Source organism: Monodelphis domestica, chromosome 1 (genome assembly GCF_027887165.1).
Source record: "Monodelphis domestica isolate mMonDom1 chromosome 1, mMonDom1.pri, whole genome shotgun sequence".
In the NCBI taxonomy this organism is placed as follows: Eukaryota; Metazoa; Chordata; class Mammalia; order Didelphimorphia; family Didelphidae; genus Monodelphis; species Monodelphis domestica.
The window spans coordinates 737,807,293-737,868,240 of NC_077227.1; the positions used below are offsets into that span (position 1 = coordinate 737,807,293).

Sequence of the window (60,948 nt, forward strand, 5' to 3'; positions counted from 1 at the left end):
CTCCTGGAGACTTGTGGGCCCAGAGAATGGTCTCTGCCCCATCCATCGCTGCCCAACAGGGCCACCCATCTAGCCTTCTCTCTCCTAAGAAGGGCTCCGGAGATGCGCGAAGCTCACTACAGAAGCTCCGTTGCCTCCTGGCTCTTCTGCATTGGACACAGAGTCCCAGAATCCTCTCCGTCCATGCTGCACGTTATCCTTCCAGGGGCTCCCACCTCTGAGGGCTGTCCCTCCTCCGAACTGTATAACTTCGGGGCTTTAGAGCTTTCCCTAAGGTGTGAGGCTCCAGCCTGGCCTTGGTGCAGGGAAGGGGGGTGACATATTGTGGTGATTAGCTTATTCAACGGGTAAAGGATCATCTCCATCACTTAACCTGAACCCACAGCCTCATGGATGACTCCTAGAGCCAAAAGGGGCAACAGACACGGCCCAGCACAGGGGTTCTTACTCCGGGTCTCCTTGGATCTGTTTTCTGTTAAATTTTTTGCTAACACCATTTCTTTAGAACTGATTTCTTTTGTCTTTCTCTGAATTTTATCTTAGGCATTTAGAAACTGGCTTCTGGAAAAGACCTGACCATCCCACCAAAGGGGTCTATGATACAAAATAAGTTAAGAACCCATGACCTGGTCCAACTTACTCATTTTTCAGGAGAAGAAACCGAGGCCCAAGCAAGAAAAATATATCCAATGTAAACTAGGTCATAAATATCTACAGCTAGATTTGAACCCAGGACCTCTGACCCCAGAGGCAGCATTCTTTCTGTTGTACCTGGCTTGTAGTTTATCTCCCCATTTTATAGATGAGGAAACTGAAGAAGGGACTTCAAGAACTTACCCTGACTTCATACCCATACTTAAGCCTCAAAGAATAGAAAAGTTTCCCTTCATCCATAGGTGTTAGGGGTAGAATCATCCATGGCACATCCTAGGGTGTGAGACTCCCAGAAGATCAAGAAAACTCACCATTCATTAAACTACTAAGAGCCAAGAGCTATCCAAGGACCTACAAACAAAGACAGAAGGGAAACAATCTGCCTTCCATTTTTACCTTTTCCAAATGGAATGCCTTACATTCTGCAAATGAAGAGTTGACATTCTTTTGTGTCTAGCTATAAGACTGTGGGTCATAGTTTAAGATTTGGAGGGACTCTTAGAGGCCATCAGGTCTACCTCCATTTTACAGGTGAGGAAACTGAGGTTTTGAAAAGTCAAATGACTTGACTAAAGTTATACCACTAATAAGTGTCAGAGAGAAGCTCTGAACCCAGATCTTCCTGACTCTAAGTCTAACTCTAACCAATGTGTTTCAGGCAGTCCTCTGTGGGCACAGAAAGCAACCACTGAGGATCATTCTTATAGAAAACCCTTCAGAGTCTGAGGGTCAACCATCTGTCTCCCAATCTCTAGTCTAGACCAGACATTCCCCATCCTTCACTTCTGGCTTCTTGGATAATTTCTGATGCACTGTTTAGGTGCTCCTGGGTTTCTCCACATCCTGTTGAAAATGTGGGTGCTAGAAATGGGCAGGGCTACTTGAGCATAAAAGGGGAGAATGAATCCTTGAATCCAGACCTCATTTTCAGGGAGTTCATCACCCCACTAGGAAAGAAAGGACTTAATGGGATAGTCTGGATTGGCTGGGGGAGACTAGCTCTTCCCCTCAGGGAAGCTCCTGCTGGTCTTTCTCTTTCCAGTTTCCTCATGTAGATGAAGGAGAGTCTAGGGATGAGGGAGAGTCTCTTCCCTGAGGGCAAAGGAGCTTGTGGTGGTGGTGGCAGGAGTAGGGAAGAATGTTGTGTGGGTGCTCTTTTCCTACAGCAGGTGAGCATTCGTGCATGCATATGTGAGTAGCTGGGGCCCAAGTCTCTGGACACTTAGCCTAGGCTTGGGCTCCTGAGGTTGGTCTTGGTTGACTCTAGTAAAAGGTTGGAGAGAGGGATGGAATAGGTTGAACCAGGTGATCTCTGAAGTCGATTTCAGCTATAAATCTATGATTCTATGAAGAGATGGAGGAAAAGGTGGGGAAGGAAATGCTTATATGACACCTACTATGTGTCAAGGACTGGGCTAAGCACTTTACAGATAAAATCTCATTTGATCTTTGCAACATCCCTGAGAGGCAGGTGCTATGATAATCCTCATTATACAGATGAGAATGGGTTAAAGTGACTTGTCTAGAGTCATATAGCTAGTAAGTGTCAGAGGCTAAATTTGAAGTCAGGTCTTCTTGACTCCAGGCCCAGTGTTCTCCCTGCTGGACAGGGACAGGGGAAAGCACTGTGGATTGAATCTCAATATTTATATATTCTCAGATGTATAGAACCTGGCTGAGCCTTTGTATGATGACCTGCAGACACATATCTATGTAATTTGTAAGCCTGCAACTTGCCTGAGTGTTACAGCAGGGTTTTGTATATGAATATACAGCATCATAGTGCACAGGGCACCAGACCTGTAGTTAAGAAGGCTCATCTTCCTGAGTTCAAATCTGGCCTCAGAAACTTACTAGCTTTGTGATCCTGAGCAAGTCATTTCATCCTGTTTACCTCATTTTCTTCATCTGTAAAATGAGCCAGAGAAAGAAATGGTAAAACACTCCAGTGTCTTTGCCAAGAAAACTCCAAAATGGAGCCACAGCCGAATAACTAAACAAAAACAAAATGAATATACAGGAGTGTCTGAATAGCAGAGGTGTGTGTAAATGCAGGCTTGTGTACTTGTATAATAATGTCTTGTGGCATGGTATGCTGCCATGTGTGAAGTACACCTGCAGAAAAGTAAGAATAGATATGTGTACCCATCTGGGGATGGGAGTGTGGACAGGTGTATGTGTGCATAGGACTCAAGGGGAGAAGAAAATGGATTATGTGTGTGTTTGGGGATCATAGTTTTAGAGCTGGAAGGGACTTCTGAGTCCAACCCCTTGCTTTTATAGATGAGGAAACTGAGACCCGAAGAAGCCTCAGACAGCAAACAAGTGTCTGAAGGAGGGTTTGAATTCATCTCTTTCTGAGGCCAAGGTGCTAGCAACTACAATGAGTTTTCCCTCAAGGAATTGTGTGAGTTCATGGATCAAGGGAGAGAGAATAAGTGGAGTGTGTAGGTGTACCTGGTACTCCCAGGTACCATTTTCACTTGGACATCTTTCTTGATTTTCCTGTTTTCTGCTTTCTCCTTTCTTCCTCTGCTTCTCTGGGCATGTGAATATCCTTCAGTAGGATGTACGGTTCTCCACAGTACAGACTGTCTGACCTTTGTTTTTATATTTTAGAACTTAGCCCAGAGTAAATGCTTAAGTGTTTTCCATCCATCTATCCATCCATCCGTCTATCCTCGGGAGGTAGAAGCTGTTTCTCCTGTGGTATCTTTGGATCCCTAGAGACTCACACAGTCCCTGGCATGATAGTTTGTTTAATTGGAGGATTTGAGAAGTGAGTCTTGAATATACCTATATATTAGAAAATTGGGTAGTGTGTTCAGATGTGGGTGGATGCTAAGTCTTGTCTGGGATGTGGACATACATGTGTATGTGTGCCTGTGTTTTTGTTTGTGGGGAGGAAGTATAAAGAGGGGAGGCACTGTGTGATTGTGTAATACTAGCTTGCATTTGTATAGAGGTTTACCAGGAACTTAATATGTATGTTGGGAGACTGGGCAGGCAGGTGGCAGCAAAGGGAGGGAGAGAGAGAAGGAAGGAGGGAGAGGGATCAAGAAGGAGAGAGGGAGGGAGAAGAAAGAAGAGGGGAGACAGAGATGGAGGGGGGGGGGTGGGGGGAGGGAGAGAGAGAGAAGGGGGGAGGGAGGGAGAGAGAGAGTCTCGCACCCTCTTTTCCCGGACTGTATCTGCTGAGGTCAGAACGATGCAGTCTCCAACTCCAGCCAGTTCCTGGGAGTGCTGGTGGTTTCCCTTTCGTCTTTCTGTCTTCTAGGATCTTGTACTTCTATGGGGGTGCTGTTGCTTGAGGTTGCCCCCCTTTCCTTTCTCTCTTTGCCTTCTTTTCCTCTCCTCCCCCCCCCCTTCTCCTCCTCTCTTCTCCCGGTCTCCCTCCCCCTCCCTCCTTTCCCCCCGCCTCTCCTCCTCCTCCCTCCTCCTTCCTCTCTTCTCCCTCCCCCTCCTCCCTGCTCCCTCCTCCCTCGCTCACACCTAGGCGGAGGGGGCTTAGCAGCCCCTCAGCTGTTACCTCCATCCCTTCGCGTCTCATTCCCAATTCACTCCGTTGCTATAGGTATGTTTGAAACCCCAGCGTGGTAGATTTTAATTAGTCTTCCTACAGATGGCCAATTAACATTCATTACTTTTGCCTTGAGCGATTAATTATGAGTTTGGATAGAAAGGGAGAGAGGAGGAGAGGAAGATGGGCAGGTGAATAAGAGACGAGTGAGAAGAAGGGGCCTTGCCTGGGAGTTGGGAAGGTTTTTACAGCCAGGGGTGGGGGGAGGAAAGGGAGGGGAGAGGGGGGAATGGGAAGAAAGCAGTTTGGGTCCCACCCACCGCCAGGCAGCTTCCCTTCTCCCAGGCCAGGCTGTTCTCAACTCCCACAGCTGCTCTGGGCCCCCAGTGGGCTGTCTCTAGCATAGGGGAGGGAGGGACTCTCTCCCAGCTGGCCCTTCCCCATTTCACGACAGGAAAATGAGATCTGGAGGAAGAGTGGGGGTCAAGCATCAGAGCTCTTTAATCCAAGCCCCTTATTTTTCATCTGAGGAAACTGAGGCTAAGAGCACTCCATCATGTGCTAGAACTGACTCCCCTCAAATTGAATTGTATTTGTTTGGTATCTGGATTGGGACTGGAGCTGAGATTTCACTGCAGTAGGGAGTCCCTTGCCAAGAGAACTTCCTACACCAGTGCTGGTGGAATACCTGGCACCTTTTCTGCCTTCCAGAATCGAATGGTCCCAGGGTTCCGCAGCCAGGCTGTGTCAGAGGAGGGATTTGAACCCAAGGGTTCTAGTCTTCAGCTCTCTGACTTTCTGTCTCTCCCTCATATTTTGTATGTTCTTGGGTAGCACTTCACTGGCTTCATAAAGATGCAGAACCTTAGAAATTAGAGCTCAGAAGCACCCTCAGAAATCGTCTCTTCTGACCCTTTCCTTTACAAAGAGAAATCTTGGACACAGGGAGGTTGTGATTTTTCTATGGTCACACAGATTGAAATTGAACCCAGATCCTCAGAGTCTTCCAGAGTCTACACTCCTTCATGCTGATTGATGAATCAATCAATCAATCAATCAATCAATCAATCAATATTTATCAAGTCTATCTCTGTGCAAGTCACAGAATCAGATAGGTTTGAGAATTAACCATGCTCTCCTTTTGTGTGTGTGTGTGTGTGTGTGTGTAGTGTAGTAGATAGGATACTGTACCAGAAGCTAGGAGGAGCTGGGTTCAAATCTTGATACTTCTTACCTGTGTGACCATCAGTCAATCACTTTCCTTCTCCCTGGGGAAAGTCTCTTAAACTGTAGAATGAGATTGGAATAGGAGAGCTCTAAGACTTTTTTCCAATGTTCCTTGTTGACTCAAGAACAACTAAATTAGCAAAGTGAGTCAGGGGACAGGTGTGGAGAGGAAAGACTTAAATCAATCCAGAAAGTTATTGTTGAGAAGGCAAAAGAGAAAAGCCCGCAGAGGATGGATGCTTCATGAGAGCAGGGACTGGCCTTCCCCCCCCCACACACACCTCCCCCCTTTTTTCTTCATATTCCAAGTATGTGCCTCACTCAGAGTAGGCAGAGTCACGACTTGAATTTTGGTCCTCAGAGCAAGAGAGGTGCTGAGGTGGAGGTGGGGAGAGGATGTTTGCCCCAGGATATCAGGAAGTTTCCAGCTTCTAGGCACAGCTGCTTCCAGGGGAGGGGGTAGTGACAGTCAGTTCCTACCAATGGATGGGAGAAAGTGTGTCTCAAGGCACAGTTGTCGACACCCTTTAAAATTCAGTGTCCTGGGGCAAAACTCTGATCACCTGCCCCTAGTTATGGCCCTGATGGTAGGTACTTACTTAGGTGCTTGTTGAATTAAATTGGAAAGAAAGGGATCCAGACCTTAGGGAGCTCACAGAGTAATTAGTGAGACAAGTCATAAAACAATTAGCAGAACAGAAGACAGTATAGATTGACTATAAATATGTGCACACATTAGTAAGTGATGTGTTTATTTGTAATGAGAATGATGACTCATCTCAAGCAACACCTTCTGCCCAGGGCTTTCTCCCAAAGGTTACTTTCTATCTGCTTTGCCTACATTTTCTACACATCCACGATTGTGTACGTTGTTGCCCCCATTTGAATGTAAGCTCCCTGAGGACAGGGACTGCTTCTTTCATATTTGAATTCTCAGTGTCCAGGGAAGGGACTAGTTAGCACAGTAGGCTTGTTATATGGATTGATCCATTATTATTATTGTATATATATGTAAATCTAGCACAGTAGGCTTGTTATATGGATTGATCCATTATTATTATTGTATATATGTGTAAATCTAGCACAGTAGGCTTGCTATATTGATTGATCCATTATTATTATTGGATATATATGTAAATTTAGCACAGTAGGCTTGCTATATTGATTGATCCCTTATTATTATTGGATATATATGTAAATCTAGCACAGTAGGCTGGTTATATTGATTAATCCATTATTATTGGATATATATGTAAATCTAGCACAGTAGGCTTGTTATATTGATTGATCCATTATTATTATTGGATATATATATAAATCTAGCACAGTAGGCTTGTTATATTGATTGATCCATTATTATTATTGGATATATATGTAAATCTAGCACAGTAGGCTTGCTATATTGATTGATCCATTATTATTGGATATATATGTAAATCTAGCACAGTAGGCTTGCTATATTGATTGATCCCTTATTATTATTGGATATATATGTAAATCTAGCACAGTAGGCTTGCTATATTGATTGATCCATTATTATTATTGGATATATATGTAAATCTAGCACAGTAGGCTTGCTATATTGATTGATCCATTATTATTGGATATATATGTAAATCTAGCACAGTAGGCTTGCTATATTGATTGATCCATTATTATTGGATATATATATGTAAATCTAGCACAGTAGGCTTGTTATATTGATTGATCCATTATTATTATTGGATATATATGTAAATCTAGCACAGTAGGCTTGCTATATTGATTGATCCATTATTATTGGATATATGTAAATCTAGCACAGTAGGCTGGTTATATTGATTAATCCATTATTATTGTTGGATATATATGTAAATCTAGCACAGTAGGCTGGTTATATTGATTAATCCATTATTATTGGATATATATGTAAATCTAGCACAGTAGGCTTGTTATATTGATTGATCCATTATTATTATTGGATATATATATAAATCTAGCACAGTAGGCTTGTTATATTGATTGATCCATTATTATTATTGGATATATATGTAAATCTAGCACAGTAGGCTTGCTATATTGATTGATCCGTTATTATTGGATATATATGTAAATCTAGCACAGTAGGCTTGCTATATTGATTGATCCCTTATTATTATTGGATATATATGTAAATCTAGCACAGTAGGCTTGCTATATTGATTGATCCCTTATTATTATTGGATATATATGTAAATCTAGCACAGTAGGCTTGCTATATTGATTGATCCATTATTATTGGATATATATATGTAAATCTAGCACAGTAGGCTTGTTATATTGATTGATCCATTATTATTATTGGATATATATGTAAATCTAGCACAGTAGGCTTGCTATATTGATTGATCCATTATTATTGGATATATGTAAATCTAGCACAGTAGGCTGGTTATATTGATTAATCCATTATTATTATCGGATATATGTAAATCTAGCACAGTAGGCTTGTTATATTGCTTGATCACCTCAGAGGAATGGAAAGAGATAGAAAGAGTATTAAGGGACCTGGGTTCTCGTTTGAGTCTGTTTGATTTAGAACAAGACACTCTCCACCTCTGGGCTTCTCATCTGTGAAGTAAGGAGAATGGGCTCAATTATTTGTTGGTCCTTTGCCAGCTCTAATGTTTGATGGCCCTGAGAGAGATTAAAACCCAGAGCTCAAGGCAGCAAGTGCTATCAGTTGAAGCATTCACCATCAATGAAAAATGCATTTTTAAAAAGTGATATAATTGATGGATTCGAAGGTCTTATATTCTACTTAGGGAGGTTCAACACATTCACAGAAAAGTAAATAAAGGATAAATACCAAAAAAGACAGTGATGGAGGTGGGGCACAGTGCTGGGCCCATAGTAGGCACTTACAAATACTCATTGACCTGAATTCCAGGAACATTAAAAAAATGTTGCTCCTTCCTGATATGATGCTGCCATTTTGGATGTCTATATTTTTACCAATATGGTGGTGGGCGAATTTCTGGGAGTCTCCAGTAATAGTGCCAATCAGTGTTTACATTGCTACAGAATAAATGAAAAGATACTGTTTCTCTCTATATTTCTAAGTGTCTTATCAATACGCAATTTATATAGAAGAATTCCATTGAAAATTTTTGTGCAGAGGAGCAGTGGATCGAGAGCCAGGCCTGGAGATTGGGAAGTATTGGATTAAAATCTAGTCTCATTTCCTAGCTGTGTGACCCTGAGCAAGTCATTTCATCCCCATTGCCTAACCCTTACTGTTCTTTTGCCTTGGAACCAATATTCAGCATTGATTCTAATACAGAATCTAAGACAGGGTTGGGGGGGGGGAGTATATGGTCAAGTAGTTGGCTATGGTATTGAATCTCACAAGATCACAGGACCTTAGAACTGAGGTGGAAACTCACTGACCATTTAGTCCAACTTTTCTTGAAAAAAAAAATCCCTGATATATCATAGAAACAAGTGGTCAGCCTGCCTTTCTTTGAAGGCCTGGGTTGGGGTAGGGAAGGGAAAAAAGACAACTCACCAAAGCATTTTTTCCTCATTTGGACAGCTCAAGGGTTAGAGAAAAGAAGGATCAGTATGGGCTGGAGTAGTTGGGGAAGACTTCCTGGAGGAGGTAGATCTACCAGGGAACAAGGATAGTCCAGATCAGGACATAAATGTCTTCCATAATACATATCCAAATCCTTGCTTTTTTTTCCTTTAACCTTTATTTTCCATCTTAGAATTAATGCTGTGTATTGATTTCAAAGCAGAAGAGTGGTAAAGGCAGGCAATGGAGGTTAAGTGACTTGCCCAGGGTCACACAGCTAGAAAGTGTCTGAGGCCAGATTTGAACCTAGAACCTCCTGTATTTGGCTGGTTCTTAATCCACTGAGCCACCCAGTTGCCCCTGAAAGCCTTGCCTTCCTGAAGATGGTAGGATCATTATTCTAGGGGACCAACAAGGCAGCATGATATACACCCACCACCTGATGGACTGAGTGTGCATAATGAGACATATTATTTTGGACAGCCAGTGTGGGATTTTCTTGCTTGATTAGGCATATTTTATAAGATTTTCTTTTTCTTTTCTCCCCCCCCCCAAGTGAATGAATGTTACTAATGGAAAACAAACAAATCTATATGATGGAGTTGTGTATTGACCCAACCAGTCTGGAAATTGTAATTGGAAAACAGTTTGAAAGTATACTCAGCGTAAAGGGGGATTATCTAGAGATCATAGCTCTTATGAGACTATGCAGGACTCTTGGTTCCCCAAGGAGGCCCTATGGTACAATGGATAGAGCACTGCTCCCCAACACTGGATTCATATTTCCCATCTCTGGCTAAAAGATCATCGACAAGGCAGCCAGGTAGTACAGTAGATAGAGCACCCGGTATAGAGTCAAGGAGAACCTGGGTTCAAATGTGGTTTCAGGCACTTCCTAGCTATGTGACCCTGGTCAAGTCACTTAACCCCGATTGCCTAGCCCTTTGCTATTCTTTGGATTGATACTAGGACAGGAAGTAAGGGTTCAAAAGGAGAGAGAGAGAGAGAGAGAGAGAGAGAGAGAGAGAGAGAGAGAGAGAGAGAGAGAGAGAGAGAGAGAGAGAGAGAGAGAATGGACTAGAGGGACCAACTGAGTCACACCTTTCCAGACATTGTCAATGTATGGATTTGATTTTATCTGCTTTTAATTTTAATTTTGTATTTTTTTTATCACAACAGAGAGCTTTTCTTTATTTATTTCCTTCTTTCTTTAGGGGGAAAGGAGTGGGGACGTTAATTGGATAAATGGCATAATAATTTTTAAAGATAAACCCTTACCTTCCACCTTTGAATCAATATTGTGTAGTGGTTCCAAGGCAAAGGAGTAGTGAGAGTGGGGCAGTGGGGGGTAAGTGGCACTATGGCCCAAGGTTTCACAGCTAGGAAGTGTCTGAGGTCAGATTTGAACCCAGAACCTCTCTTCTCTAGTCCTGGCTCTCAATCCACTGAGCCACCCAGCTGCCCCTTAAAGTAATCTTTTAAAAGAACCTTGAAAAATCACTTAAGAGAACAGGAAGACATTTAGAAGGGCAGAGCTGGAAATACAATGTTAAATTTAGCATGTAAATTAAAAAGTGATATGTAGTGGAGATTAATTGTCACATGTGATTCTCTTCTTCTGTTCTTTGAAAATAGAAATTGTCATGTTTGTCAAACTCATCATAAAATTTTTTTTGAAGCTCATGGGATCATACATTTAGACTAGCTGGCTGTTAGGTGGCACGATGGATAAAGCAATTGTCCTAGACAGAAGTTCAAATCCTACCTCATACACTTACTAGCTGGATGTCTTTGGGCAAGCCACTTACCCTCTCTCAGCTTCAATTTGCTCATCTGTAAAGTGGGGCTACTAATAGAATCTTCCTCTCATGTGTTGTTGTGGGGCCTAAATAAGATAAACTATGCAAAGCACTTTGATTAAACCTCAAATTGTTATAGAAACAAGCAACGTAGGAACCTCAGAAACTAATTTAACCCCCTCATTCTACATTTGAGGAAATTGAGCCCTAGAGAGATGCTATTTTAAATTTTTAATTAAATTTAAATTAAAAATTAAAATTAAACTTTAAATTAAATTTTATTTGTTACCAATTCCATGTGATAACAAATTTCCACACAAGTTTTCCTAAGTTATATGGTGGAACTTATCTCCCTCCCTCCCTTCCCAGTGCTGGCAGGCAATTTGATCTGGGTTAAACCTATATTATCATGTATGGCATCTTTCCATATTGTTCATTTTTGTGAGCGAGTAATCTTATGAAACCCAAACTCCAAAACACAAAGCCAAATAAACAAGTGAAAAACCAAATGCTTCCACCTGCATTCTGACTTCAGCAGTTCTTTCTCTGGGGGAGGGCAACATTCTTTGTCTTTTGATGCTCAGAATTGTCCTGGATCTTTGTATTCCTGAGAGTAGCTAAGTCTGCCACAGTTGATCATTGATCAGTATGGCTGTTCCTGTGTCCACTGTTTTCCTGGTTCTGCTTATTTCATCCTGCATCAGTTCATACAGGTCTTTCAAGCCCTTTCTGAAACGTCCTGTTCATCATTCCTTACAATTTGTTCAGTCATTCTCCAATTGATGGACATCCCTTTAGTTTCTGATTCTTTGCCACCACAAAAGGGGCTGCTATAAATATTTTTGTAAAAGCAGGTCCTTTCCCCTTTTTAAAAGTCTCTCCAGGATACAGACCTAGTAGTGGTATTACTGAATCAAAAGGTATGCATTGTTTTACAGCCTTTTGGGCATAGTTCCAAATTGCCTTCCAGAATGGTTGGATCAGTTTACAGCTCCACCAACAATGTATTAGTGTCCTAATTTGCCACATCCCTTTCAGCATTTATTATTTTCCTTCGCTTTCATAATGGCCAGTCTGATAGGTATGACGGGGTACCTCAGAGTTGTTTTAATTTGCATTTCTTTAATCAAGAGGGACTTGGAACATTTTAATATGATTACTGATAGTGTTGATTTCTTCATTTGCAAACGGAGGCCTAGAGAGATGAAGTGACTTACCTGAGTCACATCTTGGAAACGGTAGAGCCAGAATTTGGGCTAAGCAACAGGAAACAGAAGGTGGAGGTCCAGGTCCTGGTCTCTAGTTGTCAGACAGAGAGTTGTAGCAGCTGGCATGGCCCCAGATTTGGTGCTGGCCAAGATAGAAAGGAGAGGTGCTAACCAGACTGAAATAAAAGGATCTCAGGCTTTGGAACAGAGCTGTAGGGGTGAGGGCAGTGTAGGACCAAGATCCCTCCAGCCCTCCTCACCCCAGATCTGGTCAGTTAGGGGCCTGGGGATGAGCAGGTGGTCCCTCGGGAAAAGAGCTTCCTCTTAGACCATGAAGACTCGAGTCTCCTAGCAGGAGGAGGGGTCCCTCCCTAGGAAACCTGGTCTCCAGGCTGCAAGCCAGGCTTGTTAGGCTAACAAGAAGCTCTCACCCCCTTAATGAGAAATCATGGGTGTATCCCACCTGGGGAACAATTGACTAATTAAAGGCTAAAAAGGCTGATTTCTTGCATTGCTGGGAAGGTAGAACAGGAATAAGGAGAGCAGAGGGAGGGTGGAGGAGGACATTGAGCTAGCTCAAAGGCTGTAAAGAAGGGGGGAGCAGGGCTGCCACTGAAAGCAATGGGACCCTGGTGGGTCCTCTTCTGGAAGCGGGCAAAGGAGCAGCCTTGGCTTGAAGCTCAGCACCCTCACCCCTAGTCTGGCCTCCTGGAGAGAAGGTCTGTTGGATGTAGGAAAACAGACTTGAAAGGACAAGCCTCTCTAGATGTTTCTGCCAGGTCTGTGTCAGCTTTCCTCTTCTGAGGAGGGAGGACACAGAGAAGGGAAAGGGATCTTGGGGAGGCTGGTATCTGAGCTAAAAGCCTCGGCTCTTATTTTTCAATCCAGTGACTTCTAGGGAATTGCCTTCAACTTCTGCTCAGCCTCCCATCTTACTCCCCACCCTCCCTCCTTGCATTAGTCCTTACTCTTCAGTATTCAAGGATTCTTGATTTTATTGGCATAGCCCATCCTCCCACTGAGATACATCCTGACCCCTCCCAGCCTCAGTCAACGTCTTTGAGCCTGGGAGTGACAGAAAAACTGTCACCACCCACTAACCAGGCTTTTAGGGATGCATTGATGCGCCTTGAGGGAGACTGGCATGCCAAACATTCTACTTCTGGCCAACTCTGATTAATAATAATAATAATAATAATTCATTTCTATAATGCTTTAAAGCTTGGAAAGCCTTTTATTCACAAGAAAACTCTGAGATACAAAGATGTTATTCAGATTTTTAAAATTGTGTCCAATTCTTCATGACCCCAGTTAGGGATTTTTGGCAAAGACACTGGAGTGGTTTGCCATTCCCTTCTCTAGATCCTTTTACAGGTGAGGAAACTGAGGCAAAAAGGGTTAAGTGACTTGCCCAGGATCACATAGCTAAGTGAGGTGCTGAGGCTAGATTTGAACTCAGGAATATGAGTCGATTCCAGGTTTGGCACTCTAACCACTTCACCACCTAGTTGCCCCAAGTTACCTAGTAGGAATGTGACTAGCCCTATTTTTAGATGGGGAAATTGAGGCTCTAAGATCTGAATCAAATTGCTCATGGTCACATAACAAAGAAATATTGAAGATACAATTTGAACCCAGGTGTCCGGACTCCAAGTCCAGCATTCTTTCCATTATACCATGTTTCTGTTTTAGTACATTTTTCCTTGAGAGGAATCAAAATCTGCTTCCTTGTCATTTCTACGTGTCCGCTCCGGCCCTGCCTTTGAGACCAAGCCGAATAAGTCTACTTTTCAAATATCTGAAAGGTGTCATGGTGATATAGAGGGAAGAGACCAGCTTGGAAGGCACAGGTCAGGGTTCGAAACCCGTCCTTGTGCCCTGGGGTAAGTCACTTTATCTTGTCTCAGGATTTCCCTAATCTTAGAAATGAGGGACACAAGCGGAATGTTCTAGGTCTAAGTCTTGAATCCAAGACCTTTGTAGCGAGTTCGAGTCATGCCCAGATCAAAACAGGGGTCTGGGAGGGGACTGCAGATTCAGAAGCATCAGGGCTGTTAGCTCTCGCTTAAACTAACCAAGAATAAATGAATCCTTGCCCATATGAGAAGCGATTCTCACCCCTTTCTCTGCCTTCTAAGCCTCGGGGCAGAATTCCCCAAGCCTGAATTGTCTCCCAAATGCCCTCTCCTAAGTGGGCTTCGGCTTTCTGGGCCATTCACAACCCCATTCGCTCTGTCTGAGGATCAAAGGGCCAGTCTTTGGGCTCCCTCCCTGAGGAAGAGCCGTCGCCACAGGGACCTTCCTCTCCGCCGGAGAAGCTCTGAAGAGGAAGGAGTTGGGGCTCCGCCCCCCCACCCCCCCTCGGCTCAGACCAGAGCGGGCCCTCACTCCCTGGCCCCCCAGAGAAGGCTGTGCTCCAAGCCATGGCAGGATATGGCCCTCGAGGAGTGTGTCAGGCTTTCTTCTAGAGCAATATGGAACGGCTTAATGCAAAGCTGTTTCCAGCCAGAGCGCTTGGGCTGTTGCCATCCATATGACGGAGGGATCCTCGCTGCAGAGGGGGAGGAGGGGGAGGCCCTCCGCCCCCCAACTCATTCCCTTGCTTTCTCCCATTCCCCCGCCCCCAGCCTCGAAGGAGGCTTTAAGAAGATCCGGGCGCCCTGCGTCTCCAGGAGCCCTTTCCTGGGGGCTCTGCCTGTTCTCTATTCTGTATATCCCGAATTATTAGCGGCACTGTGCACGCGTGCACGCATGTGTGTGAAGCTATAAAAGACCTTATAAAGTGGAGAGAACACTGAAATTAGGAAGCCTTGAATTCAAATCCTACCTCAGATGCAGGGTGACCCTGGGCAAGTCTCTTAACCGTACTCCACCTCAGTTTCTCCATCTGTAAAATGGAGAAAATAATGACACCTACTTCCCAGGTTGCTTTGAGGAGGAACTGAGATAATAAAGCGTTTTGTAAACCTTAAAGGGTTAAACAGCTACTAGATCTTGTTAACTAGTTTAATTAGTCATCTCGATGCTTTCTACATCTTTTCAGTTGAATTCTCAGTTTCCTCTCTCTTTCCTTCCTTCCTTCCTTCCTTCCTTCCTTCCTTCCTTCCTTCCTTCCTTCCTTCCTTCCTTCCTTCCTTCCTTCCTTCCTTCCTTCCTTCCTTCCTTCCTTCCTTCCTTCCTTTTTTTTTTCTAAGACAGAAGGTAAGGGTTAAAAAACGTGAACATGCTTGCATTTATTGTTAGAGGAACTACGGAGCTTGGGGATGGGAAGTGGCCCGAGGGTGCTCTAAGGCCAGCCACCCTCTTGTTTTGCAGAGGAGAGCCCTGGGCTCCAGCAGAGGAAGATTTGCCCTGATCACTCAACCACAGAGCCAGGGCTAGAGTGGATTTGTGGGTTTGGGCATATGTGCATACATAGAGGTCTGAAAGCCAGAGCCGGCTCCTGAGAGTGCCTGGGGGTGTTCAGCAGGCACCTGAAGATCCCTCTGCGGGGAAACTGTCTGAACAGGAGATAAAACTTGGGAGCCATTAGGTGGGCAAGAGCTTGACAAGGGAAGAGGCACATAAAAGCAGCAGGGGAAGAATCTTGGAGAGCTTCTGGGAACATCGGGGAGACTAGGAGAGGAAGGAAAAGAAGCCGGCGAGAGGGACCAGCCAGGAAAAGTGGGAGAGGTCAGAGGGGAACCCAGAGAGTGCTCTGATTCCGAGGAGCTAAGGGAGTAGCCGGAGAAAGAACAAAGAAGATGAATGAGTTCTGAGCAAGGGCTGTTGAGTCTATTGACTCCTCCATTCCCTCATGATCTCATGCCTGGACTCCTCCAGTGGGAGTATTACTGGTGGGTCTGCCTGCCTCAAGTCACTTCCCCCTCTAATCCACCTTCCATTAGGCACTAAAGTGATTTTCCTAAAAAGCAGATGCAGCCCCTCCTCATTAAACTGCAGTGGCTCCCTGTTACCTCTACAAAATGCTTCATTTGGCAGTCAGTATGTTTTCACCTTGCTTCCCAACACACTCTCTTTGATCCAGTTACACTGATGGCTGGCTGCTCCATGAACAAGACAGTCTTGGCTCCAGGCATTTTCTCTGGCCGTCCTCCTCCACTCCAACTACTAACCTCCTTGACTTCCTATAAATGGAAACTAAAATCCTACTTTCTATGGGAGAGAAAGCCCAGTTCCCATCTGGAGGAAATGGGCAGAAGGCTTTGGGAAAGTGGAAGACAGAGATCCTCCGAACTACTGAACTGGGTTGTCTTGGGCGCCCGGGAAGAGACGGTAAAGTGGCTGGGAGATGGATTGGGCTTGGGGAGGGGAGCTCTGAGCTAGATAGGGATGGGAGCACCCGAGGAACCAGCAGCAAAGGGATTTTGTTTAATTCAAGGACACACTCATTAGGCTAAGAGATTCTTTAGGGGAAGGGATCTTCAAAGAGGAGGGGGAGGGGACCCATGACAAGGGGGAAAGTGCTGAAGGAGAGTTAAACAGCTGGAAGGCAAATTTGCATTACAAAATGTGAGCCGGAGCACCTCCAAGTACAACAGAGGAAAGAAAGGAGCTATCAAAATGGATGAAGTTAGCCATGTAAATTGGAGATAGGAACTGGACCTGCGATTTCCCTGGTTCTAGGGAAACTTTTCCCCCTCCTAAACTCTTACTTTCCCTCCTAGAATCATTAAGGCGTATTGGTTCCAAGGCAGAAAGGGCTGTAAGGGCTAGGCAATGGGTATTTAGTGACTTGCTTTGGGCACATAGCTAAGAAGTGCCTGAGGCTACATTTGAACCCAGCACCCTCTGGTCTCTAGGCTTGGTTCTCAGCCATTGAGCCACTTAGCCGCCCACAAGTAGGACATACTTTTTGCAATTTACAGTCCGATGCCTAGATCAATGGTTCTTAAACTTTTGGTCTTTAAATAGTTAAAATTATGGCAGTCCCACTCCCAGCTTTGCTTTCTGTAGGTCATGTCTAATGATATTTACTGTATCAGCAATTTAAATCTTAGTGTTAGAATGAAAATAGTTTTGACCCTCGTAGATCCCTTTGAAAGGGCCTCAGGGACACTTGGGGGGCCTGGAACACTGACAAGGTGACAGCAAGGATGAGTCAGAGGCAGTAGAGGCAGTTCTCTGGGCTTCTAGGTCAGCTCTCTCTCCAGGAACCCAGGCTTCCTCCCTACAAATGTGAGAGTTGAAATGACAAGAGAGTGTTTACGTTCCATGTATCCCCCGTGCCATACCTCAGCTCATCTGATCCTCACAAACACCCAGTTGAGGCTGCTTCTGTAGCACATCCATTTATCTAGATGAGTTTAAGTGTCGTGCCCAAGAGAATTGGCCAGGGAATGGGGAGACCTGAATTTTTGGTTTGGTTCAGCCACTTATACCAACTGTGTGTTCTCAGACAATACGATGGACCTCTCTGGGGCCTCCTACTTTCTTCATCCATTAAAGAAGTATAATTACATATGGATTTTGAGTTTGGAAGATGCTCGGTAAGTGGCCTGAGGTATATAGTCTGGTTAAGGGAAGGAGGAGGTGGTGGTGGTGGTGGTAGTTGGTGGTAGCAGTAGTGGGGAGGGGGTTGCTTATGCACAAGAGTTGGAAGAATTGTCACCTGGGGTTAAACTTCCCAGAGGGAAGAAAATGGAGCCGTGAATGAAAGTTCTAGAAGGCTCAGCAGCCACAAAAAAAGACCTTTATAATAATTCACACTGCCCAGCAAATCGCCAACACTAGAGGGGGCAGCGATTTCTGTGCCCTTAAGAGTCAGGGCTGGGCAAGTACTTGTCAGGATGTTAAGGCCAGTCCCTGTTTCAGTTTGGGGGACCAGGTGACCTGGGAGGTGCCTTGGAGTCCCAAAGACTCTGAGCCCAAGAATAATTCCAATGAATAATCATAGTCATTGCTTACCTTTCTATAAGGCTTTGAAAGTGGCTTCTTCCCAGCCCCTCAGGATATAGAATAAAACCAGAAGAAACTCAGAATAGACTACTTGTCTCTCAGTTCCTTGGAGATAGGCATCTGCTTTGATCTAAATTGTCTGTGTCCTGGCATAATGCTCTGCCCACACTTTAATAAATGGTGATTGAATGAATGTGTAGACCAGACTTTGGAGAGAGGGATGAATATGGTCGGAGGCAGGTAGACTCTGGAGTCTGGATGTATAAGGTGTGTATTCAGAGAATGGCCAGCCTAGGTGAGAGAGAGGATCAGCGCAGCTTTAAAGTGGTGGGCTTTGGGAATTCCTGAGCTCATCTCTCGCCACAGACACTGCCTGACTGTGTGACCCTAGGCAAGTCATTTAACCCCCATTACCTAGCCCTTAGCATTCTTCTGCCTTAGAACTGACACTCAATATCGATTCTAAGACAGAAAGTAAGGATTAAAAACAAACAAACAAATAAATTATTAAGTAAAGTGGTGGCTCTCAGGTCTCTTTGGTGGAGGGGAGGTCTATGTGTGGGTGAGCAGGAAGGGGCTGATGAGAATACACTCGAGGCTGTAGAATCTACTGCCCGGCTGTGTTCCCCAAGGCAGTAGAAGCTTCCTCTCTTTTGAGACCTTGCTGCCTCTTTCCCATCTCTATCTTCTGTGATTCTAAGTCTCTAGAAAGACTGGGAAAACAGGGGGTGTGAAGGCAGCTATTGTTTGGGGCCAGACCATCCACACCTTCCCATTCAGACTTCCCTAGCCAACTGGAGTAAACCCAAGAGCCAGCCCTAGTAGCCCCAACCCTTCAGGGATTGAGGAGTATCTCCCCTCACCCTCTTTTCCTGGATGGGCTGCTCTTCAAGACTGCACGATCCTCCTCCAAAGAGGTTGGAGCCCAAAGGGTAAAGAGTGGAAGCATAAGGGCTGTTTTCTGGGAAATGATGAAAACTTGGTAGAGGAAAGGACTGGGCCTGCGACTGTTGGCTCAGTGATGGATGAGTCAAGAAACGAAAAAGAGAGGAGTGGGAAAGACAGCACAGAGAAAGACGGAGGGAGAAAGAGGAAGAAGAAACAGTGGAAGAGGAAGACAGTGAGAAGGGGGAAAGGGAGAGAGGGAGAGAAGGAGAGAAAAGGGAAAGAGAAGAAGGAGATGAGGAGGAAAAAAGGAGGAGGAAGAGGAGAGGTAAAGGAGGAGGGATCAAAAAGACAGAGACAAGAGAGTTTCATTCACCAAAAGATGCTGACAAACCTGCACTGGGCAGAGTGCAGTAGGGGGTCCAGTGGGTCTCACCAAGGAAGAAAGACCAAGAGCCCTCTCCGGCCCTTTCTCTCCTCTTCCTTTCTCTCCCTCTCTGCCTCTCCGTCTGTTTGTCTCTGACTCTGTCTGTCTCCCTTGACTAGGGGTTTTCCACCCTTTTTTTGTGGCATTGATGCCTTGGACAGTTTCTTGAATCCTGTGGACTCCTCAGAAGAGTTTAAATGCCTTAAATTAGAATATAAACCATTACAAGGGAAATCAATGATCCTGAAATGCAATTTCCTGACAGGTTACACACACGGTTAAGAACTCCTGTTTTGGGTAGACTGAGGTGGGGAGCTGGAGCTGACCCGCTCAGAGGGCGGGCAGTGCAGGGACTGGGAAGCCCCTTCTTTTCTCCTGCAGGGTCCAGGGCTTCTCCTCCCTTCCCTCCCTCCCTCCCCTCCCGGCCCCTGCCCGCAGAAGAGGCTGGGGCTGGAGCGGAGCTGCCGCGCGGGGGCATTTCAGCGCAGTCGAGTGGAAAATAGACTTTAAACCTTCATTGTGGCAGAGCTGAGGGCACCGCGGGCTCCCGGGGGCGAACACAGCTCCCTGGAGCCCAGTCGGGGACACACGCAAGAGCTGGCCTGGACTCTTAGGGGTGGCAGGGGGACGGACCTGTGGGAGGGTGGCGCTGCCCAGGCGAGGAGCCGTGCTGGAGTGGGGAGCTGACCCGCGGCTGACGCCCCGCCATCCCGACTCCTGCTGCCCCCACAGGACCCTCCTCCCTTCCTCACCCCCTCCACTATCTTGTGATTCCACGTCTACCCCCCCCCCCTCCCCCGGGCCTCTTCCTCTCCTCGGCCTGGGCGGGTGCCTCTAGGGGCCCTGAGTGAGGCCCCTAGACGGGCTTTTCCGAAGGCTCAGCCAAGGCCCCAGGCAAAAAGTTTCCGAAATGATTAGTATTATCCTAATGAAGGAAACCCAGACAAAGCCAGAAACGAATGAACGCAGTGAAAGACACAGGCGTGAAGTGAAAATCCAAGGGGCAGTTGGGGCGGCCCCGCTAGCGGCCCCAGGACTGCGCCAGGCCTGGGCTTCAGATTGTGCCTGTGATTGCGTGAATGGAAATGACGGTGTGGCTCAGTGAGCGTTCCTATATGTTTGTGCGTGACTCCGTGGGTGCAGACGTGTGGCTCCTGTGGCCATATTGTGCTTGTGTGAGCTACCGTTTGTTGTGGACTGTAGGTGTTGGCATGTGTGCCAGTATTACGCTTGTATGTGACCATGTTCATGTGTGGGATATCCGCCTTTTAGGGTGGGGGATGAAAGGGTGAGCCCTGAGCCATCGGCCGAGCCCCCCCCCCTCGTTTTCTCGTGACCCGTGTCACCTGGGCGACAGGCGTGGACAGGGCCTGGGAGCGGACTGGCACCTCCGAGCACTTCTTTCGGGCGGGAGGCGACCGCAGTCTCCTGAAGAGCCTGGTTGCGCTTGGAAATCACTGCCCAGGGCTCTTGAATGCCAGCCGACCAGGAGTCCGAAGCGGGGGGGGGGGGGGGTTGTTGTTGTTGAGGTGGGGGAGCTGGCAACAGCCGGGCAATCGCCTCCACAGCGCACCCCACCCTCACCCCGAGCCCGGACAGAAGCCTTGCCCAAGGGGTGCGAATAATCTCGCTTGGCCCAGAGGGGAGACTGAGGTTGGGATTTTCCTACCCTCTTTGCCTCCCATGGATAGAAGAGTTAGTTTCCTCTTCTGGGCGCACTGAGCTCTTCTTCACCCCTAGGGTCCCCAAAGATTCGAACCAACCACTACCTGTCTCCCAGGCTTCTCTCTGCTCCTAAGAGCGAGACCCTTGATCTCTCGTTATCTCCTTACCCCAAGCTGGACTCCTGGCCAGATCCAACGGGGTGGAGGGGTCTGGGCGCACGGTGTCTGCCTGTGCATCTGAGGCGTCTGGAGGGTGGCACCAACGTTTGTCCGCGTCTTCCTGAACTCCCCCCCCCCAGCTGCCCCTACCCGCTTCCCCCGCCAATCCCTGCTCCCAAGAATCTTGCACCACACTCAACTCTGGGCTTCGGAAGAGCGGGGTGGGGGAGGGGGGAGGGGAGGGCAGGGCAGGGATGCAGGTCGGGAATAACAAATTGAGGGAAGAGACCGCGGCAACCTTCGCCTTGAATTGGGAAGTTTGACTCTCCAAGTGCTCTTGGTTTCACCCAAGTCTGGGTTGGCTCGGGGTGGGAGGGCGGGAGGGCGGTGAGACCACGGGAGTGCGAGTCCAGGGACTGGAATAGGTCTGGGGTTTGATTTTCCTCCCCTCCTCAGGCCGGAGCTTTCCTCGGCAGCCGGGTAGGGTGGGGGGGCCGGTGGAAGGGCTGACTGAGGAGAAGAGGAGGTCGCTGAGAAAGTGGAGGAGGAGGACGACGAGGCGGAGGAATGGATGTGGAGGAATAAACGCTGAAGAGGGACAGGAACTGGGTGGAAGGGATGGGGGGGGGGGGGGCGCGGTAGAGGGGGAAAGATCCCGAATCGCCCTGCAGACACTCCAGTCCTCCTTTTCCCTCCGATCTCAGGTCCCCTCCCTCTCTCCCTCCCTCTTTCCCGGTCCCTCCCCTCTCCGGTCGCCTCCCCTCCCCTCCCCCAGCCCCTAGCCCTCCCCCCACCTGGGGGCAGGTGAGCAGCAGCCAATCGGCGGGCGCTGTCCAGGTACCGGCTCCTTCGGTCCTCCGGCTCTCTGCTCTCCTCAGCTTGGGCCCGGCCGGGGGAGGGGGGGGGGGCGGGCGGAGGTGGAGGCGGGGGGCGGGGGTCTTCCGCGGCTGGTGGGGCTCTGTCGGGGGAGGGGGCTCCGGGAGCATCCATCCCTCCCGGCTCGAGGAGCAGCCCATCTTGCAGATCCCGTCGCTCCAAGGAAGAACAGGACTCGGTGCGCCCGAGCGCTAGCCACAGCCCGGCCCCTGCGCTGAACCCGGGCCCCCTCTGGGCGCCCGCATCCCGCCGGGGCCCCTTCTCGTCCCGGGGGGGCCGGAGGGCGGGGTGGGTGGGGATGTGTGTGTGTGAGTGAGCGAGCCAGCGCGTGAGTGTGTGCATGTGCGGGTGTGCATGTGCGTGTGTTTTCGCACACCCCGCACGGCGGCGGCGGCGGCGGCGGCGGCGGCGGCGACAGCAGGGACGCGCTCCGCTCCACCCCCCCGAGCCAAAGAAGCCCCCTCTCTTGCTCCTGCCCCGACCATGTTCCAGCCAGCGGCCAAGCGCGGTTTCACCATCGAATCTCTGGTGGCCAAAGACAGCGGCGGCCCTGGCGGCCCCGGCGGTCCGGGCCCCGGCCCCGGCGGCGGCTCCCACCACTTGGCGGCTCCGGCGGCGGCGGCGGCCGGTGAGGAGCCCCTGCGGCCCACGGCGCTCAACTACCCCACGCCGGCAGCCGCCGAGGCGTTCGTGAGCGGCTTCCCGGCCGCCGCCGCCGCTGCCGCTGCCGCCGCAGCCGCAGCCGCCGCCGGCCGCTCCCTCTACGGCGGGCCGGAGCTCGTCTTCCCCGAAGCCATGAACCACCCGTCCCTGACCGTGCACCCGGCCCCCCAGCTCGGCGCCTCCCACCTCCAGCACCCGCACTCCTTCTTCGGAGCCCAGCACCGCGACCCTCTCAACTTCTACCCCTGGGTTCTGCGCAACCGCTTCTTCGGACACCGCTTCCAGGGTGAGTCGTCTGCCCCTGCCCTTGCCCCACCTCTCTGCCTCGGGCGGACCCCCAGCTCCCCTGCCCCCTCCCGCCGCCGTCCCCAGCCGAAGCCCAGTTCTCCGCGGCGCTGAGTCAGGGAGCTGACACCTCTTTCCCCCCCCCCCCCCACCCTTTTCGGAACTCCAGAGCACTCGCCGAAGCCCCGGGAGGTGGGGAGCAGGCAGCCCGCGGAGAAGGAGGAGGAGGAGGCTGGGGGGAAGGGAGGAAGGCGAGGGTGCTGGGAGCCTTTACCTCTTTGCCAGAAGTTCGCGAAGAGAGGGGGAGAGGGAGGGGAAAGCCAGGCACCCAGCCCGAGAAACTAGAGGGACCCGTCGAGTCAGGACCTCAGCTGGCACCCGGGCTCGTCGCTCAGTCCACTAGCTCTGCCGAGGTCTCGTCACCCTTGGGGGAGTCCCGGGCTTTTAGCTCCCGGCTAGGGTATGGGGATCCAAGCCGAACTCCCAGGTTCTCCCGGGTACGTTCTGCGTCCAGGCTGGGGAATGGTTTCCGCCTTGTCCTGGGAACGTTCCATTACCCGTTGGTGCCCAGGCAGGAGGCGGATCTTTAGGATCCTCTCCTTCCACCCATCCTGTCGGTCCACTTCTCTCCTGCTGGCCCCAAGGCCGATCAGTTTGGTTGGTTTGCGGTGGGCACAACAAACTCTTTGGCGCCGGGGTCGGACGGAGCCTTGTCCGGGAAAGTCCAGCGGGTGCGGGGGCCGGTTGAGCTAGGGTCGGCGGCATGCTGGTTTCGAGATCCGTCTCAGAGGCTGGGAGTCCAGGGTGGGACCTATCCAAGTCGCCGGTTCGGGGCCTGCAGGGTACTCTGGGCAAAGTGTATTGTGCCCCATTTCCCTGCCTCTGCCCAGCGCCCCACGGGAACACGGCGTCGGCAGACTTGCCGAAGGCCGGCGGTAGAGAGGGAAAGGCGGCGGGGGAAGAGACTACGCTGGAGCTGCAAAGTACCGAGGGCGAATTGAGTCAATTTCCCGAATAATCAATTCTGTTCCTGGAGCACGAAGCACAAAACCGAGCTTTGCTTCAATTATTCGGACACCCCGAATGAAAGAAGATCGCCAATCTATTTTGTTGTAGTCTGGGAAGGAGAAGGCTGCAATTATCTGGGTAATTGTTTTAGTTGCCTACTTACTTCACTTTGTCAGTGTAGACCCGGCTAGCTCGGACCCCGCCAGCTGCCCTGAAGACGGGGGGAAAGAGGAACTCTGCAATCTTTTAGGATCGGTGTGTAAACAAAACAAACGCCTTGAACGTGGGGAATTGAGAGCTTCCATCAGCGGGGAAAGGCCATTTAACCGGGCTGGCCCTCTGCGCAGTCCTGTGGCCAAGTCTACATGAGCAAAGTTAATGGAGGACTGGAGAAAACTCAACAATACAGGCAAATTAATCCATGGGCCCTGTGTGTTGTGTGTGTACCCAGATTACCCAGATATTTATTTCAGGCCAACTTCTCTTCCTTCCTCCCCATTATATTTGTGCTTGGAACAATCTGTCGGGTTATTTGCCTTAATTCTCCCGCTTGAGTGGGTTAAACCGAGACCACAAACCCGACAGCTCCTAACCAAGACGAAAAGTCAGAGCAGAGAGCGGCCGGATTGGCACTGCTAATTTTTCTCCACCTGAGATGTGTGCGTGATGAATTATCCTGAATTATCCGGATAAATGCCTGAATCTTTGCTTCTCTGAGCAAAGGGTCATACCAATTCCATCTGCTTCTCCTCAATGAAACCCTATTTTGCCCCATTTCACTCACTCTGCGTGGGTTCTTTTGCCTCTCTGCTGGTACTGGCCCTGCAAGCGAGGGTGAGGGCAGCTAGGTACAGCTCAACAGTCGAGGAGAAGTAGGCCAGTTCATCCTCCCTGTTTCTCCCAAAGTCGGGCCTCCTTCAGCCCATGGGAGCCAGGGGCAGCAGAGGACGAGAGGCGGAGGCAGATCGAATTAGAGCTGAGGGAGAGCTGTAGAACGGAGGGGCCAACTGGCGATCAGCTGAGGATCACCCTGCAAGAGGGACAAAAGCCCAGTCCTCTAGCTTCCCAGATGGGCGCCTTGCGGAGAGAGAAATGGGCTGCAGAGGCCGCCTCCCCTCGCTATCCGACCGGGGTCTCACAAACTTGCAGGCAACTTTCCTTCCCTTCCCGCCCTCAGCGCGTGGCCCAGTCCTCAGAAGCAAAGCCGATCCTTTCCCATGGCGGAGCTCGGAGGGACTCAGACCCCTGAAACCTTCCCTCCTGAGCCGAGAGCTCCCGGGGGATTTCCCTCCTTCTTTCTATTCCCCACAGCCGCTCCCAGGGCTCCGGCACCGCCGATGAGCAAAGAAGCCTTGCGGGGAAAACTCGAGGCTTTGAAAGGGCCCAGGAGTTCCTCTACACCCCGAGGGATGGAAGGGCTTGAGAGACCCGGGACGGAAGAATTTAATCCCCAACAAGCAAGCTCAGATGATTTCCCTTTGCCGGACAAAACGAGTCCAGGTTGAGGGGACCTTTTCGAGAGCCGGAAATGTGACTACGTTCCCCGATCTCTGCGATAGACCCTCCAGATCCCGACTCTCCCTCGAGCTATGTAGCCAGAAAGGGCTACGAAGGTCGGCTCCATTCTCTTCCGGGAGATCTCTACTCCCGATTCCCTGGGCGTTTCGGAACGCCGAGACATTTGCAATCTGGACCACGCCCGAGATTCAATCCCACCGAATTCCGAGGGACTGAGGGAGGAAACACGCGGGATTTGGGTCCGTGGGCGCCGCAGCACGGATGGGGCTGGTGCCCGGTCAGGAGGAAGTCTGGCCGGGTCAGTTTGCCTGAGGAAAGAGCCTCCCGGATCCCCGCACCGGCATTTCGATTCAGTGGGGAAACAGACCAGTGAACGAAAGAAACAAATGTTTGTGCATTTCCTGTCTATTTCGCTGTTGCAGCCAGCGTCCAGCCTCCCTGCCGAAAGTCTCGGGCTCTAGGGGATGTTGTTAGCAAAACAAGCCGGGGGGAAAGGGGGAAGCCCAGAGGGCGGGCACCTTTAGACCTCGGGTAACAGAGATCAGGAGCGGCGCACAGGTCCTCCCCGGCCCCGAGGAGAGGAATAGCAACCAATTCCGAGCATCCAAAGACTGGGGAAATGGGAGCTCTGAGGAGTAGGCGCCGGGGCCCGCGGCGGGGCTGGACCCGGGCTTCGGGGACTACAGGGCCTCTGATCGGCCGAACATGCGATCGAAAAGGGGATGGCCTGGCCGGGAAAGGACTGGGGTTGGCGTGTGTGTGTGTGTGTGTGCGTGCGTGTGTTTGCCCCAGGAATGAATTATATTTCCCAAAGGAGGAGAAGCCCACGGAGAGGGGCTCAGGGCACTGAGAGCTCATTAGCCAGCTCCCCATGCAAATCCCCCGCGGCCCTTCCCCTCCCTCCAGGCCCCCGCCCCAGTCCTGCGGCCCGCGGGAGCCAGGGGTGCATCAAAGGGCGCCTTTGTTCCGGGCGGGAGTAGAGGGATTAGGTTATCTCCGCGCTGCTGCGACCGAGGCCAATTCTCTGGGCTCGCTCGGGGCTCTGCGGGCCTGAGCGATTCTAAGCTGGGGCTGCCCGGGATCTCGAGCCCCTGAGGAGGATGGGATGGCGTGTGAGCCCGGGGAGGGTGGGGGTGGGGGGTGGGGGAGAGGGATTCTCTTTTCCCATCCCAGGCCCACTTTCCCCTAAGGTTCTGGACTCCAGTCCCCAAACCTTGGGTGCGGGAAGGAGCTCAGAGCGCCCTTCCCGGGGCCTTGAGGGAGGCTGGGCCTCTTGCTGCTTCTGTCCAGGCCGTCAGCTTTCTGAGTTTTGGAGGTGGGGCCAGGGAATAGGTGATTCTGCCCACTTTGTTTTCACCTTCCCCCTGCTCTGCAAGTGCAGGAGGGGAGGCCTGGGGGACCCCAGAATTTCTATTCCACCCGGCCTTGCCTTCCCGGGGTCTTAGCAGACGCTGAGTCATTTGCCCCTAGTAGGCTGCAGGCCCGGGGCTTGCCCAGGGGTTGGACTCAAGAAGTTCAGTGTGTCCCTTCCTCCGCTCCAACTTCCCTTTCTCATTAATGTCCATAAAGGCCGGCACTTGGCTGGGAAACTTCAGGGCGCCCCAAAACCTGCCCAAACAATTCATCCACCTGCAAACATTTATGAAGTACCTACTGTGTGCAGATCCGTGGCTGGGCAGGCATGTAGACAGGCACACCGATTCCCAGACTCACATAATGTACATACAAACAGCTGCCAGGGGCCTCCCATCTACATATTCATAAAAACTAGCAGAAACTCATGTGCACGTGGACATATATAGACCCCAGACGCACACAGACCCTCAACGGGGTGAAATAAATCCACGGATACATCCCCAGACAGCCAGATTTTCCCAGATTCACCCTGGGGACTGCACAGCTGCAGAAATATAGCCAGGCACCTGCAGACTCACAGATGATAACAGGGTGGCCCAGGTACAGGCAGGTAGACAGAGGTGCCAACTGATTGCTCTTTGAGCACACAATCAAATAAAACGAAGCTTTCTCTTCTAGGCAATGAGGCTTGTGCAGATCCCCTCTTCCTTTAAGGAGGGGGCTGAGAGACAATCTAATGACTTCTCAGCATCTTCAGCCATTCCGCTCAAAGGTTCCCCAAAGGGCTCTTAAGCAGATCAGATCCTCCGGTGCCTGCGGCCATCCACATGAACCTGTTTGTGTATAAATTCGAAGTCCTGACATAAAGAAAACTACCCATGTGCCTGCGTGCCGACATGCTCCCTGACTACAGCCACCACTGTGCACCCACAGCTTTTGGAATTGGGGGATCGAAACTCACTTGGCCCCTCTATCCAGACCGCTGAGCAAAGGGCCAGAAAGCCCTTTCTTGTCCCCATTCCACACAAATCTGAAGGGACACACAGTCACACGTTTACACATGTGCCATTACTCACACTGACACACGATCACACAACACCCAAGCAGCCAACACTCTCTAACATACATCCAGGCACACGTATGAGCACACACATAAATCACATTGCTAGAACACGCTAAGGTCACGCTAAGGCCAGCCTCCCCACAAGCCTGAGCTGGTAAGTTCTGGCAGCATCGACGACATTGCACAGGTGAAAACACCCCGGGCTCCGTCCTGACTTGGGCAGCCGCTGGAACCCGGGCCTCGGACACGGAGATCCAGTTCTTGCCACAACTTGACCCTGCCTTGGTGAATCACCTTTACCCGGCTCCCTCCCAGCCCTCAGCTGTTCTCCTCCCCTCCTTGTGTGTCCTCATCCTTTGCTCTTCAGTGGGACCGAGATCACCCCGGGCAGCATTTCTGAAGCACCTACTCAGTGCTGGGCACTAAGGATCCGAGGGAGAGGTGAGGCAGCAAGTCCTCACTGGGCAGATGTCAGGGACCTCCGGTTAGAGCCTGACCTGCCCCTCCTGCGAGGGATGGAGCTCAGCCTGCGCCCAAGGTGGTAGAGGAGGGGGGCTGGGCTGTTGGATTGGAGACGTCCGTTCCTCGATTCTCTCCTCGCTCCCGAAAAAAGTTTTCCTGTGTGTTGAGCCATCTTCACGCTTTTCTTGGGTCTCCCTCGTGACCCACCGATGACATGTGGTGGTGAGCTGGCTGGCTGTGTTAAGTGTTCATCTGCGGCAGAATTTGTCTCTGTGGGGAGGCGAGTGGATTTTTCTGGGATCAAACTCACCACATTAGCCTCATTAGCTGTATTCCTACCTACACAGTACATAAATACATTTGGCAAACATTCCTGCTCGGAGAAAGAGCTCCCAACGTGCGTGCGCTCGAGCACACACACACACACACACACACACACACACACACACACACACACACACATACACACACACACATACACACACACGCGCGCCGCCAGGAACAATTCAACTTAACCTGCTGCTTACGTGACTAAGCCTGACGTTTTCTCCCCATTTCTCGGCGCCTCTATCTCTCTTCACTGCGGGCTTCCCTCCTTTTTATTACCTGTCCATTGCAGCTCCATCTGGCTGTCAGAAAGCCTTTGGAGGAGGGAGTTAGAGCAAGCCAGGCATGGGCTGGGGCAAGGCATGGAAAAGGCAGGAAGCAGACCAACGCCAAGTTCCTCAGAAGACAAGGGGAAGGGAAGGCGACAACTAGGGGCACCTTGCCCTCTGCCCTACGCTGCCTGCCTCCGGAAGCTCAGGGAGGGGGCAGCCAGTCCTTTCCTCTGTTCCCAATGAGAACAAAGTCCAACTTCTCCTCTTTCCACCACCTTCAAGCACAGCAAGCCCAGGCGCTCCCAGCACTGTTGCTCCCCTCAGGAGCAGCCTGGGTCCCCACCCCTACCCCAGACTCCCAGTGATGCCATATCCCTCTTCAATGGCAGTGTAGAAGCAGCACCCAAAGCTCGAGAGAAGCTTAAAATCACTGAGGGGAAATGGGGAGTGAGTTAGTGCTGGAAGTGGAGTTTCGTGGAACTCACCCAGCTGCAGAAGCCACTGCCTCTCTCCCTGGAATTCTTTTCTCCCACCTTGGCAGAACTGGTCCTAGCACCACTGGGGCGCTGGGCAACCCAAGACCCTTGTCTGTGCGTCTCCCAAAGTTCGAGGACTTTCAGTCTTTTTTTTTTCCTGAGGGAAGAAAAGTTCTTATAAATTTCACGACGTGCTGTCTGTAAGGTTAGTTGTTTTGCTTTGTAGAAAACGAAATCCCCCCTTCCCTAGTTTGTATGTGTGTGCATGTTCTTCTCTTTCTGGTTGCATCTCTTTATTTTTTTATTCCACCTCTGTTACTCTCTCCCTTTTTTTTTTAGGTCTAGTGCCTTATTAGAATTTTCCACATTTTGTTCTAAATCATCTATTCTCATTTGTATTTTAAAGTATATTTTTATTTATTTCGTTAACTATTTCTCAACTACACTAAATTATAACATTCATTTTTTAAAAATTTGAGTACCAAACTCTCTCCCTTCTGCCTGTCCTTCCTTTATCCCTGGAGAAAGCAAGCACTGTGATATCTATTATACATGTGATGTCATACCAAACTTATTTCCATATTAACCATCTCACTTGTCTTTTTAGATTCCTATTTAAGGTATCGCATTTTGCTTTCAATTTATTTTCTTTTGGTTCAACTTCTCAGCCACTTCAGCAGCTCTTGAAGATAGTCTGCTTTCGTTTCTGGGAGACTTGGTTGTGCTTGCGCTAATCTTATTCCCTCCCTCTTTGGAGATTTCTCTTCTTTCTTCCTAGGACAGCATCACGCTGTCAGAAACCTTGCCATGTTGACTTATTTCTGTAGAGCATGAAGGTGGGTCTGGGGCACCGCCAGGATTTCTTTCTTTGCCCCCTTTCCCCAGTGGTTCTTTATTTGAATGCAATTCTTGCTGTTTTGAGGTATGGGAGGGCAGCTGGACTTAGCCCAGGGAAATTCATTTGGCCATCTTGCTGGAATTCTGCACCTTCCCCCCAAGACCAAGGATCCCGAAGAGCCAAAGAATGGACGGGTCTCTGATCGCATCAAGGAAGGAGCAACATTCAAGAATCTAACAACAACCTCTCTCCCACTCAACTTGCCTTCAACGTCTCTGTGACATCCAAAGAGATTCTAATTCCGGTCTTCCCTGGCTTCCATTTCCGTAGGCTCTGCTGCCTCACTTACCTGGAGCTTAGCTAGGAAGACATTTGTTGGCCGGAGTTATCCATGTATTAGAGGAAGACCTGAAGCGATCTTGTGAGAAGTGGACCTGCACATACATGCACTCACACACACACACACACACACACACACACACACACACACACACACAAATTCTTAAGATTTCGAACCATCAGGTTAACTCTGTTCCATTCCATAGAACTATGATGCAGAAATCAGTCAGACCCTTCAGTATGATTTGACCTCGTGCTAGTCCTATGAGGTTGAAATGTAATAATAACAACAACAACAATAGCTAATATTTATAGAGATCTTTAAGGCTTGTAAGAGCCTTACATATATTATCTTATTTGATTCCTAACAAATCTTTGAGGTAAGCGCTGTTATTATCTCTAGTTTATAGAGGAGGAAACTGAGGCAAACGGGTTAAGGGACTTGCTCAGAGTCACACAGTTTGTGTCTTGAGGCAGGATTTGAACTCAGGTCTTTTTGACCCAAGTTCAGAGATCTACTCATTGCTGTTTCAAGTATGAGCAAACAATTTATAAGCTTTACAATTTGTGTCCAGGTGGGCCCTTCTTGTTATCATTGCGCAGACCCTTCCACAGTGGATGCTTGGGTGTATCTAACTTCGTGTGTGCTCGAAGATGATTGTGAGCATGTGTTTGTACACAAGTCTATGGGCAGTCTTTTGGGTGCTAATATAGGGTGGATTTTCGCACGTGTATTGTGAGCCTGATAAGGTGCTGAAGGGCAAAGCGAGGTGGCAGGCTGCTGTGTTGTTGTATGGCTGCTGGGGGGAGGGTTATGTGTACCTCTGCAGTTACAGACTCATCTTGGGGTATACACGCCAGCCTGAGACCATTTCCACTGCTTGTAGAACAGAGAAAATCTGTGTGTGCCTCTATGTTTGTGTATATGCCGCTGCAGAAACGTGTGTGTGATCGTGTGCACAGGCCATGCATTTTAAAAGACACACACACGTACTGGATGTCTATATACAGTAGATTAGAGAGAAGACTGAAGCCAAGCTGGGATATATATATGTGTATATTTACATGCACACCCATGCAAAAACTGAATCTCTCCATCTCCTCTTTCTCTCTCATTTATTATTTTTAACTTCGTTCTCATATTTCTGGTTTCATCTTTTCGTTTTTGTATTCAATCCCTGTCATTACAATTTTACAGGGGGTGGGAGAGGAAGAGAGAAAGAGACAGAGACAGAGAGATGGAGAGACAGACAGAGACAGAGAGAAGGAGAGAGAGAAAGAGACAGAGAGATAAAGAGAGAGAGAGAGGGAGGGAGGAAGGGAGGGAGGGGGACAGAGACAGAGAGAAGAGAGAGACAGAGAGAGAGAAGAGAGAGAGAGAAAGAAAGAAAGAGAGAGAGAGAGGGAGGGAGGGAGGGAGTGAGAGAGGGAGGGAGACAGAGACAGAGAGAAGAGAGAGACAGAGAGAGAGAGAGAGAGAGAGAGAGAGAGAGAGAGGAGAGGGAGAGAGAGAGAGAAAGAAAGAAAGAGAGAGAGAGAGAGAGGGAGGGAGGGAGGAGAGAGGAAGAGAGACAGAGACAGAGAGGGAAACTTATTTAGATTATCTATATATTTACACATATTCATGTTCCGACATTGTGGACTATTTAGGGACTAGGTACCTGGGTGAGGGGCAATCCTTTCCCTGTTGCTTTTGGTCTGGTCTCCTGGGCAGCTTGGGATGGGCTGAGAGGAGGAGGATTTCTATTAGCACACAGTATCAGGGAGAGGTTTGGGGGAAGTGGGGAATTAAACAGATTTGCTTTCCAAATAAGCAGTAAGACATAAAGGAAGAAGCTGAGGAGAAAGTAAGAAGGAACTGATTCTCCACACCCAGAAGTAGGCAGGTTGCTCTGTCCAGAAAGAGGGATGGTGCTGGGACTGTCATTCCGGTTACTTTTGCTCCCAGCTTGGTCTTGGGACTGGACTTGTTGAGCAGACTGTTTATGGAGGGGGCAGGGTGGCTGTGTGGCTGCAGTGGTGTGTGTGTGTGTGTGTGTGTGTGTGTGTGTGTGTGTGTGTGTGTGTGTGTGTGTGTGATGGGGGAGGAGGGAGAGAGGGAGAGGGAAGGAGAGAGAGAGGGAGAGACAGAGAGAGACAGAGAGAGACAGAGAGAGAGAGAGAGAGAAGAAGAGAAAGGTTCTTATCTTTCAGGTTGGTTTAAGGAGATGAAAAGATAAAGACCCCAGGACACCTTATGTCTTCTGGCCCTGTGGATTAGGGTGAGTAGGGGAGCCCATATACTCAGCTTTTCTTGTCAGTGTGGGGTTCTCCACATGGCAGTTCCTTTCCTTCAGAGTCTGCATCTGTCCTGTAGATGGTAGGTGACCAGTTAATTCAGGTGAAAATGCCTTTAGTGCTGCCAGTTTGTATGCCAAGGTCACAGCACAAATCAATAACAGGAAGGGACCTTCAAGATTGTCTAACCCACCCCTTTGCATGACATCAGAAAACTAGGTCCTAGAGGGGAGAAAGCATTTTTCTAAGGTCATGGAGGTAGGAGGGAATAGGTAGGATTCAAATCTGGGTCCTTTGACTCCAAAGCTAGAATCTTTTCCACTGTATCATGATGCTTGGGGTCAGATTGGTATCTGGGTGGAGGGGAATGATATCTTGACTTTACAACAAATTCAGAAAGCTGGAATTAGAGTCTGGGAGGAGGGACCAGGGACCAGGAAAGGAATAGGGATTAGGTGAAGGAAGGGGAGGAGTGAGGAGTTTGAAGGAGCGGAAGGAAGATTTGGTGATGGGGAGAATTAGAAGAAAGTCAGTGGGGGATGATGTGAAGAATGGCTGGAGAAATGGTAGAATGATAGGGAAAGGGATATGAGAAGAATGGGCCAGGAGGTTTGGAGGACAGAAGTAGGGAGATAAGAAACATGAGAGTGGGATAGAGACAGTAGAATGAAATGGAGGAAAGAAATGAGAGGAGCAAATGGGTTTGAGGGAGATAAAAGTGTCAAGGGTGAGATGGGGGAGATTGTAGAAGTGATATATGATTTAGGGGATCAGAGGCTTCACCCAACCACCTCTATGATAATATAAGGAGGAATCCTCTTCCAGATTCATTCCTCTTTGGGAAGAGAGCAGTTTATGGACTCAGGTTCTACAAAGAAAGGCATCCTCAGGAAGTGGGGGTCCCAGGATTCCCCTGCAGAGAGATGTTGCCTATATATATAAATATATATATCCTGAATAATATATATATATATGCCATTATAATGTGGTACCTTATTAACAGACTCAGATATACCCTGGCTCTGCATGTTCCTGGGAATGGAACTCCATATGGTAGGAACCTTCTGGAGTCTAAGAGAAAGACAACACTTTTAGCCTGGAACAGGGGTTAGCCCTCTTCCCCAGCTCTGGAGTGTGGAAGGGGTTCTCCTGTGCAGGATAGGAGTGATTATGTCAGTGTGATGGAGAGAAAAGAGCCTTGGCTCTGGAGTCAGAAATCTTGTGTGCAAATTCCAGCCCTGTCACTTACTACCCCTGGGACCTTGGGCAAGTCTCATCAGCTCTCTGGGTCTTGGATTTCTCATCTGCAAAATGAGGGAGGCCGAAGAAATGACCTCCAAAAGCTCTTCCGTTTTTAATCCATAACATAATTCGAAGCATTCTGGGCAGAACCCTAGAGCCTAGGTTTGAATCCTGGCTCTGATGTTTATATTAGCCGAATGACCTTGAGCAAGTCTCTCCATTTCTCTGAACCTTGGTTTCCTCTTCTGGAAAAGTAAAGGCAGTTTTACATTGGAAAGAACACTGAGCTTGGAGACATGAAGATGTGGGAAAATCCTCCCTCATTGTGGGGCCCTTCAGCTGGATCATGGCTGTGGCTAAAGCTTTTTGGGGAGTGAGGAGAGGGTTGGGGAATGAATCCTCTCCTTTCCAGCTCCCGTCCCCCCTCTCTATCACCTTGGGTGCCAGCGGAGCTGTCTTTCCTCCTGCCTCTTCCTGAGCTCTAATCAGGGGTCCCTGACATCTGCCCAGTGAGGACTTGCTGCCTCACCTCTCCCTCGGATCCTTAGTGCCCAGCACTGAGTAGGTGCTTCAGAAATGCTGCCTGGGGTGGTCTCAGTCTCACTGAAGAGCAAAGCGGTCAGCAAGGAGGGGAGGAGAACAGCTGAGGGCTGGGAGGGAGCTGGGTAAAGGTGATTCACCAAGGCAGGGTCAAGTTGTGGCAAGAACTGGATCTCCGTGTCCGAGGCCCGGGTTCCAGCGGCTGCCCAAGTCAGGACGGAGCCCGGGGTGTTTTCACCTGTGCAATGTCGTCGATGCTGCCAGAACTTACCAGCTCAGGCTTGTGGGGAGGCTGGCCTTAGCGTGACCTTAGCGTGTTCTAGCAACGTGATTTATGTGTGTGTTCATACGTGTGCCTGGATGTATGCTAGAGAGAGTTGGCTGCTTGGGTGTTGGGTGCGAGGGTTTGTGTGGAAGGGGAGAGGAGAGGGCTTTCTGGCACAGCCAGGTGCTCGAGACTGGCAGGGCAGTCAGAAACAAGGCACGGATCTGCGAAGTGACTGACGAAGGGCTCAGTGTTCGCTCTCCTTTGAGCCCTGAACTGGTGCCTGCGCTAGTGCGGGTTCTGGGGGGCAGCCTCCAGAGTCCCCACCCGAAGAGCTCTCGGGGGAGCTCTCCTGTTAGGTCTGCCCCGAGCCCATGCCCCGCCTCAGGCCTCAGGCGGCGCGCAGTGGGACGGGGAGGAAGAGAGGGGAAGACGGGAAGGAGAAATGGGCTCCCGTGTGTCCACGGTGTCTGGGCCTCCGTCTGGGCAGCCCTTGTGAACTCCCTCTCGAATTGCAGTCATCGGTTCTCAGTCAAGGAGGGCGGCCTCTTGGTATCCTCGGGTTAGCTCGCGGTGCACCCAACTCAGTGAAGGGCAACGGAAGCCTTGGCGCTGGGCTCTTGGACCCAAGACGGGAGGGTGGCTGGGTAGGGTGTGAAGAAACTCAGGGGAGACTGCGGGAGGGGAGCGGAGGGAAGTGGGGCGGCCTGGGAAGCGGGAGCGAAGGTGCTGACCCTGTCCATCTCTCTCTCTTTCTCTTTGTCTGTCCGCTTCCCTTCGTGTAATCCCTCCTCCCCCATCCCGTGGAATCCCCCCACATTCCCAATTCCATTCCCTCGGGTCCCCATCGGGCCGGACCCCACACGTCCCCCGGATTTCTGGACCCTCCTTCGGACTGTGTCCTCTGTCGTTTCCGCCTTCTCCTGCCCCCCTCCCCCATCCCACTCCCGGGTCCCTGCTTTCTCCGACCCCTCCCACCCCGGCTTGTGTCCCTGGTATCCCCGCCTCGCCTGCTGCCTTGCTGTCTCCCGTGTCCCGCGAATTCGGCGTGTGGGTGTCGCTTGTGCCCCCGGTGCCTCCGGGGCCCCACGCCCACGGGACCCTCGCGTCCGCGTGCTGTCCCCTCCTGTCCCCATTCCCGCTCTTCGTCTTGTCTCCTCTGTCGCCCTGGGTTGGGTCCTTCTTGCCCCTTTCTTGTTCCACCCCTTCCCCCTGTGCCCCGTGCGGTGCTCTGGGCCCTGGACCCAGGGAGCGAGGTTCCCCAGGACAGCCTGCTCCTGCACGGCCCCTTCGCCCGCAAACCCAAGCGGATCCGCACGGCCTTCTCGCCTTCGCAGCTGCTGCGGCTGGAGCGCGCCTTCGAGAAAAACCATTACGTGGTAGGCGCCGAGCGGAAGCAGCTGGCAGGCAGCCTCAGCCTCTCCGAGACCCAGGTGAGCCACCCCCCCCCCCCCTCCCGGAGGTCCCCTTCCCCGCTCGACTCTCCGAACTACTTCTGCCTCCCTTTGACTCGCTCTGCTGTCTCTCCTTCCGTTTTTCACTCCGTCTCTTTCTCCTCTCTCCCTCCCTTCGCACTCTCCTGCCATCTCTCTTATTCCCACCTCTCTCCCTTTCTTGTCTCTCGTCTTCCTTCCCTCCTTTGCTCTTTCTCCTCCTGTTGCGCCATCTTCTCTTCCCCCTTTCTCCCTCCCTCCCTTCTACATTCTCTCTATTTCCTCCCCTGCCTTTTCTCGTTTCCCTCCTTCTCTATTTCTATCTCCTTCCTTTTCTCCCTCCTTCCCTCCTCTCTTCCCTTATTTTCTCTTTCTTCTGTCCCTTTCCCACCTCTTCACTCTTCCCCCCTTCCTCTGTCCTGTCTTTTTCTCCCTCCCTCTCTCTCCTACCTCTTTCCCCACTTTCTCCCTCACCTCTCTCCTACTGTCTCTCTCATTCTTTCCCTCCCCCTTCCGGCTCCCTTTTTCTTTTTTCTCTCCCTTTCTCAGATCTACTAGATCCTTCTTGGATCTAGCTGAATAGACCGAAGTGGGGTAAGAATGAGGAGAGGAGAAGAGCTCGGGAAGTTTCTCTGTAGCTTGTTCTGGTTCTTCTGAGGGCTATGCCTGGCTCTCAGGGCTCTTCCTGACCAAAGTCCTTAGTCTACTTGTCCAGGAGCTCACTAGAGACAAAGCTTCTCTCTTCAGTAGCTGCTAAGAGAAAACAACACGAAAAAGCTCCAACAACTCAGCTCCACAGATCTCAAGCATGTCCAGAGAAAAGCATTCAGGATGGTGAAGGGCCTGGAGACCATGCCAAGGGAGGAGAGATTGAAGAAACTGGAGGGACTTGGGCTAGAGAAGAGAACAATTGGTAGGGGCTGCTGCCGGTAGAGATAGGAATGGGGGACACACATAATAGCTATCTCCAAGGATTTGAGGAACTGTCAGATGGGTGAGAGATCAGCCTTGACTGTGAAGTACCTCTAAAATACAGGACTAAGACTCATAGACTCCGGCTCCCTAGGGGCAGGTCTGAGCTCAGTCTAAGGAACGGAACTGCCTTCCGAGGTAGTGAGCTCTCGGGTCTGGAAGTGTTCAATTAGAAATTCAAGGACATCTGTTACTGAGGAGTTCCTCAGAAGGAGCCTGGCCCAGCGATTCATGATTGACCAGCTGTTTGGGGATTTTAGTCTGGGTCCTTTCTAGAACCAGCTGACTTGATGGAGGGGGGGAGGGGGGTAGGACAGTGTGAGTGCTTTGTTCTCCTTCCCGTCAATCCCAGGTCACTGTCCCCTGGGTCCAGAGAAGGAGGAAGGATGGAAAGTACAGAATTCCATCTCCTAAGCACCGCCCCCTCCCCCTAGTCCAGGAAGCCATCTGTTGATCATCCTCAGAGCCAGATAAATCTAGATGCCTAGGAGGGGTGGTTTCTGGTCAATTTAATTTCCCATTTATGCAAAGAATAATCCCAACTACCTTCTTTGGTTTTTTCCTTGTTGCTAACAGTCTTTCTACAGTATCTGCATCCCTCTTTCCCCTTTTGTAAGTCTTATCTAAAGACTGGAATGGACTTTCCTTGTGGTGTAAAGGAAATTGGAGACTCGGTGGGATTTTAGTCCCTGACTTTTATTTCTAACAACTTCTATAACTTTGGGCAAATTGATTCCCCTCTCGGAGCTTCAGGTTTTTTCCCCTTTGTTTTTATCACCTGAAGTTTTCAATCTAGTGACTTAAATGACTTGTAGAGTAATTGGTATTCCAATTCTGAGTGAGGACATTCAGATCTGGAATTGATGGAGATGGACAAGATGGTAGAAGAAAGACCTGAAGTTGAACTGAGCCATAAACAAACTCTAGATATTGCTTGTATGACTAAACTCCTCATCCAGGGTCCTTTTGTTGATCCTACCTTATTTCTCTGAAAAGCTGGAGGCAAAATTATTCTAATGATTTGAAAGTGCTCTCTTGGGATGGGTTCAGGTGACTGGATGAAGTAGTGAGGGGTTCTAGAATTGGAATTCAAGGACCTGGATTCAGATCCCGATTCTGATAGTTATTACACATTTCTGAGCCTTAGTGTCCTCATCCTTGAAATCAGGAGGCTGGTTTAGAGGAGTTTTAAGTGCTTTCCTAGCTCTCATGCTTGTGATCCTATCCATTTTACCATCTCTATCGATGTCTACTCTCCCTTATATCTATCAGCCTTCCATCTGTGTCTCCATATGTCTGTAATCTATTTATTCATATATCTACCTACATATCCTTTGTCTCTGACTCGATAATCCACCTGATGGTCTATCTTGTTGACACCTGGGTCTGACATGCCCATGTACCCATCACGGTCTCTCTCTGGGAGCAGATGCAGGAACGATTTTCCCATTGACATATTGGACCTCTCAGCTGGCTAAAAAGGGGCTTTAGTGTACAAGGAAGTCCTTTTTAGTGCATCTTCAGTGAAAAGATCAAGCTTAAAAATTAATAAAACAAAATCACAATCCCTAGGCTCTTTTTTTTAAAGCTCAGAAGTACTTTAAAATTAATTAAAATCCTCAAATCTGTTAACTTCTGTTTGTTTTTATTAGCAACATTGTTTTTAACTCAATGCTTTTAAGCTCAATGAAAGTGTTCTTAATTAACTCTCCTCCCACCCCCTCCCCCTACTTAAGACAAACCAGCTTTTCTTTTTACTTGCTAAGGTCCCATATGTCAATGTTCAAATGGGCCAGTTTCTGAATCTGAGTCATAGAATCGTGGAACCAGAGATACTGATTCAATAATAGATCATAGAATGTCAGAATTGCGAGGAACTTTGGAACAGAGAATGTCAGGGCAGAGAAAGATCTTCAAATAGAGAATATCAGAGCTGGAAGGACCTTGAAACAAAGAATGTCAGAACTGAGAAAGAGCTTAGAACAGAATGTCAGGGCTGGAAAGGACCTTAGAACGCAGATCATTAGAGTTGGGAGGGTTCTTTAAGCCCATGAAATCTGTGATTAGGTAGGTAGGTGGTTCACTGGACATAGTACCTGGACCAGAGTCAGGGGTTCAAATCTGACCTCAGATACTTTCTAGCTGTGTGACCTTGGGTAAATCATTCAATCCAAATGGGGTCATGAAGAGTGGGTTACAACTGAACAAAATTAAAATCCAGTGTTTCCCCATCTTTTCAATAGTTCCAGAGACCACCTCTGCCTGAGAGTTATACTATTTACATTGATTGATTCAGAAGGTAGCTGATGTTAAAAAGCTCTCAGGATTCAGATTTGTATTTTATTAGCCATAATGGGCTCTGTGGTGGTAGCCATGCACTTCTGTACAAGGCAAGCTACTTGTTCAGTCTCCAGAAGACACGCTTGCTCATTTGTCATCATGATTCATTTAATGAGACTTGGCAGTGACTCTGGAGCCCACTGGGGACCTGCATCCCCCAGGTTGGGGACTGCTACTCTAATTCAGCTCTCTCATTCAACAGATGGGGAAAAGGAGGCTTAGGCTGAGAAAGGAACTTGCACAAAGACCCACCATGGTAGTGGCTACGAATAGGACAAGAAACCAGGACTTCTCTCTCCCAGTCTGGACATCTCTCCCTTAGACAACGCCACTTATTAAATCATCTGTCATTATCAATCTATTTTTCCTGATAATTTTTTGGATGTTTCTTCAGTGAGAGGCATTTGTCAATCTTGAGACTCACTTATTGCTAACCCTATATGAATATTTACATATCGCCAGTCCCTGTCTGTCCAGCAACCATGCATTGTGGGCTTTTCTGAGAGGCATCATGGAATAAGTAGTACATGGTGGGCCAGCTTAGGAGTCAGGAAGACGGGAATTCAAATCTTGCATCAGATACTTACTAGCCTTGTGACCACAGGCAAGTCACTTAAAAAAAACCCAAACAGTCTTCTGCCTCAGTTTCCCCACCTGTAAAGTGGGGATAAAAATATCACTTACCTCCTAGCATTGTTGTAAGGATCCTATTATATAATATATGAGGCACTTTGTAAAAGCAATACTAACTAAATGCTGTTACCATTGTTGTTATTATAAGTTAAAGTCAAGTAGTTCACTCATCTCCATCAATGATCTGTATTGGTGGAGGGAGTCTCCATACCAGGAGTATCCTAGAGGGCTTGACCAATAATAATTATTTATCTATTCATGAATATTTATCAGATGTTTCTGTGACAGATTCATGGAATTTTTAGAGACAGAAGGGTCTTCCTAGATGGTCCCTTCTCCTTAATGATTTTATATGACCTTATTTAAGATCCTCGTTATGTAGATAAGAAAATGGAAGGTGTTTCCTCCCCCAGGCCCCAGGTGGGAAGGGATCCTTTGAAACTCACTCTATGAATAAAGGGCCAACCCTAACAGCCAAGGATCCTACCTCCCAAACTCAGAGGCATCCTCATTCTAATATACTCCCTCCTCTGTCCCACCATCACTGATATCTGCCTACCATCTTCACTTCTCCATTTCTTTATTCATATATCTATATTTAACTTTGATTTGTTTTGGTTAGCAACATTTTTTAAGAACTCACTGATTTGAAGCTCGATGAAAATGTTCTTCTTTAACCCTTAATTTCCATTTTAGAACCAATACTGTGTATTAGTTTCAAGGCACAAGAGTGGTAAGGGCTAGGCAATGAGGGTTATGTGACTTGCCCAGGGTCACACAGCTAGGCAGTATCTCAAGCCAGATTTGAATCTAAAATCTCCCACTTCTAGGTCTGGGATAAGAGTTCTTAAGTCTTATAAATTGCTCGTTTTTATACTTTTGTTGCTTTTCAGTTGTGTTGGACTATTTGTGACCCCGTTTGGGGTTTTCTTGGCAAAGATCCTGGAGTGGTTTGTCATTTCCTTCTCCAGTTCATTTTACAGATGAGGAAAGTGAGACAGTTAAGTAATTTGCCTAGGGTCACACAGTTAATGAGTGTCTGAGGTCAGATTTGAACTCAGATCTTCCTGAGTCCAGCCAGGTGCACCATTCACTGTGCCACTTAGCTGTCCTATTTTTTTTTAATTATGTTTTGAATATGGAGCAGTTTCTCCCCATTTTATAAGAATTCTGAGCAGCTTCTCTGGGCCTCTAGCTCCTTTTCTACAAGAAGAGTAAACTGGATTCAATGATCTCAAAGTCTTCTTTCAATTTCTAATTTCTTCCCGTCCTGGAATTCACGATTAGCCCATATTTACTTCTCATCTTGACTGTCATAGCAATTTCTGTGGGTGTTTCTCTAGCTAGTTTTGAAATCAATGTCCAATAAACCAATGTGGTTTATAAGTGCCCATAATCTGTCCTTTCAGCCATCAGTTCTATCATTCTACCTACAGGGGCTGCCTTTTGCTAGTCTTTGCATCCCCAGGAGTTAGCACAGTGGCTGGCACAAAGTAGGTACTTAATAAAATGCTTGATGACTATCAATCTATAATTGACAATATTTATTCTCTAGCTATCAATTCATATTTTCATTGGGATTTTAAAATACTCTAGAGATAGGAAAAGGAAAGGGGACTGAACCTATGATTTCACTGGTATAAAGTGTATAGTCATATATGTGCCACATGATGCATCTATCTAGTTCAATATGCATATGGCACACATAAAAATGAATATATGTACAAATACACACAGGATGATAACCTTTTTCTTCACATGGAAGGGTGTTGGAGTGGAGAGGACATTTCATCTAGACTTAGGACAGCTGGGTTCAAATCCTGCTTCAGATCAGTTGTGTGACCCTGAGCAAGTCATCTGACTTTCCTGAGACTCAGTCTCATCATCTGTGAAATGAAGATAATAATACTTAGAGTGCCTTATAACACTCTAGACATGTCATGTGTTATTATCTACATAATGACTAGAGGAGCTCTAAAGTCTTCTCTAGCTCTAAAATTCTTAGACTCCTTAGATAATTCTCTTAACTTTTTCCATGGGCATCGAACATTTCTTTATCTGTCCTCTGCTATAGAATGAAGATTCCTTGGATGAAATGGACCATTTCATTTTTGCTGTTGTAGCCCCAGAACCTTGCACAGTTTCAGGCACAGAGTAGCCATTTAAAAATATTTGTTATTGTCATCTATCCATCTGTCTGTCTGTCTGTCTGTCTGTCCGTCTGTCCATCCATCCATCTATCTATCTATCTATCTATCTATCTATCTATCTATCTATCTATCTATCTATCTATGTCTGTCTGTCTGTCTGTCTGTCTATAGCAATCCATCGATAACCTGTTATCTTTGTCATCAGTCTGAGCATTCATTGTCTATTATTATAGGAAGAAGAGTTGACATTTGTTTGATGCTTTAAGGTTTGTAAAACACTAGACACTTTAAAGTTTTAATGGCTTACAACTGCTCTAAAGACTTTTGTAATCCATGCTGTATATATCACTTCATTCTCCTTTTCTGTGATCTCTGCCACTCGCTCTTTATCTTCTACATAGATCTCTCCATCAAAGGCTTCTCAAAGTTTTGAGTTCCTGTCTCCAGGGCTTAGTATAGTGAGTGGTTTCATCTATCCATCCATCTTGCATTCTTAATTCAGCTAACCTTACTTATTCTGTGCATATCAGTAGTGGACAGAGAGCCATCTGGGAGCTAGGCCGACCTGGGTCCAAGTTCTGCCTCTGATACATTCTGACCCTAGCCAACTCATTTCTCAGTGCTTTCTCTGAAATGATAAATTACAGAAAAGGTAGAAGGAATTTCCTAAACCAATGAAGTACAGGTCCAGTTCCATGTGTGTGTGTGTGTGTGTGTGTGTGAACAAACAAAATGCTTACTATTTACCAAGCCCTAAACTAGGTGTGGGGATACAATGACAAAAAGGAAGCAGTCCCTGCCTCAAGAAGCTTATAGGCTCCCAGTTCTACCAAACCCATAATTACCTCTATAATACCAAATTATAAACCCTAGTCATTTATTGGCATCTTTCTACCCTCAGTTTCTATATTACTTGTCTAGATTGGATATTATGAATCTGCTTCCTTTGCTCTCTATCTGGCCTTGTCTCTATGTACATGTGCCCAGCTGGTTTTCAATAGATAGGGATGTATAATAGCTAAACAGGGATATTTCACTAAACAGAGATAGGTTCTTTTCAATAGGATGTTGATCAGTAAAGGATGAATGTTTCTTTTGGTTACAGCATCTCAAGAAATCTTAATAAATGTTTTTTATCCTTCCATCCATCGAACCATCCATCCATCCATCCATCCATCTATCTATCTATCCATCCATCTGTCTATCCATCCATCCATCCATCCATCCATCCATCTATCTATCTATCCATCCATCTGTCTATCCATCCATCCATCCATCCATCCATCCATCCATCCATCTATCCATCCATCCATCTATCTATCCATCCATCTGTCTATCCATCTATCTATCCATCTATCCATCCATCCATTCATCCATCCATTCATCCATCCACCTACCCACCTTCATACCCTACTCATTCTTCATTCAATTAGCTATTTGAATTATAGGGTATCATATAGTATCAATGTATGTATGTGTGTGTGTATATCATATATATTTCTATATGATAGCAACATCGTGGTATATTGGATAAGGTGTTGGGCCTGGAGTCATGACAACTCATCTTTGGGAGTCCAAATCTGGCCTTTGATACTAGAATGTTACCCTGGGCAAGTTACTTAACCTGTTTGCCCAAGTTTCCTCATATGTAAAATGATCTGGAGAAGGAAATAGTAAAACACTCCAGTGTTTTTGCCAAGAAAATCCTGAATGAGATTATAAAGAGTTGGACATGACTGAAATGACCAAAAACATAATACGTGTATATATATGATATGTATTACATACACATATAATTGACATCCTGATAGAATATTTAAAGGACATTTACTAATTGTGTGACCTTGGAAAGATCACTTAACCTTTGTCTGCTTCAGTTTCCTCTCTGTAAAATGGGGATAATAATAGTTCCTACTTCTCAGTTGTTGTGGGGATCAAATGAGATATTGGTAAAACACTTAGCGTGGTGCCTAGACTATTGTAAGTGCCATTATTATTAATAATTTTATTATTATCTGCCTCAGATCAAGGCAGGGAAGTCCAATTGGGAAACTGCCAATCATTGGCTGAAATATTGAATTAAACTAAATAGGTTTGAGTGATTCATTGATCATCTGTATGTGTATGTATCTCTATATCTTTACTGAATCATAGCTATTTTTATGTCATCTCTATCTAGCAGTTATATAGTTATCATTGATTTATCAGTCAATGGCTGGATTATCTGTCTATCCATCCATGAGAATGACTCCCATTTCTTCAGGGCTTTAAGGTTGGCAAATCCATTTCTTCACAACAATTCAAGATGGGAGATGATGCCAGTGGGGTTACCATCCCCATATTACACAGGAGGAAACTGAGGTGACTTGCCCATGAGTGTCCTGGTTTAGAAAATGGCAGCCTCTTGCCTCCTTTCTCTCTGCAGCACTGCCTCTCTCTTCTGTCTGTTTTGTTCCTCATCTCTTTTTTTTATATCAGCGGATCATTTGTCTCTATCATTGCTTCATTGCTTAGTTTCATTTTTTTTCTTTTGAGATTTTATCAATGTAGGAAATTTCCAGTAAGGAAATATCCTTTACCAAAGCAGATCAACCCTTGCCTTTTTTTAGCTCTTGCCTTCTGTCTTAGAATTGACATTAAGTAGCAGTTCCAAGGCAGAAGAGTGATAAAGACTAGTTAATTGGGGTTAAATGACTTGCCCAGGGTCACATAGCTAGGATGTGTCTGAGGTCAGATTTGAACCCAGGACATCCCAACTTCAAACCTAGCTTTCTAACCACTGAGCCACCTAACAAAGAATCTTAGAATCAATTAATAAGCATTTATCAGGCATCTACTATATGCCAGGTGCTGGGATAACAGTGGGCATCAAAGAAGGGTTGAAGAAAATTTGAAGTTCCAATGAGGAGACAATAGACAAACAGCTAAGTGTAAACACATGATAGAAAGGATAAAGAAGAAATAATCAATAGAAGTAAGGCAATAGAATTATAGGGGATCAGGAGAGGCTTCCTGTAAGTCTTAGCTGGGATTTGAAAAAAGCTGGGTAAACCAGGAGATGGAGATGGAGATGGAGATGGGAGGGAGAGAGCTCCAGGCATGGGGTCCAATCATAGAAAAGACACTATGGTGGGAGATGGGGGCTAGGGTCTGAGGGTGAGTTGCTCAGAGTCAGATGGTCTGTGTCAGAGGCAAGATTTCAACATAGATCTACCTGACCCAGTTGAGCCTCTATTTGCTATATCTTACTGCCATCATCTCTAGATTTATTGAACCTTAATTGTGATTTCTTCGGTTATAAGGAACTACCAAGGAAGTCATTACTTGGGAGCAATGAGAGAGGAGGTCACACAACCAGTGTGAGTCAGAGATAGGACTGGAACTCAGGTCTTAGTGACTTAAAGGCTGGCCCTCTGTCAACTCTGCTGCTCTGCCTCTCTAATCCATTTATTTCTCTCTATAATAATCATCTGTCATCTACTTATGTGATTTCTGTCTAGATAGATATCAATCATATATCTATGCAGAAATAATCTGCTTATCTCTCATTTGTCTCCTATCCAACTAACACCATTTCTGGCATATCTCTTCCCTTCTCTTAATTTTCTCTGGAATAGAGCTGGACCAGATTCACTGCATCCCAGCTCATCTAGTCCATATAGTCCCTAGTGTTTACAGATGAAGAAACTGAGTCCTAGAAAAGCAAAGGAAGGACTTTTCTCAAGTCAGAGAAAGCTAGCAAGAGGCAGACCCCAAATCTGAACCCAAGTCTTCCTGACTCCGGAGCCATGAGTGCTCTTTCCACTTGTAGAAGTGCCAGACTATTTCCTTCTTTTTAACTTCCCTTCATGAGAACAGTGCGAGGCTTAGACTTATGAGAGCTGTATTCAAATCTTTGCCCTGGTAGGTGCTAGCTGAAAGGCTTTCAGAAGTCACTTGGCTTTGCAGAGTATCAGCTGTCCATTCTGTAAAATGGGGACAATAATATTCGAACTCCCCATGCCACAGGGATGTTATAAGGAAAGCATCTTGTAAATGTTATAATGTTCTAGAAATCTGTTATTACAACTGTGTTCAGGACTCCTCCTTCTCCTTTACACACATGTCCAGAGCTTGGTGGGCTCCCAGAGGTCCCAAAATGGAAGTGGAATGCCTGACTGTGTCTACCTGCTCCCTCCCTTCCTTGTCTCTTCTGTTTGAGTCACAGATTGGGAAATATTAGATCAAATGAGAGCAAATCATTTTTAGCATTAGGGAAAGGTCCAGTGGCATTTGAACTTGGCCTCAGAGGGTGGCAATATTAATAGATAGAAAGGGAAAGATGGTATTTCTTGAGCTGGAAAGCTTGTGAACCAAATTGAGTTTGTCTAGAGGCAAGGGACCCAATTTGGGTGGAATAGAGAGTGTGGGAGGAGAAATTATGGAGAGTCAGGCTGAAAAAGGAAGTCAATGGCAGATTTTGGGGGGTCTTGAAGGCCAGAAAACTTGGGAGATTATGAATTTGGGTTTAGAATCAAATGAGGTTTTGCTATTAAAGCTCTTCTAAACAAACCTACCTTCCATCTTAGAATCAATACTGTATATTAGTTTTAAGGAAGAAGAATGATGGGCTAGACAATCCTCATTAAGTGATTTGTCCAGGGTCACAGCTAGGAAGTGTCTGAGGCTAGATTTGAACCCAAGATCTCCCTTCTCCAAGTATGGCTCTCTATCCCCTGAGCTGCCCCCAAGTAAAGCTCTTAACACAGTGCCTGGCACATAGTAGACATTTTGTGCTTGTTCCCTTTACCTTCTTTGCGAAGTTGGTCAACAATCTTCTAGATTCTCTTTTTTTAAACCCTTGCCTTCCATCTTAGAATCAATACTGTGTATTCATTTCAAGGCAGAAGAATGGTAAGGTCTAGGCAATAGGGGTAAAGGGACTTACCCAGGGTCACACACTTAGGAAGTGTGTGAGGTCAAATTTGAACCCAGGATCTCCTGTCTCCAGGTCTGACTCTCAATCCACTGAGCTACCTAGCTGCCCCACCTCCAGATTCTTAACAGCATAGAAGGAGACATTGAATGTCAAAACTGGGAATGGAACTAAGAGATCCAAGTCCATAATTTTATAGAGATGAGAGCTGAGGCTCAGGAAGAGGACTTTTAATGACTTTTAGTCCAGTGCTCTTTCCACATGGCTCTTTAGACTCTCCCTGGAACTGCTGCCTTCCTTGGTTAGTGTCTCTCCTACCTGTTATGCTCCCTCCTCTGCTGATGAGAGATTCGAGTCAGCCTAAACCTGGATGGAACTGAGAGAAACTGGGAGAACCCAGAGGTGGGATGGAGGGAGAAATCAAAGTTGCATCTGTCCTCTGTTGAGTTAGAAACCTGAAGGCTGAAGGTGACTTGTTCTGAAAGGGAAGTGCTAGGAAGTGCCTGGAGTTCTCAGCTCTTCTTGCACACCGGGTCCAGTCCGGTCCCTCTGCTGCCTCCTCACCAGGGAGGATATCCCATGGTGCTACCACCTCCAAGAAGACCTCCGGAACTCTGCACCAAAATCTGCCTCCATGAATCCCAAGTCTGTACTGAACCCCACTATGGGCTCAGTTCTGCTAGAGAAAGGGAGGGGAACATGATTTCTGCCCTCGGGGAGCCCACAGTCTTTTTGGAGAGCCAAGACACCTTCAGGTAGCAGCAAGGGAGCTAGGCAAGAGAGGCTGGTGGAGAACCAAGAGCAGCAAATAGGAGGCTGGGGATCTGGATTAGAAGTCTGGGTTCACCACTCTCTAGCTCTGTGACCTCATGCCTATCATGTCCCTCAGTGAAGCTCAGCTTTCCTTTCTGGAAAAAGAGGGCTTTAAACTTGATCCCTAAGGCCCTCTCAGTCCTGACATTCTGGATTCTAAGGTCCCTCTCAGCTGTAACATTCTAGGTTTTAAGGCTCCAGTTCCAAGCTCTAAGATTTCCCCACACTAGCTCTGACATTTCACGTTCTACCATCTCTTAGCTCTGAAATCTTATGTTCTAGGGTCCCCTCCAGCCCTGACATTCTCTCTTCTAAGGTCTCTCCCAGCCCCATCTCAGCTCTAACATTTCATGATCCTGAGGTCTGATCTAGAGCTAGCTTATATGCTGCTGGTCATACACGCAATAAGAATTCAGAATAAAGACCAATTAGTGTGTAGTGGGATAGTTGGGGTAGTGAGCAATGGAAAAGAGGGAAGGACTTCCTGAAGGGGCAGGGGGTGGTGGTGCAGAACCTTTGCTTTGTCTCATTAGGGAACTGGATTGCAGTGTGGTACAACAGAACTCTAAGCACGAAGTCTAGAAGGCCTGAGTTCAGATCATGTCTGACCCTTGACATGCGAGTGTCTTTGGACAAGTCTCATCTCATAACCTTTGTGCCTCAGTTTCCTAATCTGTAAAATGAAGAGGTTGGACTAGGTCACTTTTTTTAAACCCTTACTTTCTGTCTCAGCAACAACTTTAAGAAAGAAGGGCAAGAACTAGGCAAACAGGGTTAAGTGACTTGTCCAAGGTCATACAGCTAGAAAGTGTCTGAGGCCAGATTTGAACCCTAATCCTCCAAACCCCAGACATGTCTATCCATTGTGCTACCTTGCTGCTCCTCCAGATCCTCTGACTCCATATCAAGTGCCCTCACCCATTGCATTGCTCCCTGGGACAAGTGGCAGAACCTAAATGCTGGACAGCGACAGAACAGCAATGTTAGGCCAATGGCCCACAGTCCTCTGTAGGATGCCAGCTCACAGTGGCTTTCAAACTGGAACCCTTCCTTGACTTTGTTGCCCTAAGTATAAGAAGGCAGCATCCTGGGATGGGGGCTCTGAACAAGAAATGATGGTACTGAGGGAGCCATACTTTATCCTCCAGGTCTACCTCCCTCCAGTTTCCACTTCTGCCCAGGACTCCTTGGTGAGGGGGCTGGTCCTGTGAGGGAGCACTCTGTGTTCAGGCTTGGGTGGGGGGCATCCTGTGGCTAGGCTAGGGTTCATTCCATGATCAAGGGGAGTGTCAGTCACGACTCAGGATAACAAGTTAGAAGGAGGCTATGGCCATCATTAAACAGGCATAAGCAAATCACAACCTGGAAGCTAAAAAGACCTGAGTTCAAGTATCACCTCAATGCACTGACACACTGGCTGTGCTGATCTGGTCCAATCTAATCTAATCTCTTTCTACAAAGGAGGAAACTGAGGCCAAGAGAGGCTTGATGACTTGCCCAAAGTTACCCAGGCAGTGATGGAGTCAGTCATTACATTTAGGTTTCTTGTGTCCAAATCTAGCATCCTTTCCTCCTACATCATCAAAGAAGAGGAAATCTTTATTGACTCTTTTCCTCAGGGCTTAGGGTTGGGATGGGGGAAATGGGGTGTGTTAGGTGTGCATTTCTGGGGGTGGGGGAGCAGGACTAGGGGAGGGATGGTTTTTCAGATGGTCGGGGGAGGGAGTTCCGGCTTTTATCAGGGCAGCGTAGGAGCAAGCCCAGGGACGGGAGTGGGAGGTGGAAATGAAGGGCAGGAGGGAGAGGGGAGATGAAAAGGGAGTTGGTGCCAAAGTGGGGGGTGGATATGGGGGGAAGAACTATCTCAGGGGATTTGGTAAGATGGGGTGAGGAGGGACAGGAAAGTCAGAGATAGAAGGAGGATTTTTCAGTCAATGTCTAAATTAATTAAAAGAGCTTGGAGACTTGAGTTCCAGTTCATGGTCTGCCCAGCTGTGTGACCCCAAATTTACTTCCTCTCTTGGGGCTTCACATTCCTCTTTTGAAAAATGAGGAGTTAGATGACCAGATAATCTCTATGATGTCCAGGGACATCTGGTCTTTTGGCACGCCCATACTTGACCCCTTTGTTCCAGCTAGGGAGCACCTATCTGATCTTGGGGTCCACTAATGAGCCTTAGAGAACCCAGAACCACTACACCAGGATGAAGTTAGACATTGGGGACAGTGGGGAACAGGGGTGAAGTAACACCATGTTGGGAAAGAAGAAGAGAGTGGGGTGACTTGGGGAAGGGATTGAGTGTGAGCAGGATCAGATATGGGTTTGCGATTAAGAGGGGGATTTAGAGTGAATTTCATGATGGGATTAAGGATATATTTTAGATATGGAGATGAATGAATGAAAGAAAAGGCATTTTCCAGCACTTAATACGTACCAGGCACTGTGCTAAACATTAGGAGCACCTTTAATACAGGACAAAGAGACAACCTGTCCTCAAGAAGTTGACATTCAGGTAGATAGACTAGAGGAGGGAGTGATGCTCCAGAAAGTTGATTTGGATGAGGAAGTCCACAGGGATGGGGAGCAGAGTCACAGGACAACTGATCAACCTGATCTTTTCAAGAATGGAAAGTGCTGAGTTGATGACTTTTTTCCACGTTAAAGTTGGAAGAGGAGATGATGTGAGGGGTTCGAGTAGGGGCCCAATAAGGTGGCGAAGGCTCACTCGTCAGAGATTGGAAGTGTAGGTGAGGACAGCAGCGGAGTTGGAGCTGGGAACCGAGAAGTACCCCTCATTGGGGCTGAGCATAAAGTTAGGGAGAGGGTTAGGACTAAAGTGAGGGCAGAGTTGACAACCATATCATGTGGTCCAGCTAATGAAACAGGGGATTGCTTGAAGAGAGCCCGATGGAGGGGGCAAGCTGGGGGTAAAGTCTGTGGACATTTTTAGAGGGTGAAGATACTGAATGATTATTTCCCAAACAATCAGAGCAGGAAGGACTGCAGTTGGGCTAAAGGAAAATCTTGGGTGTTAGGGCATTCTTAGTCTGGCTTGAGTTTTACATCCTGAAAGACATTCAAAGAACAGAGTAACTGACCCTCCGTTCTGGAAGGCTTAGCCCTACAGGCAGGGGACTGGATCTGTTCAGGCAGTCAGCAAGCATTATAAGTGCTCGTCACTCTGCTGAGTTCTAAGGATACAGAGAATGCCTCTGCTCTTAAGGAGCTCCAATACTAGTGGGAGAGAGATTATATTTAGTTACCTCTCATAGTCATATATAGATGAAAGAATCTAAATATTTGAAAAGTGATTGAAACAAGATCCTAACAGAAGAGAGAGAGCAGGAACTAGATAATGGGAAACAACAGATAATCCCAAAGTTCTTTATTTTCTGTAATACTTGGATATATTGAGCTTATACAGGTGTATAGTCATTTGTCTGATCTTGGATACTCATGTGCTATTTGGGAAAGTCACTTGCCCTCTATATGTCTATTATTATTTAAAAATACTGCCAAGGTTACTTCGCACCTGGTTCTCACAATTCTTCTGATGCTCACTGTCTGTGTGACTTTGGCAAGTTTCACAAGCTCCCTGGGCCTCAGTTTCCTTCACTGTAAAGGAAGGGGTTAGGGTCAGATGTTTCCTCTGGATTATTTTTTTCAGTTTTAGAGGAATGTGGGAATTCTATCCATAGGTGAAGAAACTGGGACCAAGAGAGGTGAAGTGAATTATCTAAGGATACATAGTTAGCTAAGGGTAGAGAGAAAGACATAAATAGATGAATGGATAGATAGACAATAGACGGATAAAGAGACAGAGAGATGGATAGATAGATAGATAGATGGAGAGAGAGATAAGTAGATGGATAACTGTATGGATAGATGATGGGTGGAGAGATAGATGATAAATGTCTAGGTAGAGATAGACAGATACGTGACAGATGGATAGAGATAGATAAACATGATCTATAAATAGACAAACATATAGATAGGCAGATAAAGGATGAATGGATAGATGAATGGAGAGACAGTAAAATGGGTAGAATAGATGATGACTAGATAGATAAATGTATGGATGAAGAGATAGATGATAGAGACAGATAAATGATAGAGAGATAGATAAAGAGATGGATGTATAGATAGGTGATGGGCATATGAATGGAGAGATAGATAATAGAAGTTGACTTATATAAGGACACATAATAAGTTAAAGACAGAGACAGGAAGGTAGGTAGGGGAGAAAGAGACAGACAGACAGATGTGGATAATTAGATAAAATAGATGATGGATAGCTAGATGATAGGTAGAGAGATAGATGAATAGGTGGTGGATATATGGTGGGTAGATAGATGTTAGATGGATAGATAGACCAAGATAGATGGACAGATATATAGACTGAGATAGATATAGATGGATGGATGGATGGATGGAAGGATGGATGGATGGATGGATGGATGGATGGATGGATGGATGGAGATGGATGAAGCACTTATGAAGTACTTACTTTGCTCCAGGGACTGGGAATACAAAAAGAAGAAAAAAAAAGACACCCCCTACTCTAATGAGGGAAGACAGCACATAAATGAAAACTTGAAGGTTGAGATGAGGGGAGCTTTGGGAGGACTCCCTGGGGCTGGTGGGGAGGCCCAAAGTAGTTGATATGCTCATTTGAATGAGTTGACATTTCTCAGCTTCTCTGAAACTCCTGATGATTTGGGATGGAGTGTGTAAGGGTGGTTGTCTTCTGTCAGGAGGACGGAGTGGTGAGGAGGAGGTTCTGAAGAGAGGGAAAAGGATCAGAGGAGATGGTGGCCAGTCCAGTTCTTGGAGGACGGTCTCAGTCAGACCTTAGGAAGCCCCAGTCCTCTTCAGAGATAGGCAGCTCCCCAAATCCTTAGTTCTGGGGAGGCTGGAAGGTCATCTCTGGGAAGGAATTCTTGAGCAACCATCCTTGACCCTGGAGTGGGATTCAGGTGTGGTTCTCCTAGAATGCAGTCCCTGAGAGTCCACTGGGTCACAATATCACAAAACTGCTGAAGGCTAATTGGTCCTTCTCACTACAGTTTGCGCCTCAGGTTTAGTCTCAATCCTTTCCCCGTCCTCAGCTTAGCATCCAACATGAACCATCTTGGCTGAATAAGATGCCACACAGGGGAACAAGAGCTACATTTCCTCTAAGGCTAATGATAATAATAAATTGCTAGCATTTATATGGCATTGTGAGTTTTACAAAGAGCTTTACACATACTCTGATTCACAACCCTTGAAGGCAGCTGCTCTGATTATCTCCATTTTACAGATGAGGAAACTGAGGCAAACAGAGGTTAAGTGACTTGCCCAGAGCCATACAGGTAGAAAGCATCTGAGGTTAAGTTGGAACTCAATTCTTCCTGACTCTGGGCTCATTGATCGACCTACTGAGCCTCGTATTTCCTCCCTTCTAAAGCTGAGACCATGTTGCAATGTTCTTTCTTGGGTTCTTTCACTTTGCATGAGTTCATGTAGGTCTTTCTGGCTCTTTCTGAAGTCATCCTGTTCATCATTCCTTATGCCATATACCACAGTTTTGTTCAGCCATTCCCCAATGGATGGGCATCTCCTCAATTTCCACTTGCCACCACCAAAAGAGCAACTTTAAACATTTTTGTACAAGCAGGTCCTTTCCCATTCTTAAGAAATCCTTTTGGGACACAGACCCACTGGTGGTATTACCGTATCATTGTTTTACAGCCTTTGGGGCAGAATTCCAAATTGTCCTCTAGAATGGTTGGATCAGTTCACAACTCCACCAGCAATGCATTAGTGTCCCAATTTTGTGTGGCTTTTAGGGTATGGGTGGTCTAAGCCTCTTCTGGTATACTCAGCACTGGGGTCAGCCAAGGGTGTGTGTCCTCTCTACTTCCCCATTGAGGGGAGGAGGAGTTATATACCCCATATCCTACACACCAGAGGAGTTGCTTGACTCTACCAAATAGCCTTTGGGGCATTAAGCACCAAAATCTGTCACTCCCTGTGCTGGGTGCTGGGACACAGAAATAAAAGTGAAATAATACCTGCCCTCAGGGAGCTTATATTTGTCTAAAGGAGACATGCACAAACGTAATTATATATGAAACATATGAAAAATAAAAATAGGGTAGTTTGGGGAAAGCTAGCAAAAGAAAAACTTAGATTCTCCCTCTTACCAACTCTACAATATCTCTTCCTGACCCTGTTAGTCACTGTGCCTGAAATTCCACCATTAGTGCTTCACTGCTTTGAGGACATCATTGTTCCATGGCGATGTATTAGAAAGAGCACTATTTGGAATCAAAGGTTTGAGTTCAAGTGTTGGCATATGAGTCAGTGGTTACTGATATTATTCCCAGTATTCTTTTTGAAAAATTGCTAATAATGAAGTCTATTTTATTTTTCCTTGAGAGGAAGTTATAGAATAGACCTGGAAGAGACCTGAGGCCATCTAGTCCAGTCTTTTTATTTCATAGAGGATGAAGCCTATGGGCAGGAAAGAGAAGGCTATAGCCATGTGGCCTGGGGCAAGTCAGTTTTCCTCCCCAGACCTCAGTTCTCTCCTCTGTAAAATGGGGGGAGGATGACTCTATGGCCTTCTACTCACTCCAGAGCTCCCTCCCCAGGAGGAGAACATTCAGTCCCAGCCTCCTCGTGGGGGAGGTGCTCAGGCCCCTTTCTCCTTGACAGAATGGGTTGAGGCAGCCTGAGAGCAGGGGCTGGGAACAATTTTGGGGTGCCCCCTCCCCCAACTGTGCTCCTGCTGATCCACCTCCCCCCTCCTGGGGCTGCCAGTGCCTGGGAACCAGCAGCTTCCTCTGTGCCACATGGCCCTCCCTGGGCGGCTGCGATGGATGGCAGCAGCTCCCAGGAACTGGCACCTCCTCTCTCCCACCCCGCCCCCAATGCTGCAGTTGCAGAGCCCTGACTCACCCACCTCAGTGCCCGTCGGGAAGGGTGAGATCATCCACCCACTGCACCCGCGTCACAGTCAGAGCTAGCACTGGACCTGGTCAGGAGCCAAGGGCAGAAGCAGAAGAACTCCCAGGGGCACCTGTGCCCTGGGGAAACACTGGGGCACTTCTGCCTTCCAGAAGAAGGGGAGGATGATAGAAGGAGCTCAGGTCTGGGAGTTAGAGGACTAGGTTTTAATCCTATTAGTTTTGTCTTTCATTCCCCATGACCCTGGAGAAATCACATCCACTCTGCCTCAGTTTCTTCTTTTGAAAAATACGGTAGAGGGCAACTAGTTGGATCAGTGGATAGAGTCAAGCCGGGAGTCAGGAAGACCTGGGTTCTAGCTGTGTGACCCAAAGCAAGTCACTCAACCCCAATTGCCTAGCTCTTCTAATTCTTCTGCCTTAGAACTAACCCTTAGTACTGATTTGAAAACAGAAGGTAAGGGAAAGAGAGAAAGAAAGAGATAAAGAGAGAAAGGAAGGAAGGAAGGAAGAAAGAAAGAAAAAAGAAAGACAGGAAGGAAGGAAGGAAGGAAGGAAGGAAGGAAGGAAGGAAGGAAGGAAGGAAGGAAGGAAGGAAGGAAGGAAGGAAGGAAGGAAGGAAGGAAGAAGGGAAAGAAAGAAAGAGGAGGGAGGATGAAAGAGAAAGAATGAAGGAAGAAAGAAAAAAGAGAGAAAGAAAGAAGGTAAAGAGAGAAAGAAAGAAGAAAGGAAGGAAGAGAGAAAGAAGGAAGGAAGAAAAGAGAAAAATGGAGGTGGGAGAAAACGAGATTGATTTAAGTCTGTTCAATAAGGTAGGAGGGAGGCTTAGCTTTTAGGCTACCTATTTCCTTTTGGCCCAGTGAACTTTATGTCCACCATCTCCCTGGAAAATATGGCGTAACTAGAATTCATGCCAGGTATGAATACAGAAAAGAAATTATTATTGCCCTCAAAGAGCTTACATGATCCTAGTATGAAATACTAGTGAATAATTATAGGATTTGAAGATCTTCAATGCACTTTGTTCTCATCTGGTCCTCACAACAATCTCATGAAGCAGGGGCTTCATGATATAATGATATTTTTCATATTTTTCATATAATGATATAATTAATGATATAATTTTTGTTGTTGTTCAGTCCTATCTGACTCTTTTTGTGACCCTATTTGGGATCTTCTTGGTAGAGATATTGGAGTTCAGTTCCTTTTACAGATAAGGAAACTGAGACAAACAGGGTTAAATGACTTGCCCAGCGTCACACAGCTAGGAAAGGTCTGAGGCTGGATTTGAACTCAGGAAGATGAGTCCTCTTCATGCCAGGGCCAGTGGTTTGTGTACCCTGGTGCCACCTAGCCTCATAATGATTTTTGTAGGTGATAAAACTGAGGCTGGGAGAGCTAACAAGACTTAGCCAGGGTCTTACAGCTAGCAAATGGCTGAAGCACTGTTTAAACCCAGGCTCATCCTGATTCCAAAGCCAATAACAGATGAGTAAATAGAAAATGTGTATAAAATTTACACGCTGTTCAGTGGAGCTTTGTTTAAAGCCAAGACCAGAGTTAAGTCTTTTGGCTCCTGAGACAGGGTTCTTTCCTCTAGATTCCATGGAAAAAAGGCAAGCTAGGCATTTTTATGCCCATTTTTATGGATAAGGAAACTGAGCTAGAGACGTTAACAGCAGCACTGGGATTAGAACCCAGGACACTTGGATTTTATGTATCCAATAAAGATCACAGATTTAGAACTAAAAGGTATCTTAGAGGTCATCTAGTTCAAATCCTATGGAAAATGAATTCCAGGAAAGGTAAGTAATTTGACCAAGGTCACTCAGGTAATATGTGTCGGAGCAAGATTTGAACCCAGGTCTCACGACTCTAGAGTCTGTGTTCTTTCCACTGAACTATGTTCAAGTCCCACAAAATCATACCATCTCTGTTACCAATTCCAAAACCAGAGCTAACCTGCCTCTTATAGAAAAAAAGAATTGATTCTAGAGGTAATAGGGGGCCACGGAAGCTTCTTGAGCAGGGAGATATTATGGGTAAGCTTATGCTTTAGGGAGATTTATTTTGGCATTTGGAAGCTCTGATGACAGTGATGGTGGCACTAAATTCAAAGCTGGAGCAGTACTCCCCAGCAACTCCAAACCAGCTAGACTGTCCTAGAGAGGCCAGGCTGCTGGGCTTGGGTTCAGGCCACTGGACCACGATCCCTGAGAGCAAGTCACTAGGCTTGACTAGTCAAAGTCAAAGAGGTCATCCGAGCATCCATGGCTCAGGTCATGGGGCCAAAGGCCAGGACATCAGTTCTCTGGGCTAAGTGTCCAGGGGTTTAGAGCTCTGGGTCGAGATTGAGGGGTCAGGCCACACTGGTCCTGGTGTCCAAGGTCCAAGAGTAAGTCCCCAGGCTTGAGGGTCCAGGATATGTGGTTCCCGGGTCCCAGAGCCCTTTTCTCCCTCACCCTAGGCGGATGCCCTCATTTTCCTTCCCCTCTTCCCCCTCTGGGAGTTCTCCTTGGGGTGTTAATTCAAATATTCTTCCAAAGTCCCTGTTCCCAACCCACCTCCTATGAGACACCCCCAGGTATGGGACCCCCTCCTGCAAGCTGTGGGGGGAGGAATCATCAGAGAGCAGAGCTAGAAGGGGTCATTCAGCAAAAAGATGGAGGGTTACGGTAAGCGTTTGAGACAGGATTTGAACCCTGGGCATCCCGACTCCTCATCCACATGCTGTGCCACACTGTCTCCATCCTCTCATTTTATAGATTAGGATCCAGGAAAGGGAAATAATTGTTTTGAAGTTACACAGTGAATAGCAGGGTCAGGATTAGAACCCAGAGCTCCTATCTTTGATGGCAGATGTAGATAAACTGTCTATAAACACTCACTGCCAGGAGACATCAACCCAACAAGCATGTATCAAGGACCTACTGAGTGCTGGGCCCTGGTGCTACAGAGATCAGATATGGAGAGCTTGTCGTCTAGGGAGTTACCTACTCAAGTTATCCACAGATCAGCTACCCCAGAGAATCTGAGGGGAAAGCAGAGAGAATTAAAAATGAAGGGAGTCCAGAAAGATCTCCATTAACAGTGGAACTCTCGACACCTCAGTAGAGGAAGCTCAGGATTCGTAGTCAGGAGGAGGAGAAGGTGAGTTTGGAGGGTGTGCCTGCCATGGGCATCAGCAAAGGCATGGCCTCTGGAGATGGAACAAGGAACAGCAAAGACGCCAACTTGTCTGCAATGGGATGTGAAATAAAATGAGATAAATCTGGAACAGACACAGCCAAACTGTGAAGGGGTTCAAGAACCAAGCTGCGGAGTTGGGGCGCCATTAAACATTTTTGAGTCGGGGAGCAGCTTGGACAGAGCCGGGCTTCGGGGCGGAGGAGGATTTGGAGTGGGGAGGCAGTGGCAGTCCGGAGTCCGGTTAGGAGGCCGTTTCAGTGGTCCTGGAGGAGATGGTCTGATCCAGGGTGGGGAGAGAGCAGATCCTAGGGCAGGGCTTGGCCTCTGGCTGTATGGAGCAGATGAGAAGGAGGCAAGACCAGGACCGAAAAAGGAAAGGGCGGGGCAATAACGAGAAGGAGCTCCTGTCTAGTCCCGCAGTCCGAGATGCCTCCGGGGCACCCGGGAGCTGTCCAGCAGGCGCTCAAGACAAAAGAGGGGAAACTTGCTGGAGGAGGCGCATCCTTCAAGAATTAGCCGGCAGCCTGCTAAATCTCCAAGACCTTTTCTTAGTGGCTCCGAGTGGAAATCTGGCTCCTCTCTCTGCCGCCAAGCAGGAGCCGACGGGCCTTCGGGGCGCTTTATTGCGCTGCCCCTCCCCGGGGGGGCGGGGGGGGGGCCGCTGCCATCTTCTTTCAGTACGGTCTGACCCGTGCGGAGGACAGCAGGAAATCCCACCCGCTCCCTCCCGCCCTCCCCGGCAGCTTGTTCTGGATAGTCTGCTTTTAGGCAGATTGGGTCAGCCCATTTTACTGCTGTGCCATGTTTGTAGTTCAGAATGAGACCGCAGACTGCACTGCGGAGATCTCTTTGGGCTACACCCACCCGGCATCCAGGTCACTGGTTCCCTCTCTAGACACGGAGCGGGGAGCTCCGGGGGCCCTCATTACCTTCTGCTCTGATAGTCTATGTTTTGGGACTCTCTAAGCGCTGACATTCCCTGTTCCAAAGCCCCTGCCAGCTGACACCCTCTGTTCTAAGCTCCTCCCCAGCCCTGACATTCCCTGTTCTAAGACTCTTCAAGCTCTGACATTCCCTGTTCTAAGACGCCCCCCAACACCGACATTCCCTGAACTGAACTAAGGTCCCTCCCAGCTCTGACACCCTGTTCTGTTTCCTTCCATTTCTGACCTTCCCTGTTGTAAGACTCTCCTAAAACCTTTCTTTTTTTAATAAATGGATGGAAGGATGGATGAATGGATGGATGGATGGATGGATGGATGGATGGATGGATGGATGGATGGGTGGGTGGATGGGTGGATGGATAGATGGGTGGGTGGGTGGGTAGATGGATGTATAGATAGATGGATAGATGGGTGGATGGATGGATGAGTGGATGGATGGGTGGATGGGTGGATGGATAGTTGGGTGATGAAGGGGCTCTATCCACCTGACCTGTGCCTCCTCCACCCTCAGGTGAAGGTGTGGTTTCAGAACCGGCGGACAAAGTATAAGCGTCAGAAACTGGAAGAAGAGGGCCCTGAGTCAGACCAGAAAAAGAAGGGCTCCCACCACATCAACCGCTGGCGCATTGCCACCAAGCAGGCCAACGGCGAGGACATCGATGTCACATCCAATGACTAAGAAGGGACCTGGGGTGGGGGGGCAGCTGAGAAACCAATGAGGGGAGCCAGGTGGGCTAGGGGACACCATAAATGGACTCATGCGAGACCCACTGGAAACCAACTGCCCTATCTCCTGAGCTCCCCTACCATGCCCAAAAGCCCACTCCTCAGCCTTCCTTCATCCCTGCTGGGCTGGGCAGCAGGAAGTGGGCAACTCCTACTGTGGGACCCTCAAGGGACTCAGAGACTGGGAGCAGCTGATTGGAAAGGGAAGGCGAAGCAAGAAGGGACACCTTCCTCCATGTTGTGTCTCTTCCAAACTCCTCGGGCTGGGCTGGGTCGAATGACCAGAAGCATCTACTCTGGCTCAGTGAGCCTGTCAGCCTTGCCCTGGAACTCTCAACCCTGATCCCCTACCTAAGCCTTCTCTGTTCCCTTTGCCTTTTCTGTTCTTACCTCCTTCTGCCTTTGAACGAGTTTTTATTTTAATTTATTTCTTGTCCAAAGACCCCTCAAATCCCCAATCCCCACTTCCCTACTGTGACCCCAGCTATAGGCCTTAGTGACATCCTCCTGTGTCTCCCTCCCCTGTGGATAATAAAACAAACATGAAAAAAAAAACTTTGTCTGAGTAACCCTGAAACCTGGCTTCAGTCCTCAGTGGTGTGGACTCGGCACTCTAGGAAGGTGCTAGGAGTGAACATTATGGGGGAGTGAATGAGAGGTTGCCATAAGTGTGGATGAAGAAGGAAGCAAGGAAGGAAAGAATGAATGAAAGAAAGAAAGAAGGAAGGAAAGAAAGAAGGAAGGAAGGAATAAGGAAAAAAGGAAGAAAGAAAATGAGGGAGGGAGGAAAGAAAGAAGGAAAGGAGGGAGGGAGGAAGGAAGGAAGGAAGGAAGGAAGGAAGGAAGGAAGGAAGGAAGGAAGGAAGGAAGGAAGGAAGGAAGGAAGGAATAAGGAAAAAAGGAAGAAAGAAAATGAGGGAGGGAGGAAAGAAAGAAGGAAAGGAGGGAGGGAGGGAGGAAGGAAGGGAGGAAGGAAGGAAGGAAGGAAGGAAGGAGGAAGGAAGGAGGAAGGGAGGGAGAGAGGGAGGAAGGAAGGAAGGAAGGAAGGAAGGAAGGGAGGGAGGGAGGGAGGAAGGGAGGGAGGGAGGGAGGGAGG

General features: G+C 47.7%; 1 protein-coding gene and 1 long non-coding RNA gene across 2 annotated transcripts; one reads left to right on the plus strand and one right to left on the minus strand.

Moving 5' to 3' along the window:
* Positions 1 to 6,128: 6,128 nt before the first annotated feature.
* On the minus strand, positions 6,129 to 21,115 carry LOC103099263 (uncharacterized). The gene is made up of 4 exons (XR_459758.3): positions 20,986 to 21,115; positions 14,771 to 14,830; positions 11,953 to 12,085; positions 6,129 to 7,990 (listed from the first exon to the last, which is right to left on the minus strand). It is a non-coding gene; the product is annotated as an uncharacterized LOC103099263 (long non-coding RNA).
* Positions 21,116 to 21,889: 774 nt separating this feature from the next.
* On the plus strand, positions 21,890 to 60,407 carry EMX1 (empty spiracles homeobox 1). Its single transcript, XM_056814071.1, has 3 exons — positions 21,890 to 22,801; positions 36,032 to 36,216; positions 59,638 to 60,407. Exons 1-3 carry the CDS (start codon positions 22,207 to 22,209, stop codon positions 59,803 to 59,805), a joined length of 948 nt encoding a protein of 315 aa, XP_056670049.1. The 5' UTR covers positions 21,890 to 22,206; the 3' UTR covers positions 59,806 to 60,407.
* The last annotated feature ends 541 nt before the right edge of the window (positions 60,408 to 60,948 follow it).

Bases quoted from the DNA above. Each gene is read 5' to 3' on its own strand.
- EMX1 (XM_056814071.1), top strand. From the start codon at position 22,207: ATGTGCGTGTGTTTTCGCACACCCCGCACGGCGGCGGCGGCGGCGGCG. The intron at 22,802-36,031 runs GTGAGTCGTCTG...CCCTGGACCCAG, and splicing joins CTTCGGACACCGCTTCCAGG to GGAGCGAGGTTCCCCAGGAC. The intron at 36,217-59,637 runs GTGAGCCACCCC...CTCCACCCTCAG, and splicing joins TCAGCCTCTCCGAGACCCAG to GTGAAGGTGTGGTTTCAGAA.